The sequence below is a fragment of the Conger conger genome, chromosome 11 (assembly GCF_963514075.1).
Source record: "Conger conger chromosome 11, fConCon1.1, whole genome shotgun sequence".
Taxonomy (NCBI): domain Eukaryota; kingdom Metazoa; phylum Chordata; class Actinopteri; order Anguilliformes; family Congridae; genus Conger; species Conger conger.
In genome coordinates, this window is record NC_083770.1 from 27,629,368 (window position 1) to 27,701,456 (window position 72,089).

A 72,089-nucleotide genomic window follows, 5' to 3' on the forward strand; every position below is an offset into this window, starting at 1 on the left:
AAAATTCTCTGAAAGAAAAATTATATTGCTACAAAGATTTTTGATAAGATCTAATGAAAAGACTATAAAGCAGCCATGCTCTACTCTCCCTCTGTTACCACATACTATGCAGCAGGTCATTGCAGAAATGAGGAAACACTTGATATCCTTTCCTCCTTTTCCTCTCCCCTTCATATCCTGAGTTCTCCAGTTTGACCTCCCTCCCTGCCGCGTGAGGCACAGCTGAGGCATGTCAGTGCCTCTGAGGCTCGCTGGCAGGGCAGACCGCGGGGGCAGTATTGTGGCGGTATTACAGACGCGGGACGCTGCGTACTGTGACAGGCACAGCCCGCATTCCGCGTCCATCAGGGCCACGTCTGCAGCTCCTCGTGTGAGCCGAAGCTTCAGGCGCGGGAGACACGAGAGCCTAAGAGGTCATCCCCTCTGCTCTCAAGGGCAGGCTACAAGGTGAGCCCAAGAGCACGGAAAGCCGAGGATTCCTTCACGATTAATAACTTAAATATAGAGTCACTGCACTGTGTCAACATCAGGGTTAAACCAGAGACCTGGCACTTCCTTATACAACTGCCGTGCAAGCTTCGTGACACAGCAAAGACATTTCGGATGAAACGTGGTCTGCACTCTGAGGCAGTAGATGAGGCTTGCAGAGCTGTGTGAGGCAGAGGCAGCCAATGCCAGGATGTGAAAAATGTTTGTCAGAAATCCCATTAAGCTCTGTATTTCTGTATTATCCATACATTAGGCTAGGTTCTGAAATGCTTTCTCACGGTACAAGATAACCATTTCTGAAATAATATAATAACTCAAATAAATTAACCATGTTTCATTTCCCATGTTCCATTCTGGGGAAAAAAAGAGATTTCTTTCAGAGGAATGGTTGAAAATACAAATGAATAAAAGTCCTCTTAAATTGCCCTATGAAACTGATGCCCATAAAGAAAAAGTATCTTGTATCTAACTAACCATGGAAAAAGGTATCAGATAAACCAATGTATGCAAAATAGCATTGGAAGAAGTGCAAGTTAAAAAGGAAACCTTCACTGCATGTGTACTCATATGCCCTGGGTCAATCCCAAAGGTTCTGCACAGGGGCATTTTAACATAATTTGCCACCTCTTATGTTTGAAATAATCCATAGGAACAGGGGGTCTATGCTGTGCTGCAGAGAGTAGATGCTGTTTATGGTTTAGGTGGTGGGGGGGGTTCACAATGCAATTAGACTGAAGTTAATGTTTTGATGGACTTGCGATAGGGTAGGGGCAGGGAAAGGGAAAGCTAAGTAAATACGAGCCATAAAAGGACATTTTACAGAGTCTGAAAACAAATCAGGGAAGTAAGTAAAGGGTTGGCAAGGGGAAGCTCAGTGGCAACATTTTGATGAAGCTAAAAAAAATAAGAGTCTCCCCTTCTAAAGCACCTCCCGACTCCTGCAATTACGTACGTAAACTGTCCCCTCACTGTGCACTGCCTGCCCCTTCTCCCAAAAGGAGCAGATCTACTCTAGTTCATGCCAAAGAACATAAATAGACATTACCACCCATCTAAAAGAAAAGTCAACCTGGAAACTATCTGATGTAATGGCTCACATGTGCATTTGAGGGACTGCCTGATTACAATCACAACTCCAATGCTGCAAAAACAGCCTTAAAAAGTGAGATAACCTGAGGTCTCACAGCAGCAGACTCTGTTTTGGCAAAGAAGGTCCCAAACGTCTGGGGCCATTGATACACAGTGAAGACTAACACTGCAGCATACACCCAGCTAATCACGCTCGCACAGTATGGCAGCTCAGCTCGGTGTGAGATAAGGGCGCACCAGAGGCCCTCTGTACCGCTAAAGTTCCACCACAGGATACGCCTCCATTCCCTGGTATTTAGAACGCTCAGACCCCCCACACCTGCAGCATGGAATGGAACAAAATGCATTTTTCTATTATTATAGATTTTATTTTCATTATGTCACAGCAGTTACAGTTATGTAACTACCTTTTATCACAGCAAGCAGTCAGTACTGGTTCCAGACTATGAGGTGAAAGTGTCTTTAGATCTCTCAAGACCTGACCATCTGGGTTCTGTGGCTACATACAGTACAGTACATACACAAATACAGGACATACGTACTGTATATAGACTCAAAGTCATACACACACAAACACAGGCACACATACCCATCTGAGTGTGCTCACAGGCAGACAGACAGACAGACAGACAGACACAAACACACGCATGCACACGCACACCTCTGAGCTTGTTCTCTGAAGCAAAACAAATGAGGAACTGGCTGTGCCTTGTGACCCAGTGGCTACCTATCCCTGGAGAGGAATGAGGCCTGGCTGCAGACAGAGCGCTCAGCAAGGCGCTGAGGTGCAGATGGAACAGGAGATAGGCAGGTGGGCGGAGGAGGCTACCTGAGGACAACAGCAGTCTGAGAAACACGGCGGGAATGGCGGGAAGAAGGCTTGTTGACAAGAACTGAGTCAGAGAGGGTAGCCAATGGCTTAAGGGTTTTTCCAAGTCAACCTCTTGCATAAATCACACACGGCCACCAGCAAAGACATCTGCGTTCAAACAGCCAAGTCATCTGACGACCGAGACAATCTCTTCAGCACGTGCCCCCACTGCAGGGTTTGTAAGCACATCTTAACTGGGTCACGCAGATTGTTTTTATAATTTATTCACAATTATGTTTATAAATAATTACAAACATTTAAAATAATCTGGGCCCTTAATTGCTGGGTCACTTAAGGAGGTAGTAGTAGCGGTGGTTTGGGGGGGGTTAAGTGGGCCAAACAAAGTGAGCGCTGAGGTAATGCCACCTCAGGATCTCCTGTGAGCACACCGTGACACTGCACCCGTTCACCGCGCGCGTAACGAGCGCTGGCCCAGCCGCGCCTGTGGAAACAGTTAGAGACCGGGCACGTGGGACCCTGCCACTGTCAAAGGGCTTTCTGTGCCTCCGTGGGGCTGGATAAAGAGGCTATTTGTTGATTTTACCAAAGCACTTCTTTTCACAAACAAATTATTCTCCAGGGCTTAGTGCATATTAATGGACTTGCGGGACAGGGAGGTCAGCGAGCAGCTAGCGCAGCAGGGGAGTGATGGGGATGGTGTAATGACACCCTGTTGGCAGGGGTGGCAGAGGTGTCAGGCACGTCAGTTGTGATGAGTTCCCAGGGGGCCTGGAACGAGTGGCTCTCTGTGGGGCAAACGGGTTCCAGCGTCCTGGGAGTAGCTAGGTAACGTCTGCACTACGCGGGAAGGGCGCTGCTAGGACCTGGTGTTTTGGTCTTGTCAGAATTTAATTTGTGCCAAGGTTTGCTCTGTTCAAGGAATTAGGAGGAAGTGGGTTTGAACAGGAACCATGGAGGAGGGGGGCCTATGCAGCACTAGACCTGATGTCATGACCAACACATGCATGCTAAACAGAGGGCCGTCCCAGGTTGTGATTTGTGATGGGGAATGCAGTTGAGCTCAGAATGAGGCGTACATGACTATTCCAAGTACTGTCCAAATTCAAACCCACAAACATTGCACTTTCATCTGAGGCCAGTGCAGATTTTTAACATCTTAATTTGTGTGGTTTAGGACTAAGCCATCTCTAACTGCTGCAGTGTTCCAGCTTGCTAGCTCTCAGGTTTTAAAGTGCTTGATGTCCTTAAGCCAGGCTATACAGACACAGAAAAAAGGCATAGCTGGATTCCTTTCTGGCTGACCAAGAACAAAGATAATCTGGATCTTATCTTAATTATATTTGTCAAAATCTGTGGAATATTTAAAATAAATCCCTTGTGCACTCTTTATATTTCCTCAGACTGAAGCCAGCACACCCATCTCTGCTCTATCAACCCCCGCTGTGGATCCTGTGCTGCTTTTTAATCCCAACTGTTTTCATTGCAAATCCAAAACCAACCTCCAGGCCCCTAAAAGAGACAAAGTGTCTTATCCAAAAAAACATATTGTACAATTCAGTTCAATTCGGTTCAGCGTTCTAATAAGGACGGAATTAGATGTAGTAAATCTAAAAGATCTCAGAAAACCCAGAGACCCTTTCCTAAAAAGAAAACAGATATGATATTTTCATACTGTTGAACATCTACATGCAAAATAAAACTCCAGATGGCATTTGTCGCTACAATAAAGAATCTGCATATTCACTCTCTTCACACAGCTCCCACACCAATAGGTATTTTTTTCAAGATAAAAAAAACAAAAAAAACATTCAGGTATAGTCCAATCGCATAACTCCCAAGAACATAACCAAACAGGTTATTTGGATTTCCAACCCATGGCCTGATAACTTCTACTGTCTCGTGGTAACCTCATGGGCAAACTCTTTGACCCAGCCAGAAGGCTGTCAACTTAATCAGAGAGAGCAGAGATGGATGGAGCTGTCAGTATTGTAACCCCTTAAGACACTCTCCCCTACCCCCCTTCCTTCCCTCCCTCCCTCTCCCTGTATGTCTCTCTCTCTCTCATACACACACACACACACATACACATGAACACACAGAGACAAGCACGCACACCCCTATACACCTCTTTGCAGCAGCCCAGCAGAGCTCCAGCCTCCTGCCTCGTGCCTCTATGCTGTGTCATCTTCCCTTATCTACAGGAAGTATAGAACCTGACCCATTCTTAGTACACAGTGACCCCTGACCCAAGTCTATGCCTATGATTCAATACCAGCATATGCATATGACTTCACATCCATAGCCATGTGCTTCACAAAGCACATAGCTGATTGGCTACAATGCCAGTCTTGTGCTGGAAGTCGGTAAGGCAAAAGCACTTGCTGTCAGCAGTTGCATTACAAAAAGCTCTGTGGTACATCCGAGGTAAATATTTATCATGGATGAAAGCAATGCACAAACACCGGTCACACACTATGAGGGACGATCAAAGAAACCAGAGAGTATTACAGGTTAATTCGCCTCTTGTTTCCCAAATAAACCAAACCCCAGGTAACTCCATGAGGGTTGGAAACAACCTCGGGCAGCACTTGAAATACTTTGAAACCAGTAGTACATCCTTCTCAGGTTTCAGCCCGGAGCTCAGCAGAATATCTATGATCTATCAATGCTATAGGCACTGCTAATATCTCTCATATGACTTCTCTCAGTTACACCATGAGAGCAACTAGCCTTGTCTGTCACCCCTGTAGGCAGATGCAATGACTCCCAAAGCCTTACCAAAGCCCAATATTAATCACACCTGCTTATACACTCAGTGAGCACTTTATTAGGTACTTATTGCTTATTTTTTAGACTTCTACTGCTGTAGCCTATCCACTTAGAATTATGATGCATTGTGTGTTCAGAGATGCTCTTCTGCATACCACTGTTGTAATGTGTAGTTATTTGTATCACCTTCCTGTCAGCTTTGACCAGTCTGGCCATTCTCCTCTGACGTCTCTTATTAACAAGTCGTTTCTGCCTGAAGAACTGCTGCTTACTGGATAATTTCATTTTTTATTCTTTTGCACCATTCTTTGCAAACTCTCAAGACTAGTGTGCATGAAAATCCAGCGGTTTCTGAGATACTCAAACCACCCTGTCTGCCACCAAAAATCATTCCACAGCCAAAGCCACTTATATCACATTTTCTCCCCATTATGATGATTGATAATGTGAACATTATCTGAAGCTCCTGACCTGTATTGACATGATTGTGTGCATTGCACTGCTACCAAACAATTGGCTGATTAGATAATCGCATGAATAAGTAGGTGTAATTAAGTAAAATAAAGTGCTCGGTGAGTGTATATAGAATAAATATAAATCATGGGTATAATGCCAGGGGATAGGACTGCATAAGGTTCAGAAGACAGAATTGGTTAGAATTTGCTTTTTGGCTGGATAAATAGACATATGCACAGGTGAGTTTCTCTCTCACACATCTGTTCTGTCCAGGCAGCAGAAAAAAAAGAACATCCTTAAAATCCTTAATAACTATTTAATGGATTATGTCCCATTACCCACATTGGGTGGAGAAACCTTATACTGGGTGGGCAAAAGGAAAGTCTAAAATACACATCTGCCTGAAATGCTGAGAGAAACCATGACGTTTCCCACAGCTAAAATAATCTGAATGCATTTTGTAGTTATCAAAGCAAAAAAGCTATGTGCTGCCAAACAAACCTCTCTCACAGCTGTGCTTTCCCCCACTGAGAGGTAATTCTGGGACCTTGGTGGACCCAGCACCGTCTCCATGGAAGCTAGCATGTGGCTTCATTCACAAGGGTTATGAACACAATCTTCAAGTGTCTCGCTGCGAAACACTGCATAGTTCCCCTCTGTCAGGGACTGCATCATGGTCTCAATAAACATCTGCTATCACTGGAGGGGCTGTGTTTCTGCCTCAGCCCCTTCACAACTCAAGCCAATAAGTGTATCAACAAGCATCCTCCCCTCCCCCCATTCTTAACCTCCTAAGACCTGGCGTACACATGCGTGGACTCCACATTCTGGGCTGTACAACCATAATACTTAATTCTGCTTAACTGGGGCCCAATGTACACATACGTGGATACCTCAAAAACTACATCATGTCAAAAGATGATGCTTTAAGGGCAATAAGCCCTTAAGGGCAATAAGCCCAAATAGCAAAGAGAAATTAAAAATGCATACCAAAAAAGAGTGCGGGTCTTAGGAGGTTAATACATACAGTCAGAGATGAGGTCAGCGTGTCCCTCTTTTTTCCACTCAGTGTTTAAAAGCAAGCAGGGACAAGGGACAAGAAGCAGAATACATGGGAGAAAAGGTAGCTTTTGGTAATGAAGGAGTCCAAGCCTGGATTTAGTGGCCAGCTTTTGAGCAAGGTGTCCAATTTTCCTAATTCATGCCCATGTGGTCACACTGCACACAGACTTCCAGTTCAGAGAGACATCATTCGAAGAGTCCTTTCAGAAGAGGGCTGGGAAAGTAGGTATGTTTTGCACTTACAGTTTCCTCTTTCCCTCTGTCCTCTTGATTAGCCCTTCCAGCTAATGGAGAATTTCCTGTGTTAAGAAAAAAAGGCCTTAAAACAAACGGAGACAGGGCACTGGTAAACTGAAGATAAGCGGCACAAGCAGGGTAAGTGAAGAGATGTCACAGAAGGTAGGCAAGATGAAATGTGTGCCGTACAGAGCATGAGTCAGGCAAAGCCTATCTTGGGTGCAGACCCGAACAATAAAAAATGTACACATTCTTGGAGTCTTTTTCTGCCAAAGTGCTCTGTCTTAGCCTTGACAGGTGAACAAAGTGCATTCATAAAGGTCAAGTGGATACAATTAAAATAATTCTCAGTATATTTCGCTGGCACATTCCAGTCCTCCTGGGTGCCAAGCCGCAGTGCAAATCTTCATTTGACCCTGCTGTCTGTGCTAGATAATTCAATAATACATAATTCAAGTACAGTTAACTGAAGTACTCTCATTCAGGACAGGACCCATAGTTCAGGACAATTCCACCCCTGCAAAGACATCTGCAAACTGCATTATTATTTTAATTAGAGTGCTTGTACAACATAAAATATTACCTCCTCCCAGACTGCCCCTAAAACACAGAAGACAATTGTGATAGGGAGATGTCTCATTTGGGAAGGCAAATTCCATGCTTGAAGCAGCACCAGGGGAGGACAATCTGACACTAGTACTTGGAAGGATTGCACATTTTTCATACCGTTCCTCTCTGTTACTCCCCGTTTGACAAAAAGCTACAAATCCTGCATTCCCATGCCGGGGGATTAAACCACATTTCTGGTCACATTTTGTTTCCCTTGTGCCAAGGTGCAAACCATTCTGCTGTCCAGGAACTGGAATGGCACCTACAAGAGGGAGATTACCAGCTAATTAGACCTGAACATCCTGATGGTTTCCATGGCAATGGGAGAAACATTCCCATGACTAGCTGGCAGAATTCGTATGATAAACAGGCTCTTTAATGCTCCCTGGCCACACAGCTCACTGACTCCCTTGAATCATTGTACTGCAGATTGAATCAAACACCTCCTGAAGGGCTCTGGACTTCATAAACTGCTTCCTGCTTTGAAGAACGTATTTGCTTTAAGTAGGCCCCAGGGCTCTACTTTAAGACCTTGCTTTGCAGTCCACAGAAATTCCATGTTACTGTAACAATGTGGAAGGTTTCAGCATAGGGATGCATCTTTATAAGGTATCAACTGAATGTGGCGAGTATGAGTATTATTGATTCCCTGATATCTACCATACAGAGAAAGATTATGACTGTGATTCAAGCATCATTCTTTGCTCTGCTTAGACTTAGTAACTTGATAAGATACTCTTGTTCTCCTCTTTCATTCACAGTGCATGCAGCAAATCGAAGCAAAGTCCACTATAACAATACGATAACAAATAAACTCCAAAGAAATGCCATTTGCTGACATTTTTCTGCTCTTGGATCTTCCAAATTAAGCTTAATTGGTGTTCATTTTAAAAGACAAAAATGACCCTGACAGCACAAAAAGGCCCACCTGTATTGAAGTCTGAAAATTGCTTGCCCATCTAACATGAAACATCCTTATTTATAATGTCAATAAGTATGCAGACAAAAAGGAAAAAAAAGCTAGCATCTTTTAGCTTAGTACCCATCCTCATTGTTTTGGGTGTAAGCCAAGCACCTATTAACATTCCTTAACAGTTTAAGACCAGTGGTCAAAGGAGGCTCCGTAAGGGTCGTCTTACCAAGCTGTTGTACTGATTATACAAAAGAGGTAACCTCTTATTGACTACCACTGGAGGACTATTTCAGCTGTGTCCAGTGTGTAAACTGGGTGGGCTGCTCAGGCCATTCCAATGGGGGAAGCATCCAATTGGCCAGTTGCCTCCATCACTACTACCAATGGCAGCCAAGCTCCCTCTCCCTCCTTATATTGGGCCTTCTCTCCATCAGCACCCCTGGTCTGTGCCAGTCACCCTGCCTGCTGGACCGGGACCAGCTCTGCTTATGGCATCCTCTCACACCAAGATAAATGACCCGGCTACCAGCCGGCCAATTCCACAGCAGCCCTTTGCTGTTGCCCGCACACAGCCTCAGGGCAGTCATCTGTTCTGACAAGTCTTCATGCTGCACTCCCAGAAACCCAGCAGGCCAAACTTCATTCTGACCAGACCCCGGTGAGCTCTGGCTGAACAACAGTACACAGCAAAGGCAGTAAGGTGGGGGCTTAGTGGCTGTGAGTGCAGCGGGAGCAGTTTTATCAAAATGAACCATAATGACAGAGTAGATTGCACTTAAAGCACAATGAAATTAGAATCTAAAAGGTACTGATTAGCTGCTCGCTAATGGACGCTTCGACCAGCAGAGAACTTTTATCGCTCAAGGTAATGGATAGCTTTGACCATAAAGAGACGGTGAAGAGGAAGAGCCATCATTGACGGCATGACCTCAGCGTCAGCAGCACAGACAAACCACACCCATTTGGACGGGCACAGAGATGGAAGACTGCAGGTGCAAGAGAACAGGCTCTGACAGTGGGGTGAGTGGGCTGGAAAGTGATGATATAACAAGCACTGCAAGTCCATGCCAAAACGTATGGACGTGGAGTAACAACCGAACAACTAACACACAGCGGATGTTGGCTAAAACAAACTGCCAGACCTCTAAGCCTCCTTAGATAAATGTGAACTGGACAAGCCCAGTTACACCCCAAACAAAAGCACATACACACTTATGTGTCTACACACACAAATACACACACACACACACACACACATCATTATGGGAAGTAATTACAAAATAAATATGCATAACAGGAAAAATAAATAACCATGACAGATTAAAGGCTGAACTTAATATAATAATTATGTAGTCTAGTTTGTACTGAAAGCTCATGAATGCTAGTAGGACATGATCAGCCTCTTGTTACAGCTAAAAGGTATAAGTTCTCTTGAGGACATAGTGCTTTGCAGCATCCCCTGATAGCATTACAGTGCGAGCATGTCAAGCGCCAGTTCTCACACTGTGTTACAAAAATGAAAGAATATGTGAAACAAGAGCGATTGGGAAAAAGCCACACTCACTGAATCAACAACTAATACTGTCAGCTTGCTTGTTACAACGTCAAATAGTCCTGTGAACAGATGGGAATCAACAGCCATCCCAAACATGTGCGAGCTATATGACTGGCCTTGCAGTAGTCTGACAGCTCACCATTCCATGCTGATTTGCTCATTGACTTGGCAACTAAATGAAAAACATTAACATGAGTTACAATAACCATGTAGAAAGAGGCCCTGGGAATGAAGTACAGAATGTACTTATTGGGCTGAGATGTTTCCATAACACTATACGTAACGTAAGGCATTCTTAAGAACTGATGCCATTTGATCTTAAGAACTGATGCCATTCAACTGATCTGACATTTGATATTTTCCGTTTTCATCTGGTGTATCCAGAATAACAGAAGTTACTACAACATGATATATAATAACAATTTATTATCTTTTTTATTTCATTTAATGACTGAATTTATTGTGTTGATACTTGCACACATGGGTGAGACATAACCTAAAAAATCTCTATGGTAAAAAAGGTCAAAATAAATGTTTATTCAATAAAACATTTATTTATCAAATATATAACTTTTCGAAGTCAACTAAAACAAGTGTTACTCATGGTGTTGTTGATGAAGATGATGATGATGATGATCACTCTAGGACACGGAACTGTACTTCCCTCTAGGGTCCTCAACGCACTTGTCCCTGGGTTTGATTTGCACTTTATTGTATGTCACTCTGGGTAAGAGTGTCTGCTAAATACCTGTAATGTAATGTAATGTAATGTAATGATGGTGATGATGATGATGAAAACGATTGCATTATAATAGTGCCTCTGGATCTCAAAGGGCTTTACTATGGAAGTGGTAAAATCACCTTGTGTAGTATACCTTCCTAATTAAGTGATGTATGTCACCCTGTTCATACCAGAAAGCTTCTGCACAATAGCTGAGGTGGAAAGGCGGAGGTAATTAATTTGGCTCGGGAATAATATTATGGCCAGACTTAGGAAATCCAGCAAAAACACATGCACTTTGTGCAGTGATATGCCCCACAATGTGAAATTGAATCCTGAATGTGCCAGTGTCAGCCCTTGGAAGCCTGGGAATTTTCCATCTCACTGTGCGTTACAAAGCAGCTCCTAGGAAGGAATGATGGTGGAAATAGGGCTGGGGAAAATGTATTAGACTATAGAATAAAAACAGTTAAAATGATAGTTGTGTGAATATTTCTTCACTTTCTATATATTCCTATACTTCACATTTCCAGATGTTAACAACCAGTTGTCTAAAAGCAGATTGCATACATTTATACCTATACTGACCAGTTAACTGTATATCAGCTCTCTAGTTATTAGCAATTAAAAACAAAAGACGCACACGCACATGCCCTGAGCAGTTAAACTCACTTGCTTTATATTCCACAAGTAAAAGTACAAACAGAAATTACATTGCTTTATAGAATGTAGGCAACCAGGTTGAGGGTCATATCAGGCCAGATCAAATGTTCTTCAGACAAACAAAAAAGTCTCTCTCTGAGGTAATTGCACCTAAGAGAGGACTAAAATGATTTATGTATGCTGCTAATGACATGGCATGTGAACTTTGGAGCGGCCACAAAGATGAAACTGAAGGCTCAGTACCATAGGAGCGTGCTGGTTCAGCAAAGGATTGTGGGAAAACATGACTGAGGTGCTGATACTGAGTAACGTGACAGGGGGGGCACAGAGCTACTCTGTGACAAACTCAATCCCTCAGTCTGCCGGCACGCCAAGAATTCACTTGATTGTTCTTCCTCATTGTGCAAGGCTGGCGTGAGTTGTGGGCGAGATAAGCATCAATTATTTTTAGTGCTCATATGCCTGGGCAGGGGGAAGCCAGTGATTTCCACTTCGGGTAGGGGGGGTCTCATGTGCCTGTACTTGCTAGAAAGAGCAACAGAAAATGACTTCTGCGCTTCAACATACACATTCCATTCAGGCAGAGATTAGTCCTATTACAGCAAAAGAGGAACCATTTTATCAAGTAGCCAGAGGGAGAAATAATGACGTCTAAGGACATACACTTAAATACAAAAATATTGTTCCTGTCCTTACAGGAGCCAGGAAAGAGCAGACTGTCAAATGTAATTTAAGTATTTACATCGATATTGGGTGCTCCATGAAGGAAACACAACCTTTTTATACAGGCTGTTCCTTCACCAGCTGTGTGTCTTAGCATCAGATCAAGAACACTCTCAAGCATGCAGGCAAAGATGTGTCAAATACTACCATAAAGAGAAGACCAAAAGGGGGGCGACATGGCTCAGGCAATAAGAGCATTCGTCTGGCAGTCGGAGGGTTGCTGGTTCGATCCCCCGCCCGGGCTGTGTCGAAGTGTCCCTGAGTAAGACACCTAACCCCCAAATGCTCCTGACGAGCTGGTCGCCGTCGCCGTCGGTGTGTGCGTGTGTGCGTGTGTGCGTGTGTGCGTGTGTGAGTGTGTGTTGAATGGGTGAATGAGAAGCATCAGTTGTACAGCGCTTTGGATAAAGGCGCTATAGAAATGCCAAGCAAGACCAGCACCAGAATACCCTCAGTGGGTTCACTACAAGATGCAAAGCACTGATCAGCCTCAAGAACAGAACAGCTAGTTTAGAGTTTGCTAAAAAGTACATTTGAGATCTGGAACAAAGTCTTACGGGCAGATGGGTGCGTGGAGAAAGAAAGGAAATGCTCATGATCCAAAGCCCCCCCCCCACCCCCCCACCCCCCGCCATCTGTGAAACATGGTGGAGGTAGTGTTCTGGCTTGGGTATGTATGGCTGCCACTGGAACTAGCTCAATTATCTTCAATGATGAAGTGGCTGCAGGATGACTTCTGAAGTATCCAGAAACGTCAGCTCAGATCACACCAAATGCCTCAAAATGTACTGGCTGGGGCCCCGCCTTGAAGCAGGACAATGACCCCAAACACACTGGTAAAGCAACCAAGGAGTTTTTCAGGGCCAAAACCTGGAATCTTCTTGACTGGCCAAGTCTGTCACCCTTCCTTAATCCAACTGAGCACGCTTTTCATTTGCTGAAGACAAGACTGAAGGCAAAACGCCCAGAAACAAAAGGGAACTGATGATGGCTGCAGTTCAGGCCTGGCAGAGCGTCACCAGGGAAGATACCCAGCGTCTGGTGATGTCTATGGGTCGCAAACTTCAGGCAGTCATGGAATGCACAGGATTTTGAACCAAGAACTAAATATGATTTTATTTCAGAATGTGTTCATTTGTCTGATTACTTAGCCCCTCAATTTTAGGTGAGTCAATGACTAAAAAGGGCTGCAACATCATGCATAACAAAATTATACCGCAGTACATCAGTACATACGCTTTCCGGGAGTGCACAGATAGCTGCTATGTATTCTGAAGCATGAAGAATAAAGGGGAGACATGGCTCAGGCAGTAAGAGCAATTGTCTGGCAGTCGGAAGGTTGACGGTTCGATCCCCCACCCGGGCTGTGTCGAAGTGTCCCTGAGCAAGATGCCTAACCCCCAAATGCTCCTGACGAACTGGTCGGCGCCTTGCATGGCAGCCAATCGCCGTTGGTGTGTGATTGTGTGATTGTGTGCATGAATGGGTGAATGAGAAGCATCAATTGTACAGCGCTTTGGATAAAGGCGCTATATAAATGCCAACCATTTATAAAGTAAAACTGTTATTGTTTGTGAAACTGTGACACAAGTTCCTGGGTGTAGAACGGAGATGCCTATCTGCTCAGCCAGCATTGAAAGAGTCATTCAGGTTCCTTTGGAAAAGATCAAGTGACAGCAACACTCTCACGCCTTAACATTCTCCAAACCCTTTTTTAAGCAAAACTGAAAGCAGAAACAACAAGGAGTCCTCAAAGCCTGGCTGTGTAACAATTCAGGGCATTTTCCCACCCACACTCACTGACCCCACCAGTTTCTTTGCATTTTGACGATAAGTCATTTACACTCTTCTTTTTAACATTCAGATCATGCCGGTTTACGGGCCACAAGCCCGGAGACCTCCCGCAGAGCCCAGAAAGGCCCCGGTGTGATGAAGAGCCAGCGCCGGCCGTCTGAGCAAGCAGGTCCCTGTCCCTCGCTGCCTCTTTAATGGCACAGCGCGTCTCCACAGAGGCACACTTCACAGCCCCTCCCCTTGGGCTGGAAGTGATTAAAGTCAGTACTGCCTGAGTGCGACCAGCACTCCGTGCTCCAGCTCTTTGAGAACTGAGAGAGAGAGAGAGCACGTGTGAGAGAGAGCGAGTGAGAGAGCGAGGGAGAGAGAGGGGGAGGGAGGGAGGGAGGGAAGGCGGGACGAGACGTTGCAGAGTGCGAACCCACGCTCGGCTCTCTCCAATAGTGCCACTGCTGTCACACAGCGCAGGAAAAAGGGGCACAAGAACCCATCCAAACCAGAAACTCTCCGCAATAGGACTGCTTCACCAGGAAGACCGTTTCCACTCAAATGAAAGCTGGAGTGATTTTCAAATCCATTTGAATTAATTTGCTCAGTGGTTTTTTCCTTTCCTATACATGGACATATCAGTGACTAACAAGCAAACAGGATCTAAAGCTTTTTTTTGGACATGGGAACATACTATGCTTTGACAGTACAAACATGCCACTGTTACTGAAATCAGAGGACATTTCTGCTTTATCTTTTTCGAATATATAATGGTAAGCAAAAGAGGCCATTTTAATGGCAGTTCTATTACTAATTCAGCAATGTGTGAAAATTAAGTGGAATATGTCAGAATCTCATCTAACATTGTTTCTTTGAATCGAGGGGAAATGTGTTAAAGATAGGAAGGTTCGGCCAAATTCTATTAATTTGGGGAAATGAGCAATCAGTTAGGGATACAACTTAAGAATGTCACCTATTCTCACTTTGGTGTTTTTTAACTACAATATAACTTTACAAGGAACGCTGACATTTAGCTTTCATACAGTAAACAACATAAGCTGCAGCTGAAAGCCCGTCCTTGGCAAAGATGGGCAATCACTTGCTCAACAGCAGCACTATCAACGGCACACTAGACACGGAGGCGCAGTTTGAAAGCTTGAGCTTGTTAGTGCTCACAGTCTTGATCATCATCCTGATCGTGGTGGGCAACCTGCTGGTCATTATCGCCATTACACGAACTTCCCAGCTGCAGACCATAACCAACATCTTTATAATGTCCCTGGCATGCGCCGACCTCATCATGGGGGTTTTAGTTGTGCCCCTGGGGGCGACCATCGTGGTTACGGGTGACTGGCAGCTCAACCGGAGGTCCTGCGAGCTCTGGACCTCGGTGGACGTTCTGTGTGTAACGGCCAGCATCGAGACGCTGTGCGTGATCGCAGTGGACCGGTACATCGCCATTACCCGGCCCCTCAGGCACAAGGTGCTGATCAACAAGTGCCGCGCGCGGGTCATCGTGTGCATGGTGTGGGCCGTCTCTGCACTCACCTCCTTCGTTCCCATCATGAACCAGAACTGGCGAGCGGAAGACGACGAGGCCCTCAAGTGCTACGCGGTGGAGACCTGCTGCGACTTCATCACCAACCCCCCCTTCGCCATCATCTCCAGCGTGGTGTCCTTCTACATCCCTCTGCTCATCATGATCTTCATCTACGCCCGCGTCTTCCTCATCGCCACGCGGCAGATGCGGCTCATAGACAAGAACCGGCTACGCTTCCAGGGCGAGGGCGCGGTCCCCCCGCCTCAGCCCCCTCACCACGGCAACAACAACCTGCCGCGGTCGGGCAGCAGCACCGGGTCCTCCCGCAGGAAGAACTCCAAGCGCCGTCCGTCGCGGCTGACGGTGGTGAAGGAGCACAAAGCCCTGAAAACACTGGGCTTCATCATGGGGGCCTTCACCATCTGCTGGCTGCCTTTCTTCGTGGCTAACATCATCAACGTCTTTGACAGGAACATGCCCGGGAGGACGCTATTCCGCATCCTGAACTGGCTGGGCTACTTCAACTCGGGCCTCAACCCCCTCATATACTGCCGCAGTCCTGAGTTCCGCCTGGCTTTCAAGAACCTCTTGGGCTGCCCGTGGCTGCCCACTCCGCGCATGAACACCCTCTACAAGGAGCTGCGCACTCTTTGCCCCTGCTTTGGAGGCTCGCCTGAAACGGGGGCGGCGGGTTCCTTCCACAAACCGCCCCCGGTCCAGAAGGACGAGAGCCTGGCCAGCAGTCAGAGCAGCTCCAGGAGCGAGGAGCCATCTCCAGCCCCCCCACACTCCAACAGCAGCATGCGGCTCAGTGACTTCTCCGAGCCCGACACAGAACTGTAAGTCTCATCTCATCTTCAGTCCTCAGTCTGCCTCCTTTTGTCTCTAAATTGTAGTGATCACCGTTTTTTTGGGGCTGCCACAGTCTTAAAAAATAGTTTATGAATCATCTCTTCTAATGGACAGGGTCTTCATTCAAAGTGTGATAAAAAAAGAAGCTTTGACAATGAGAAGCGCATTTGAGTGCAACTGAGGTTTCCATTCTATCGAACAATAGTGAATGGTTCCACTTAGCTCCAAGTGATTCAGAAAGCATACTGTTATAATCAATGTTCATGCTTGGTTATGAATGAGACGGGATTAGCAAGAAGGCAGCGGTGAGAAAAGCCCACATGGCTTTTGTTTGTGGACGATCAATGTAATGCAGTCACTGTGGGGAAAGTGAAGTAGAGCTGTGTGTATCTGCTTGTCTGGCAGCTCATATTTGAGAACTGTACAAACATTCTACAATGAAAAACTTTAAGCAACAGAGATGAAAAAATAGCAATCATGTTTAAGAACATTTAAATTCTTGTCAAATTTGTACGTTTTCGTATCTGAAGCCACTTAAATTTAACAGCATGACATCAGTGTTTTGATATGTGAGGTCCAAACAGTGTAGTTACCGTTGAGTTCTTCCTTAATCTTAATGCCTTTCAGATACAAGATCTCAAAATGCTGGCAATGTCCCCTGTGAATGCAGCAGTGAAATTTTCTTTGTAATGTTGAGAACACGAGTTTGAGTTTGAGTTTCATACAATCTAAATTGCATTCATTATTACTAAAGAGTTTTTTTTGCAATAACTTTGCTAAATACAATAAATCAGCACCATGTAGACAATGCATATAAGAATTCACTGTTACTAAATTATACCAACTGTATACAAATACTGAATAGAATAAAAACTATTTTAATTGCAATAAAAAGTAAATATTTGTATAGGCTGTAAATGGGATCAAATACAAAAATGTATCAAATTAAGTAACATTTAAATAAATCTTACTATTTATGTGAAAAATGAATTGGCCAAAAAAATGATGAGGAAATGCCAGTCATTTTTATAACCATCTTGTTTAAATTTATGGAGTGCATTTTGTTTTCTGTTCTTTTGCTAGTATTCAGTCCATATTATATAATTGAACACAATGATCCAACAGATTAAATATTTATTCATCTAATGTAGCTTTGAAATTTAACAATACTGCTTTCCATGGAATTGTTGAGCTTCAACAACAACAGAGCTTACATTTAAAAATGTAAATGTATTACATAAGAAATTAATAAAGATATGTTCAAAGATATAACCAAAATCCGTAATATATATCTCAACTTTATTCAGGAAAAAGGGCTGTGGACTAAGTATGTTAAATTCCATTAGACTCTTGGAGATGACCACAGCATGAGCCAAGTTGTTAATTTAAGGTAGATAATAATCCAGTACGATTGCCCTGGCGTTTTAATTTGTACCCTGGTGTACAATCCAGCTGTGACCATCTTGAAATACCAGCTACAAGCTGTTTCAAAACATAGCTTCAGACGGTCAAACCATGTTGAGTATAATGCTGGTCTAACTGGTCAACCAGCTACCAGACGTTTCAAAACCAAAAAATAGCTGCAAAATGTTTCATTACAAAAAAATATTTCTTCTCTTAAATTTGGATACAATCTGGGGGGGAAAGTATGATGTGCTATTCCCAGTGGTGGGAATAGGAATAAAAACTGCAAATCAGGAATGGCAACTGCAAATTAGAGATTCAGGAACAGAAACCAGATTCAGATTATGTGAATTTCTCTTATTATTCAGAACAGCCAGACAATTGGGGGACATTGTGTGTGTTAGTCTGGTGGGAACTGCATGGCCTGAAAGATGATTTATTTAGTTTTTTCAACACATTTAAAAGATAAAATATTTATTATAAACATTTCCACAACTTTTCAGAAATATAATAACATTGATCTGTTTATATAGGACTTTTATACCTATACATTTTGTCACCCATTAACTGGAGACTATTCCATATGAAATCCTTAATGTTTCATTTTTGTAAATCCATTCATCAGAAGTGAACCATTTGCAGAGTAATCATGCAATCTCCTGGCATAATGTGTGCCCATCATTCTGTAAATATTTTTTTTAGATTATAGCAATAAATGTTTAATACAGTTGACAAACTAATTGTCAACAGAATATGAATAATATAAGTCATTGTTGTAAATTATTCCAAAGCCTCTGCTAATATTGCTATAATAAAACGTGGCTCAGAAATAATTGTTTTAAAGTAATTCACACAGAAGTGTCATAAAATATAAGAAAGCTGATACTTCTCTGAAATGTGATTGATAACATTAACTGGAAACAGCAGAATTCAATTATTCGATTAGACCACCAAAATCCCAATAGCAACACATTAGATATTCAACAACGATTTGCCAGGTGATTTTGAATCAATTTGTGCAACACTTCTACGAACGTGAGGAAAACTATTGAATAAATGTCGATATATAGTATTTTTTTTATATGGTGCATATTCCTGGAACAACGTGAGCGGATGTTGTGCATTTGGGGCTGCGAATGAGTTCACTGGAAGTGGGGGCTGTGAACTGTTTGCGTCTCGGTGAGGGCCCCTTCGTTCAACACTTCTCAGCAACTGATAAACTTTATCACCTAGGCACCACACGTCCGCCTAACGGGAAAGTCTGTTTACGAGCAAAAAATGTGTGACAGAATACATGAGACCACTACGAGTGCAGGGTAGGAGGCGGATGTCCTTGGACTCGCGGTGCGCCGTCACCACTGATGCAGAGTTGTGGAAACATATTTCCCGCACACTGTACATCTTGTAGACGTTCACACTGTAATCTGGAGACTAACGTTTCGATTAGTTTTCTTTTTTCATATACCTGCTTGCCCGGGGCTATCTTAGCTCGCCTCACGAAATCGAAACTAAGTCCAATTAATTATTCTATAATTATTGGCGCAAAACTAATAGCCTATTATTTTATTTTATTTCTACAGCATGCTAGGCTCACTTCCAAACAAACAGTACCAAACCAGCCCGAAGCAGCGAATCACTCAATTTTTACCCGTTATAGATACACTATTCCAACGTCCACGTGTTTTTATTTTCGTAATTTTCTTATTATTGAATTACATTCATCTTACATTTTACTTAGAATTAAAATGATGTTAGACATTTATTCATTTCTTCAGCTAATAATGGATCTGTAGCCTTTAAAATATTTTACGATGTATTTTTTATTACTGTTTATTACCACTGAGCCTTCTATAATTTTGTGAGGTGGGAGAACACATTAAAAGGAATCTGAAACCAATCCTCCTACTTTATTAGCTCCAGATCCATCAGGCTGTGGGCTTTGCTTGTGGACTAATTTGGGGTTAGGTTTAGGAACTGGGGTGGTCATTACAAAAGTTTGATTCTGTGGTTAGGATTAGTCACACTGTTTGGGATTTGGGGGGATGCTTTGGATAATTGTCCTGCTGGAAGATCCACCCAAGACCCAGTTTTAGCCTCATGGCAGAACAATCTTAGGTCTAAAATCTCCAGGTATTTGATGGAGTCCATGATTCCATGTATCCTAAGAAAGTTTCCAGGACCTTTGGAAATAAAACAGCTCCAAAAACGCACATATCCATCACCCTATTTAACAGTGTGGATTATGTACCGACAGACAGAACACAGTACCAGTTCCTATGACATTCAGCAAACTCTTGTTGCTTACATTTGTGGTTTGATGACCATAGAGACTTTCCATTGACAGTCCTTACAAATACTGTAGCTTGCCGCCATGGAGGCAAGCTACACTTGGCGACACCTAGGTTCACCCAACTTCCGCAGTGTTCCGTCACTGGGGAATTCTTTGGCTCTTTAATCATCTTCCTTTCTGCACTCGAGGGCAATATACACTTGTTTCCTTATCCAGGCAGGTTTATCACAACTCCAGTTGTTTTAAACTTCCTCATTATTGCCCTAATAGTGGAGTTTGGCATTGTGTTTAGCTATTTATTTACAGCCATTTCCTGATTTACAAATGAAGGTCAGCAACCTTTAGACTCATTTCAATTGTGCGCTGGCCTGCTGCGATTTTGGCATGTGTACAATCTCAATTTTTTTCCATAGTGAAAGAGACTTCCGAGACTAAAAGTAAAATAATAAGTGGAAATATTAATACTTCTATGTTTTATTAATAGTAATTTCAAGGGGTGCCAAAATTATGACACGTTTTTGAGAAAAATATTTGTTTCTTGATGAATAAATGCTTTTTGTTTAAATATTTTACATCAGTTAAGGGCTTCTCTTATATTTGAAGTGTAAGAACAAACTGAGAAAGGGCAATGTCATGACAAAAACTAAGAAATCAATAAATAATAATAAAATTAAATATGATAAATCTGCAAAACGTGCTTGGCCATTTTCCTTGGTGATTTCCCTTCTGCATCTACTGTAACTGTCCATGAATAGAGACAGAATACACAACATGTTTAACATTCAGCATTTTAAAGACATGGTTATGTCCAAATACTGTAATTGCTCTTGCTGAGGCTTTTGCAGTCATTCGTAGACAAAGGCAGAGAAACTATGGTGCACATTTCGGAGCCTAACTGCTGCTTTGTGCAGTGGATTCAGTTTATATGCAGTTTATTTTTACACTCAATTTGCCACATTTGGCAGCAGTGCTCCAACTGAAAATCTGATCAAGAACTTGTTATTAGACAGGTGTAATTCATGATCTAAAATAAATCTTTAGAGGAAAATAAATATGTGGGTATTTCCCATAATCTTGTGTGCGCCTGTCGTACTTTACCACCTGGGCTACACTTGCGACAACCAACTATGGCCGACTACATCACCATTCAATACCATAATGTATCACATGCTCAAACTAAATGAGAGTCAGGGGTACTGTGAGCCAGGGGAATGGAGAGTGCTGGGAAGATCCCTGCAGAAGAAGGAGAGAGAAAAGCAGAGTGAGCAAAAGTGATATACAGTAGTGAGCAAAAATTTGGGCACCCCTGGTCAATAAGCCTTTTACAATTAATATTCAAGAGAACATAAGTAAACTTGACCTTCTTCAAATTTTAAACCAAGATTACTTTTTATTTTATAAACCTTGTTAGTTTGTACTTCGTAACTCCTCCTTGGGCAACTAGTATAACCGCTTGCAAACGCTTCCTGTACCCAGTGAAGTCTTTCAATTCTCGCTTTTGGAATTCTTCCCCATCCTTCCTACCTCTAGCTCAGAAATATTCTCTGGCCTCCTTGCATGTATGGCATGTTTAAGATCTCTCCACAGATTTTCAATAGTATTCAAGACTGTGGAGGCCATAACAAAACCTTCATCTGTCTTTCCTGGAGGTACTTCATGGTTGATTTTGAGGTATGCTTTGAATCATGGTCTTGCTGGAAAACCGAACTTCTCTTCAACTTCAGTGTCTGAACTAATCCATTCTTTCTTCCAATTGCACAATATTTCCTGTGTCCCCAGTTGCCACACAACTAAATGGTAAATGGTTGGCATTTATATAGCGCCTTTATCCAAAGCGCTGTACAATTGATGCTTCTCATTCACCCATTCATACACACACTTACACACCAATGGCGATTGGCTGCCATGCAAGGCACCAACCAGCTCGTCAGGAGCATTTAGGGGTTAGGTGTCTTGCTCAGGGACACTTCGACACAGCCCGGGCGGGGGATCGAACCGGCAACCATCCGACTGCCAGACGACTGCTCTTACTGCCTGAGCCATGTCGCCCAAAGCATAATGGATCCACCCCAAAGCATAATGGATCCACCTCCATGCGTCATAGTTGGCAAGGTATTCTTCTCTACAAAGGCTTCACCCTTATTTCTCCAAACATACGTTCATTGGTGGTGGCCAAAAATGGTTGGTTTAGTCAATGCAAAGCACAATGTTCCAAAAGGCTTCAGACTTCTGACTGTTTTCTTTTGCATACTTCAGACACTTAATTTTGTGTTGAGGTGGTTCTTTCCGGAAACTCTGCCATGTAGGTCTTTGTTGTTTAAAGTCTGTTGTATTGTTGTCCTGTGAACAGGTAGACCTGTGTCTGCTACTCAGTTTTGCAGCTCTTTTGCAGTGATGTGAGCACTTCTCACCAGGTCTTGTGCCATTCTATCTGAAATCTTTCTTGGTCTTCCGGACCTTGCCTTGACTTCAACTGTTCCATTTATCTTCTATTTTATAATAATATTTCTGACAGTGGAAATAGGTTGTTTTAAATAATGAAGAGTTTTGTACCCTTCTCCCTCTTGGAGGAAATCAGCCATCTTCATTCTGAAGTCCTTGGACAACAAGTTCAGCCCTATTATACTCATCTGACTTATTGAAGCCCTAACGACTAAAGAAGAATATTCCAAAGGGTTCCCAAACTTTTGCACAGGGCTTTTTTAACTTTTTAAATATAATTTATAAACAGTAAAAAATGAAAATAAAAAGCAATCTTGCATTAACATTTGCAGAAAGGGGTCATGTTTAATCATTTAGTTCAGGTTTTCTTTCGATCGTATTCATATCCATTTAAACCAGGGGTTCCCAAATTTTTGCACCCCACTGTAGTCTACTATCCCTTCAGAACGGTATGACTGGTAATAAGGAGTTCCCTTATTCAGGAAGTATCCAGCCACAGGCCACTTCCATAATGGTTATATGTTTATAGTGACATTTCACTCTCTGCAGGGGCAGGTTTCTTCCTCGGTAATACTGTACCACCACAACCATAAACGCAACACATACAACGCTTAATTTGTGCATCAACATATTAGTATGACTAGTTGCCAATGCACAGAGGGTTCCCAGCAAGCTAGTGTTTGTTTTTTCTCACAATATCCAGTTTACTGCCGATATAACAAATTCATCATTAACATAAAAGAGGTTTTGTCCAATTTGTTCTTGTGAAATTTTTTTAGAAAAACAGTATGCTCTGCAGTTAATTTGCCGAGGGGGATTATATATCACGCTCACAGTGCAGCCTTTTACAAGATGGATTGAGGAAATGTCAATGAGATCATGCGTATGAGCTTTATTAACTGTTTTTAAATTGGGCTCCTTCTTTGACAGCTCGTCTCCTGAGTGTTCATTGAGTGTATGTGACAGAGTGTGTGGCCCCTGTTAACCTCTGATGTAGCGCCTTAATATGGCGTCTGCCCAGTGGCCGGTCTGCCGGGCAGGGACAGAGAGATGGAGGAGGATCCTGACATGGGGGCAGGTCACCCAGCCCCACCTTAGAGATTACCCTAACGAGCCCAGTCCATGAAACAGCTGGTCAGGAAGGTCACTGTCCATTTCTCCCGCTCTGTCTATCGGTCTGGGTGTCAGTCTGCCTGTGGTTGCACAGGTCAGGGGGGTAGAACGCAGACTGCGGACAGAGGAGAGGGGAGGAAGGAAGTGAGGGCGGGGGGCAGAGGAGAATCTAATACAGATATTTAATAATGATTAGTCGTGTTAAAACCGAGCTGAAACAAGAGAGAAAACAAACAGCTCGTTCTGTAACTGTGCGCAGGGCTGAAAGAGAAGCCAGCGGCCTAGGAAAGCATAAATCACAGGATCAAAGGCGAACACAGGGGAACGCTCCGGGTGATAAATGAGTGGTTCACACAGGCTAGACAGATTGAGTGCCGAGTCCTCTCAGTCACACCAGGCGTACGGGGTCTCCCAGCCAGTGGGTACAAGGCGTACGGGGTCTCCCAGCCAGTGGGTACCAGGTGTACGGGGTCTCCCAGTCAGTGGGTACCAGGCGTACGGAGTCTCCCAGCCAGTGGGTGGGTTGGTTTTGAGGGAGCACTCCATTTTCAGGTGGGAAGACAGCCTGTGCCTGTTTTCCAACACCCTTTTTTGTTTGTGAGGCATGTTACACCATGTCTTTTCCGAAAGGGACATGGTGTAAGTGAGTACACTGCGCATATTTGCCAGCCTCAAGCTCTTATAGGAAAAGCTGAAAAAAGGTGTGCAGATCATGAATAAGCTTTGGGCAAAAACAAAAATGCTCAGCTTTCCATTTCATTTCATTTTGATGGGACGGGAAAGTTTGTTGGCAAGTTCAGTGCAAGGATACAGAGACCAGGCTTCTGTATAAACAGTGTTTCTGCTGCTTTTTTAAAGGGCATTTAAAAAAAAAAGAAGAAATGTGGTCATGCAGAGGGTACCCACACCAACATGTGAAGGGTCTAGACGATTGTGTCACGTACACACTCCCCAGTCTTATGTGCGACTTCTTTCAGGCCTTTCACAATTCATGATGTATTATCCTTCCAGGACCGTCAAAGAAACTATCTGACAGTTAAAGTAGCAGAAAGAGACCGGGGGGGAAGATGTTGAAGAAACATCTAAATTGCTAATAGAGAATGTTTACATGGGCATCTTCGAGGATTTCCACTTGCAATTGTGCTGCAAGATTCCGGTTGTATTAGAAAATAAAAACAGCCCGATTAGATAAATAAACATTGTGAGGTACAATGACTTCTCACATTGTTGAGCAGGACACCCAATGAATGGCATGCAATTGAAACCACTTCATATGTTTAACATGATTGCAATGTTGTAACTGTCAGAGAGGCAGATGCAACCCATTACTTTGCGGCTTAGCTGACATAAATCACAAAATCCAGTTTATAGTTCATAGCCCCAAGGATATAGTTTCCCCAGTAAAAATACCATGCAGTGTTCATATCAACAATGCCATAGCCTTCTGACTATGAACCCACCTCCATAAATATAATCCCACTGTGCTGCCATAATGCCTCAGGTTTACAAGTCAAAGGGATTTAAATGATCTTGTAGCCCCACAAAACACATAATAAAAACAGCTGACAGCTGAGTTAGTGAGTGAATAATAATTTATAGCGATTTACAGTCAGCCAGATCATGCAGGCCGCATCCGTTTATAGAGATGAGCTTTCATAAGGTACCAGCGTGGAGGTAGTACAGACCAAGGCCTTGAAACGTATTTTGAAATTGCCATGGTTTTTTTAAATCAATTTATGGCTTCACCCTCACTGAATCCATTGGCAATCTGTTCATCTCTCTGTGGGTTTCAGTTGAAAACATTTCAGTAAACATTTGAAAAAATAGCACTCCATCAAAAAGGGCTTATGTCTCTCAGGAAAGCCACCAGTACATTCTTGACATATCACAGGTATCTCACACATAACATGTCAAAATTTCAGAAAGAGGCTCAAAATGCACCCTTGTTTATCATTCAAATGAATTGTTTAACTTTGTAAGTATAGCATCAATCTGAATGTGTTCTTTCATTAATTAAAGGAGTCAGTTTCTTTTTTTAATTCCTCAGTAAAGGGACATTTCTCTGACAAGTCAAAAGTTATAAAATTATTGTTATACAATTTTAAAATTAAAAGTTAATTAAAATTATTACCTCCCTCTGAGCTTGTAAAAGAGATGAATTTGAAGTAAATTAGTCTGGGAGAAAGAAGTCCTGCTGCAATACAAGCTATTACAAATTGATCTGCTCTTTCCCAGCCAACTCAAATAAGCAAATCAGTTTGAGACATTCACACAGAGCACTGCAGTTTTAAGCCTAAATGCTGTTTGGTTAAACTCACAAACAGCACGACAGCATTTTACAAAATACATTTCAGGTCTCTTGTCGTCTTTTCTGGCGGGTGACCTCATGCAAACTTGGTGTCTGGGCTGGAGTTCCAGTTAAGTGTGGATATTTTTTCAAATGCGGATGAGAACCATTGCGGGGTTACTGTGGGGTGTTTGCTTCAGTGCAGGCCAGAAGCATGTCAACAGCAAGCAGCACCTCTGAATGCAAAATGCATGTCAGGAAGAGAAGAAAATGTCTGAGCCTCTGGAACTGTGTTTGGCTCATGGGAGTCTCATGTGTACAGACCCACTCAGTGCCAGACCTACCAGTACTCTACTGTGGACCTGAGGTTATGGCATGACCTCCTGGTCGAGGGAAAGGGCAGACTCCCGCGGATGAGGGTTTCTGGGGAAAAGGGTGGGCTCCATGGGAGACGTGGAGGCGGTTACTGATATCTCAAAGCGCACAGACATTCAGACAGTCCATTTCCGCATCATCTCTGAAGGAAAAACTCTTTAATGTTTAATCAAACAACAGTGTGCAGTATATTACAGCATTATGGAGGCCAAGTTGGTAGTGCTGATTTTTTATGGAGCCATAAACATTAACACCATTTCAGTGGCTTTCAGGGTGACTACTGCCTTGCTGTCTGAATGTGGTGGAGTAGCCTACATATCTGAGATATCATAAGATTGGTGCAAAACGGGACCAAGAATTTCCTCTAACGACTACAGGGAGCAACTGAGGTACTGTAGTGTCCTTTACAGGGGTTGCACTGTCGGCTGCTATCTCTCTCCAGAAATCAGAACAGGCCCTGATCCGGTGAGCGGTCCGGAATAATACCCAGCTTCCAGAAACATCTACTCCCAGCTGAGAGGCTGTCAGCAGTTACCACTACTGGCAAAAATCCCATTATCCAATTTTCAGGAACTATAATGGCTGCTTTATTCATCCCACATTTGTTGTTCTGTTCACCTGAAGCCCTTGCATTCTGGGCCAGTGATGTGCTAGTTTGAGGACATGGAGAGTCCCTATCCTTTTGGCCAGTGTGGTCTAATGACCTGTAAATGAACTTTACATGTAGTAAAGCACGTTCATCCAGCATCAGCTAAAATAAACATTAATCACGGCTAAGCTATTCTGAATGTTTTCCAGAATGATGTCAGCCATCAGATCACTATAAGCCTGTTATTTTCTTCATACAAATCAGCTTCTCCCATTTCTTCATTTTAATTAAAAAAAAATATATCACAGAGATGCTAGGGTACCTGGCACATAAGAAAAAATCCACTTGGTCCATCTTGCTGCTGATGCAACGTGCGAAGGGATTTAGTGCAGTAAAGAAGGGCAGGCATCATAAATCATAACCAATGGTGAAGCCTCCAGTAATAAGAGTGTTTGGATGGAGGGTAGTACAATACACAGATGCACAAACTATTAAAAATACAAGTTATACAGTCTTCTCACCTTGTGATCTGGTGTTGTTGTTTCAGCTAATGCTTATTTGGTATGGAAAGTATTCCAGCAGAAAATAGCTGTTGGGAAGCACCCACTACATTGAGAGCTGTGGGGAAAATATATCCATCCACAGTACAGCAGGTGACAAAGAACAGTAGCCTTAGTTGGCCCATTACACGAATTGACCAAGCAACCATTTTTGCACACATTCAATAAAACAACCACTGCACTGTAATTATAGTGGAAATGCATGTGCATGGATGAAATGATCTACCTGAAACAATTAGAGGGTAAATGTATACAAGTCAGGTCAGTGTGTAAAATGATAATTCATGTTTGGCTGAGCAAATTATGGAGAGCCTGCAATAAGAGCTTTTCTTTACTGCATATTCTACAACTGCTTTTTTCCTTTTTTTGCTGAGTTTTAAATATCCTTCTTGTTCAGGTCACCAAGATTTCCAGAAGTCAGAAATGGATAGTCTTTTTGGGAAATCATTGCTGTCCATCATAGGGAACAAAATGGCCGCATTATTTGTCTGAGGATTTCACTAAGCTTTTCCTTATGGGGTTAATTACATCATTCAGGAATGTAGTCATGCTAATTGTACATGTATGCAAGGCAATTTAGAACTTAGAAGGGTGTACAACCTAATTATTTTCACCATTTGGAGCATCAAATATTCTTAAGACAAATACTATAAAATGGTCCAACGCACATATCTGTTGCATACACTAACACAGGATTTCCAGAGAGATGTACTCTGCAGCCAACTCCTGTTTGTAAAACAAACGAAAGAGGAAATTGACATGCTGACAGATGAATGTACAAACCCTTTCTATTTGCTCTTGTATAAATCACAGTAGCCTACCGCCACTTTTCACTCTACAGCACAATGGTAATGTTTTTCCTGTGGCACATTAAGTGACAAGTATTGTACTTTAAAAAATATGGTCTTAATCCTACCAAATCAGAAAAATGCTATACAATGAAACATAACCATCATAAAAATAAGTCAAATAAATACCTAATAAAATGCTCACTGAGTGTATACCTCCATGTATGCCTGATGTTGATGGCTTGCAGATCTGAAAAGTTTATATAATTAGGTGATATAATATATCCATGGGGTCTTGCTCATAATCTCACAGTCTTTCTGTTCTATGCTGTTACAAAACAATACAAAAACACTCTGCTCTTTTTAGACAAAAAGTTCTTAATACGGACAAATATCTGTTCCAGGTGGTTTTGAAGCCCAAATGCAAATGAAGATTTTGATTAAAAACACTTGGATCTTCTTGTTCCTCTCTGTAACACGGGCTCCTAGATAAACCGTTAGCATGAAACTAGCTTTGGACAGTCCCCATTGCTAACCACAGCACTACTTTCCCCTTTTAACAAGCTGGCCTAAAGAAAGACACGATTCAGATAAATAAATCCACCTATAGTCTGTAGTCAGCCCTGAATTCCAGCATCTCTGATTGGTTGACAGCTTTCCTGCTTTCTCAGCTGTGTGACTCACTGTGGAGTCCGGGCAGTGGCTCCACTGACCACAAGGGAGCGGGGTGGGCTGGGAGGTTGGCAGGCTGTCGCAGGGGTAATGTTACACTAAGCTTTCTTTAAAACCCTGCAATAGATCCATTTTATGACAAACTGTGTTATTTACCACTGCACATTTCTCAAAAAGACATCAAAATAAAACCTACAGAGAAGCAAGCCCAGCACTTTATTTAAACATCCCCTTTACCGCAGAATCTTATTGTTTTCAAGGAATCTGTATGTAAAATAACACCTACACACAGATAGTTCTTTAAAGCACTCTAAAAAAGGAGGAGGTGGCAGATAAATCTAGCTTTTAAAATCGGGACACATATGGAAATTTGTTTGATTGCATCTGCAGATTTGATCTGGAAGGGCCATCCCCAGCCAGTTTATCCACACCATTACGTTTGGCCTGTGAGGCTGACAGCAGCTAGTTGTCATGATGCCCAGATGGTGCAGCTGTTGACCTGCTGCCCCACGAGCACAGTGTGTTTGAGTTTAAATGCTCTCAGTAACCCCGCAACACATTCCACGGTCTGGATTCAGAGCATCTTTATGGCACAAAGTTCTGATTATTTTCACGTGCACACTATCATTATGACGTCTTCAGCAGAGCTTTCTGGCAAATGAAGAAATAGAAACGTGTGGGACATTTAAGGCAACAGAAGAGGTGCAACATACGGACAGCATTCTGCCTAATTATCCAGCCTGAAGGCCTGCAAAGGGTTCGGGTTCCGTGCGTTTTTTGGGGATCAGAGAACTGGCCCGTTTCCTCAAAGAAATGCACATTAGCTCTTCAGATGAACAGGTCAGCAGGCACTTAGAACATTTTTCATTTTGTTTTTTCCTTTTTTCCCCCCAGATAGCAAATAAATGGTCTGTATTGTTTATATTTTCCTGTGGAGACATGTATGGTCGTCGATAGCATCTCAGGCATTTTGAGAAAAGAGAAGAGGTAGGGCAGGGCACAAGAGAAAGGAAGAAAGCTCCCAATTTATAGCAATCAACATCTTTTGCCTTGTGCACAAGTGTTGCACTACTGTTGTGTTTTTGATGTATAAAAATAAGATGGCAATTAAAGCAATTAAAGGCTGAAAAAGGCATAACCTGCTTCCTTAATTCCATATTGAATCACTAGCAAGTTTTAAGCCTGCATCATACAGTCATTTTGTATAAATTGTCTATCTCTACTATGTAGATAATGTATCAATGTTTTTAGTTATGTACTTTGTTTTTTTATTTCTTCTTGTTGTGTATTTCTGTTCACCACTCGACCATCACGAAAAGAGCAGTGTCAGATATTTCTATTTTTCTAATGTTATTATCTGTACATTAGATAGTATTCTGTGGGAAATTAGGCCTACCAGGTTTTTAGATTCAATACTTTGCACTTGTGAAACATAAAGATACAATACATTTAAATGGATATGCTGTAAGTTAAAAAAGAAGCAAGTGTCGAAGGGATATGCATGATTCCGTCTCGTCACATAGATCATATGAGATGAACTTCAGTGATTCAAATTAAGTTAAACAGACAAGGCAGACTAATCAAATCTGAACCCAAGATGACCTGAAACCAATTAGACGAAAGCAGGAAAAAGCCTAATGAAACATGCACTTCCATGACAGCAGTCTGTAGGGGAGCCCAGTCTGTGCTTGATCGAATGGAAACACCCATGTAAACATTCTAACGTCCTTCCACCATGACTGTCATCTTTCACTAAAAGCCACCAGCAAGCAGAGCACACTTATCTGACCAATGACCATATTTATGATAGCAACCAGCTAACAGCCCATACCTGTTGAGGCTCCACCTGAAACTCCATAGCATAGGGCCTGAACAACAGAAGAGGAGGGGAGGAGACAGGAGGGAGAGAGCAATATGTTGAGTGACCACTGGCTGAAACAGGATCAGGGCTGGCCCTCAGTGTTGTGAATTCCATTCTATTATTTTTTCTCTAAAACCTCTTTTTCAACAGCTGCACATCAGCCTTTCCACTGCCTGAGGATGGCCTATCTTCACTGTCATCTCAGCTGCATCAAAGCTCCATCTGAATAGACACTCCTCACTTTAACAAACGGAGCATGAAAAAACACACCAAAAAAAGAAAACTGCCATCAAATTTTGCCGTTTTCTTTCCTTGTCAGGACAAACTCGCCCAACCCCTGTAGGAACTGTTGAGCAACTTAAAAAATGAAAGCATAGATAAGCATAACAAGGGATATACGCCTACTCAGATGCACACTTACATAAAGATATCAAACACAAAATAAATGAATGTACTATTGTCATAGTCAATAGTTCATAAATACATTATAAACATTTCCACACTTTTTATCTATTCCAGCCACAATTCCATATCGTGTAAACACATAACTGAAATAACTGATATTGTATGATATATTATAATGATATTTTTCCATCTCAAAAATTTCCAAGAAGTTGCGCCACATTCATTTCCCATAACTGAATCTAACCCTGCCACAAGTTTAATCTTCACTTCATGGTTAATATGTAATCATAGCCAAAAGCACTGACATCATCTTTGCATTTCAGTTTCACTCTACAGGAAAGTGACAGATGAGCAGTCTTTGAGCTGGAATGTCAACACTCTGAGAGAGACTTCACCAGACTGTCTGGCTGCTCCAGTGAGTCAGTGCGCCATCAAAGGAAATGGTACAGCATAGATTTACAGGAAAGAGAAAGAGGAAGGCCTGTGATTGGCCAAAGGGGAAAGGATGCCCAAAAGGAGGCTGCTGACAGGCTTTCCCTGGTGAGAACGTTGAGCGCCAACATACCTGGTGTTTGCAGAATCGGGATGAAAGGAGACCCGGGAGAGGAGGGAGACTTTCCATCCCTGCAGCGGACCTGTTCCTCGGCCACTGAGAAGCAGGTCCCAGCCCATTGCACAGAGCACAGATTCCCATCCCCAGCAGGAAGGCTTGGGCATGCCGTGGCCTTTGGAAAAGGAGCTGGCACACAGTGGTCAAACCTTCAGCCTGACTACGCTCTGTACGTCTCAGTGTTCATTCACAATGAACTGTAACATGTACCAGAGTTCAGCACAATCATACCGGACAGGAGCACTTACAATGTGTAACAGTGATACAATGTGGACTTTTAAGCACAAAGTATGTTACTTCTTGTATAAAAAAAGGTAGCATTTGAAATACGATTGTACTTTTAGATTTTCCTTCCTTTTATCTGTGAATGTGCACATGTTTAGCAGCATTGCTAATGCAGGATTCTTGCCATTGTACTTATCAAGCTTTCTGTCCTACCAAACTTCTCTCTCAAGTATTGTGTCCTTTACAGAGAAGAATAATGCAATGTACTTTATCTTTCCCATGGAGAAATAACCAAACCTTGGAAGGGCATAGTGTTGATAGCAGTGATTCCATCTGAACGCTTGAACAATAAACCCTAACTCCAACTCACAAAATTAACCACCATCTTCACAGATGCAGTAATTATTCACAGTTGTGAGCCTGAAGCATTTATGCCTGATTGATAACAAGATATCATAAAATAGACAAGATAACAAACCACTTCATTTTTTAAAGAAGGGGCCTTTTAGTTAGATTATTAAAATGCACAAGGTGACATGTAGGCACAGGAAATGTTATTTCTTCCCCTGAATGTAGTCTTTCAAGCACATTGTATTAACATTTATGAAATACCAAAGACACAGAGGATGATTTCATTAGGTGCGTAGGGCATACATTTTCACCTTCCTATAATTTTATAAATAACTAAAAAGACTTTTAACTTTTAAAATAAATGAAATGCATATAATTTCAGGGCATGAGGTGATGCGGTCTCAATAATTGTTTAGGATTGTCATTTTTCACTCTTCTTTTGTATACAATACAGATGTTTATGACAAGATAATGCCATCCTACCTGTACCCCCTGACTCACCCCAGAATACATTCCTGAGGAAAATGTTCAGGCACTTTCACACAGAGATAAAAGTTAAAAACAAAACTGTACACAATCTTTTTAACCATTCATATAAATGGTAAATGGTTGGAATTTATATACAATTTATGTACAATTTATGCTACTCATTCACCCATTCATACACACACTCACACACCAACGGCGATTGGCTGTCATGCAAGGCACCAACCAGCTCATCAGGAGCATTCGGGGATTAGGTGTCTTGATCAGGGGCACTTCGACATACCCAGGGTGGATCGAACCGGCAACCTTCCGACTGACAGACGACTGCTTTTACCGCCTGAGCTAATGTCGCCCCGATATATGTTTAAAGGGAAAGAAAAACAGTTAAAATATAAAGAAATATATGGTTCCACTATATTGATCCATTGAAGGATTCCGAACTATGATAGTGCAGTGAATCAGTAACACAGCCATTATAATAGATTCGGATCCATCGTAAGTAATTCTGCCGCGGTCTGGAAGTGCTGAAATGGAATGCACGGCACAGACAGTGATGCCCTTCCTATCTGGAAATATTTCTCCTACTCCTAACTTATTTCAAAAAAAGTTCCAGTGATTGTCATTGTTGTTGTTGATGTTGTTTAACGTGCATCAAGAATAGATGTCATTATTTTTTTAATTATTTTGGTTGGTCAGTTAAGGGGGTTATACAGTACTTGCACATCTATGCTGGTTCCCAAAACAGCCATACCCGCACAAATATATGAACATGAATGAGAGGTGTTGGCATATAGTAAAATGTATAGTAATATATATGAATACATATAATGAAACATATAGTAATATAGTGTATATGAACAGTCCACCTGTTCTCATGAACACCAGATTGACACCATTTTGTTGACTGCTGCAGAGCCTATTACATTTACATTGTTTCCAACATCCTGTTTTTATACTTTGAACCCCAGATTATTTGGATGCCTACTTCATAATTTTTCAATTTTTCTGCCAAAAAGATGTGATTGCAGACTGCTGTTTATGTGTCATGTCACAACCCTGGGTGCAAATAAATAATATTGTCAAATATTGGCTCGGAGGAGTCAGGATTATGACAAAGCAAATGTAGAAGTAACCAATTATAATACTTAGAACTGCACATAAAATCAGTAAGGAACACAAGCATGGTACATCAGCCCCGACACTAATATGGGCACCAAAAATCTCCTTGGTCACAACCAAACCTAGCAATTTGGTGATGAAAAATAGGAATTGGAAATAAATTAGACTGTGAACCTGACAGTCGTGTATGCGTGTTGTGTGGGACGAGAGTGGGGATTGTTAAAAATGTGTTCCTTCAGACCGGTGAATCCAATTGCGAGTGTTCCCATGGCAGCATGTTAAGAGGTTGAGAATCAAACCCCAGGAGGGAGAGGGACATCTGTGTTATAAATCCAGATCTCTGCCTTCTCTGAGGATCTTTTGTTGCCAGTGCAGAGTTGCAGTACACAAGTCAGCTGTGGAAAAGCATACCACTGAGAGGCGACGTTTAACTCACATGCACAAACCCCATTTCCCATTCCACTCTGTGGAGGCCACACCACAGCACTCCCCACTGCTTATAACAGTTTATATTTATATTATAATGCAGAGGAAATCCAATGAACTCTGTTAGTGTCTTGTTCTGGTCTGGTGCTTGTGTGTGTGCATTTGCAGTGTGTGTGTGTGAGTGTGTGTGTGTGTCTGTGCGTGAGAGAGAGAGAGAGAGAGAGAGAGAGAGAGAGAGAGAGAGAGACAGTGTGTGTGTGTGTGTGTGTGTGTGTGTGTGTGTGTGTGAGATGGACCTACTTAGCCAGAGACAGTGCTGGACAGTGCCACACTCTGTCAGAGCGTGTCAGAGGATTTAGAAACGTCTGTGCAGCACAAACAGTCTTATCTGCATTGCTCCCGTGGATGGAAACAATTAGCCTGGCTCCTACTCTGGGGGAGTTCAGCTCGATGCCTATCAGGTCATTCCTGTTTCTTTTTTACTTTAGAGTGGGGGGTGGGGAGGTGGGGGCGGCTCGGAAAAGCCAGGGTAATCGTACTCTCGCATCTACTGGCGAGATTAACCACCCACAGCTCTGAATGTTTGTGAGACAGGCCGTCAAACATGATCAAAGTCAGGGAAGGCACTGCGGATGACACAAAGCTCCTCTACTGTTTGTGTTCAAAGGCGATGACCTCGGCGTGTTGTGTGTGGCCACACAAATAAAGGGGAGAGGGGTCAACACCACTACACTGGACAACAGCCTGCAAGGTCCCTTTCAGTCCTGTGAGTGACACCAGCCCACCTAGATGTTCTGGACACAAAATGAGAGTCAAAGCTGACAGGCTGCCAATGGAAACAGCCACATGACTGACAGGCACTCCCTGGTTGAGCGAACACTCCCCAGCAGGCTGCGCCAGCCCTCTTTCTGATGAAGCAGGGAGAACAAAAGTCTCACCGACTGACAACACACACGGAGTGGTGAGAAGCAGCGTGTTATCCAAACGCGGATCAGCACACCACTCAGGTCAGCGTCAACAGCAGCGGAACACCTCCCTGATGGAACATCTAGAGTACACTATACAAAAGGTGAAACTGCTAAGAGCTAGGTGTGTGAATTTCTGTCACCATGTACGATAAGTGCATTAGAAGTGTAACGAGAAGGCTCAATTTGTTTTATTATAATATGTATCTCTGTTCAGTGGATTCAGGTTCAGGTCCTGGTCCAGGGCTACTTAAATAGAACACATTTTTCCTTATTTCCTTTCTTGACCATTATGTCACTCTCGCTACTGATTTCCACCATTTTGGAAAGGGAAGAATCAGGATCCATAGATATCAGAATGGCTAAAATAAGGTCCGACCTGCAGCACAGAAACTGAGACACAGTGTTTGTGGTGAAGTGTCTTCCACAAATCACTGGTGGTTAAACACCAATGTCAAATATGAGAAAAAGAACAAGGCATCTTATTATCTTCCCTTTGTTGCCACATGAAAGGGCCCTCTGGGATGAGGGGCAGTTCAGTGAGACAGAGCTGGGGAAGCGTGGCATCTTTGAAGCTGGACACAGTGGACTGCACAAACACTCTAAGAACGCAGATCATAAAGAAACCACTTGACGCAGTGTGACAAACTGAGGTCGAATAAATAAGGAAATACAGTCGGGAAGCATTCCAGCATACATTTGTTAAAAAGCCCACAATCCGGTCAATTCACCAACCAAAAATGTAATAGTACAGTAACATACTTTTGTTTGCTCAGCAGGAATTATCTATTCAATTGTTTAGTTTGTATTATACATTTTTACACTACTGATACTAAATATTACATTATGATATGAACATACAATACTAGTTATTATATATTAGTATGTAGCATGTTTGCTTTCAGGTTATTTGCATTACTAAACATTAAAATAGTAGAGCTGCACCAGGGATTTCAGCCCCTGGGTTTCAAACCCAGGTCCTTGATCACTACATCAAACAGTCCAGTAAGGAGAAGGGGAGGATAGACGGCAAAATAGACCCCAGAAATAGTGTAGGTCTCAGAATGAGACTCTAAACTTAGCCTGTTTAGGGATGAAGAATGTTCCTTATCAAAGGTGTAAAACACTGAGCATCTCTTTGAGATAAGGAGCAATAATCCTCCAGCCCCCAGAGCGACTTCAATGAGCCCTTTTATGATGGTGTCTGGGAGGCTGCACCGCAAGCAGGGCCAGCACAAACACCAGGTGACCTGGCAACCATCACAAGACCCTCTCCTCTCACAAGAACACTGCATTGCTATGTGCTCACAAAGAGAGGTGCACACTGCATACAAACCAGTGCACTGTGACACACAAGTATGACCTCCTACTAATTATGTTCCAATTCTATATTTATAAACACCAATTCTGTTTTGGTCACAAAAGTCCCCTATTTAACTTCTGAAAAAAGGTGTACCTAAAATACAGGAAGACATATAATGACATGTTATTCTCATGTAGCCTGAACGTTACACATATACTGTAGTGATATGCATCCAGACTACACCACTTTTGAAATGTGTGACAAATATACAATATGCAATAATCTTCCCTGTCACTGTCTATGAATCCAGGCCTGATATACATTTCTTACTTAATATATGACCTTGTCTGGTCAGTTGTGAAACAGACAAGCAACCAGTAAGCATTAGCCTACAGTCTGTCCAATTGATCTCTTTTCAGGGGACCTTTCTGACCTGTCTGCTCTCTGGAATTGCCTTTTTTTGGCCATTTCATAAATCCAGCAGTACTCTCTGCAAGGGAAGGGTAAATATCGATCCTCAGGGCTTCCACCTACCTCATCTATGGCATAAAAACCAAGCACTTTAGTGATAGAACATTTAGAGACCTTGATTTAAAGCTGTATATGTTTGGTGAAGGAAGATTGCATTCAATGCATGAGAGACATGCAGTCGAAAACTAGTGGTTTACGAAAAATTAAGAATACACTTTAAAAGAAAAACATCAGTTTCATTCTATAAACGATCACCTTCAATATGTTACATTTCGCAAAGAATGGACTGTCAAAATCCAGAAACACTCAGTACCATTGTCGTGACAATGGGTTTAAAGCGGTACACTGCCATCTTGTGGAGCAATAAGCACTGTACTTCTAGTTTAGAGTTGACTGATTCAGCCCAGAATCTCCTCACCTGAAAGAAATGGACTCACCAACAAGCAAACTGGTATTGCTAATTGACGCTCCTATAATTATTGCATGGTCTTAAAGAGTTTTATTTGGGAATGTTTCCATTTGTAAGTGTAGCCTACAATTCTGACTACTCATAAACGTGGGTGATTTAGTTATTTTCATAACAACGCAAGTAGTAATGGTCGTACCAGTTTAATATTGCTATCTTTCAAATTCAATAGGCCTACTGATTATGACTAACGGGACCGCATCCTGCTAATTTAGGCTACCAATTCCAACATATGAGAAATGTGATGTATAAAATTTTCACTCAGGTTTCTTGATCAACATTTTCTCGCCGCACACGGTAAGTTTTGCATTGCCACGTACGGCCTTGGCGAAATGATAGGGGAACCGAATCCGCATTGCTCTTGCTTTGAATTGGTAGCCTTTTCCATGGCACCTTACTAGAACTCCAAACAGACATATCATATTAACCACTTTCGTTCCATAAACGTGCCCCGGAAGGTGGTTGTGTAATTCGGGAATTATGGAAATCTGCCGGCTTTTCTGTCGCAAACGAAATGGCCCCAAACATTTTCAGTTTTCCCGAAAGCTCCAGACAATGTGTTGCTTTGTAGTAAGTTATCTGCCCCAACTAAGGAGAAAATACTATCCAAATACTATCCAGATAAACTACGGTTTCCTGTTATGTGTTTATGGCTCAATTTCTCTGGATTGTTCTATTGCTGAAATCGTGAAATTAAAAATATTGTAGTCACTCCTCGTTTGTGTAATGTTGGGCTTTGCTTCATGCTGTGGTCTATTTTGCCCTTCATCTCAGAAAAGTCCTGTGATGCTGGCATCTGACTGCTTTGGGGTTGAAGACGTAGCCTATCTGCCGGAGACTATGATGTATTCCTTAAATGCATCTTTGGCATCTTCTGGGATTGAGACTGTTTGTGCCCTCTGGGGTGAGAGATCATTCACACAGAAGCTTGACTGTTAACCCATTACTTTCCTCAGCAGTTTTACACAGCTGAACATGGTTCCTGTGCAAGCCACACAAGCTGTTGCCCTATTAATGAAACAATTGCTGTTTTCGTAACCCTGGAATGCATATATCCAGCTATAAGGAAATCCTTAACAGTAAAAATAGACCATTCAGATGGGTAATTGGCCTGTTTAATTATCCCTCATCAAGGTCTCTAACAAGAGAAACTAAACTTTATAAATATGTTGATGCCTTCAAGAAAACAGATGAGTCCTAATTAGTGCACAGAATTGCTGTCTGACCACAACAGGAAGTTGAGTACCATGTTGATGTAATTTAATCAGGAGTATGAAGAAGTTACATAAATCCCAGAACTCAGAAATGTGTGTACTGCAAGGTTTCGGTTTGTGTGTGCTTGTAATAACTATTAAACATGCTGATTTTTGTTTGTGTTAGATTTTCATCAGAAATCAGAGTGAATAATCGAACGGGTGTTTGGCATGCCAGTTTGTTTGAATGGTACATTCCAGTGGTGCCTGGGCTATAAAACGGCTTTCCATTCCATTGCATTTACTCGTTATTCAAGTGAAGTAATCTTGATCACATGCCGTATGTCATGTACTTGGCCCCCACACTACTCCCTGGGCAGGCTGTGAGCTGGGTGCCATGAAGCGGACTGCTGTGTTCGAGGTGGAAGATGACCTTCTTGAGCACCAGTTCTTTATCCGCACAGTGAGTCTGCTCTAGTCTAGTTCCACGACAGGCTTTTAGTGACGCATGCTGCATTATCCCCCATCCTATGCTTTCATCAATTGATAATATTCAATTTTTAGAATGTTTTTTTTTTCATACATTCAAGTGGCAGTTCAGTTCAGTGCAGTACAAAGTGGGTCATTTTCCATGACATTTGCAGTGCACTGGATATATTTGACCTCAGGTAAAACAGGCTAAATTCAGTATGCATAAAATTAATAAATCCTTCAAGAAATAAATTGCAACCATTTTATAATGGTTCATTTCCATCTTCCTTTTAAACCAATTCTACCTTTATTGCACTCAGTGCACTTTTGTGAGTGTTGCCAGTCTTCTTCTAATTGTCCAGATCTGCCTGAGTGCTGAGGCGAATGAGGAAATGCATGTGGTGGAGGTACAGGATAAGATGGTGGGCCGAAGTCACCCAGTGCCCATCGCCACCCTCCGCCCCCACTGCCTGCCAATGGTCAGTCTTCATAAATGCATAATTATGAAGCACAGGTCCAGGATGTCCACCAGATCTCAGACTGTTTACAACAAACTGTTTACAATATTCTGATTTCTGACCGCCATTGTGCTTGGTTCCAGGTAAGTTTCAGTGGTTTCGAGTTGATGCCACCAGTGACCTTTAACCTTCGTTCTGGCCTGGGCCCTGTCTTCATCTGTGGACAGCATGTGACATGTGCGTATGAGATGCAGCATCATGGGTACTGTAAACAGACATACACTGTGCCTAGAATAATACATCTAATAAGCTGCTATTAAATAACTTTGTTGGCTGAAAATGTTTTTGTGTATGGAATCCTCTTGAGTACATTCTGTATGTGTTTCAAGTGGATATGGATGAAGACGAGGAAGAGGCTGTGTTTTCGAAGACCTCCTCTCCCTATACAGGTGAACAGAGAATGTGAATCTGTCCAGCATTAACTAAAAGCCTGCACAAAATGCGCCAAAGGAAACCGCTTATTTTGGTCACCAAAAAATCTCAAAAATCTTGTCTTTTCAATTTCAGGGCGACGACGATGACTATTTTTGTAATAAATATTTGTGCAACATGTTGGCGTATTCCTTTATAGAGTGGCTGGGGGTCACTTTTTAAGTCTGTAGCCTGCAATAACATTTTCAATGTTAGGTTTGATGTACTGTAAATGCCACGTAATTCCAATTATCCTTCCAGATTGCAGTAGCCTAGTTTGACCAAACTGCAGCGACAGCACACTGTCATATCCATGTGAACCTATTCATTTTTTATCTTAACTGCTAAATTCATGAAACCAATGGATTTTGGAAGCCTTTGGTGAAATATTCCAGAATTCGTAAACTCGGGTTTTACCCAAGACAAGTAGAGCAGTAGCATACATTAGCTGAAAACAATCTTTACATACGTAGCTCTGCGCAACTACCACAGGCGCTGTAACTTGGCAACAGGCAGTAAACAGAACCACTCTTTGCTAAAGTCTACGAGCTCAAAACCCATCGAGGATAAGGGAGACACTGGGTTAATCCGTTGTTGATGTCGAAACCTATATTGACATAAAATAGATAATGTCGGAAGCAATGTCTACGCTTTCCGTTTTTGTTGACACACCAGCTACTCCACCGCATCCCGAAGCAAAATTGCTAGCAGCCTTCAAAAAAGACACTTGTCTCAAAAAGGTCTATCTGGCTGGAAGGGGTGAGTGTTTAAAATATTTAGTTGCCTACCACCGCTTGAATGTAGTCGTTCATGATCACGGCCACTTTTTACACCGACAGATTCACTGACCGTAAACTATGCGAAACTATTGCTAGCTTCATACCTAATAACAGTAGACTAGTATCTTCGTAGCCGTTATCAGCCTATCACAGGAAATTAAGGATGAGATTATATATTTGTCATATTTCACGCAATTGAGTTTACTAGCTGCGTTCTATCAACAGGCTATCCAAATTACCCAGACTCTCCGCTCTTGTCAGTCTCCTGAATATCTCAAGTTGCCTGATTATTTTCCCAATTGAGCCACGCAGCATGTGGTTTCCACAAAGTTAGTCTCCCTTTTACAATTCAATACTTTTACCCTCCGTCCTAATTATTTAACTAGTTTGGCCTTTTAATGAAAACGAACCATATCTACAATTTAAACTCAATTTCAATTTTATTTTATTTTCATTATCATACAGTGTCTTCCCACCTGTGACTCCTCTGAGACTCCAATCAAAGCCCACGTGTCTGCACAAAGACTTTTGCTACCAATTCCCTTCTCACATTATCCTTCTCTGAAGATTTATTTGACCCACCCCACCCTCTTAAAAAAAAAAAAAAAAATGTTTTAATCTGTTAAAAACATAATATTTCTATTCTCAATCCGCAAATGATTTGTCCAGACTGTTTTTTCCCCCTCCAACTTAATGTTAGGCAACAATGCATTTCTTTCTATGCCTTTCATCTTGCTAAAAAGGCTATGCTATTCATGCTGGAATAGAGCACCTGCAAAGCAAATCTTGTTTTCTTTTGTTCTGGTATATTCCTGAAAAAAAAAAAAAAAAAAAATTCTAAAAAGCAGTGCTTTTCCCCCACTTATTGATCCCTGTGTTTTTGCCACCCCAGAGAAATCTTTTAAATCTCATTGTCCTGTATCCTGCTCCGCCCTTCTGCTAAATGTATTGCACAGTAGTTGCAACTTAATTGCAGTAAGCTATTCTTTAAGGTGGAAAGCTTTCCCATATATGTAAGCATATGGTTTTTTTTCAATGTACATTTGTACATTTACATTTTCATGACATTTCATTTTGGTTGTTTTGCTTGATATTATTGCATTTTCCCTCCTCTCTTGCACTGAAAAGAACACAACATAATGCCATTTATAAGAGAAGCAGAAACCAGGCTAATTTATATTCAGAGAAATACAACTTTACTAAAATAATAAAAAATAATAGCATCTGCAACAGAACAATGGCATTCATAAAAGCAGAAATCAGTCTCTACAGTATAGTAAATTTATTCATTTTTTAAGAATAAATACGACTCTCTCGCTAAAGCTAGAAAATAACATCTGAAACGCACAATGGTACTTACAAGGAAAGCAGAAACCAGGCTATGTAGCTCATTTATATTCCTGTTATGAAATAAATACTACTCTCTCCCTAAATCTAGAGTATCTAAGTGAAGATGGCAATACCTTTGTGCTCCCTCTTATATGGAAGATAAAGCAACAGATCGCCAGTGACCCTACTCTCAGCTCAGAATACCCACCCTGCCTAGGCCACCCAGAATTCAACAGAAGGGCAACAGAGCTCGCTCTTGGCAATGACTGCAGTGCAATTGTGGAAAACAGGGTAATTATATTTGTTGTTTAATTAATCCAGATCTCAGATAAACAGACCACACATCTGGGCCTCAGAGATTACTTAGATACTGTGTAGAGGTAATTATTTCCCTGCTCCATGAAACCTCATCAGCGTCACATCAAACCGTAAGAGCCAGCTGAGCACACTGATAATGCACCCTGGCTGATGTACTGTACACAGTTCGGATATCTTCTGTCTTGTGTATGCAAAAGAATACCTTAGTTTACACAGACAGTGGGCGCTATCAATATGTTTTGAGGCTGGCGGGAAATTGGAGCCAGTATCTATTGCTGATGGTGATTGTTGTTGTGGCTGCCTCCCGTAGGTATTGGGGGTGCAGACAGTAGGCAGCACTGGGGCAGTGCGTCTGGGGGCTGAGCTGTTGAAGCGCTGGTACAACCTGAGTGCAGAATGGCAGGGGCCTGTCTACCTCTCTTCGCCCTGTAATGGTAGGTAGGAGGGGGCCACTAACACAGGAAATGGATGACAGGTGGGCTTTATGCAAATTAAGGATGCTTATTCTCTTCAAGGAACCACATAAAAATGTGGTTAAAAAATCTTGAGATGCAACTTCAAAACAATGGAAGATGTACTTAAAGAAACAGAACTGCTGTGGCTCAAATCTGGGCTGTGTCAGTGCCGATATTACTGTGTGGCTGTGAGTGTGAAGCTGTGAGTTTTATTTCTGTTGGTAATCTCATAGGACGATGGCAATTGTGTCACCCAGGGTATGGGAGGGTTCATGTTTCATTGCTATCTATCAACTGATCCATCGGGTGCCTGTGCGCAGCATGCTAAAGCCGCATTATGAAAGATCTTCCTCCATTCTGTGCAAGCTTTGCTGTAGTCTGCAGTGTGAGAAGAAGCAGACTGGTGACACCATGTTTTTCTGGAGAGGGAACTGTGGTTGTTGTACTGTACAGTCTCTCAAATTGGCAGTGGTGTTCACACATGAATGCTGTTGTTGTATATAAAGAATAAAGAATATATAATTAACAAACATATATTGGAATATTTTTGTTGATTATCTCAACCTGGAACAAAACTGGTTGCTTTTTCCACAACATCCCAACATGCTCTGTGTGTAGAAAACCTGGCTGGCATCTTTGAGGCCATGGGGATCCTGGACGTGAGGCATTATAGGTACTGGGATGCAGAGCAGCGGGGTGTGTGTGTGGAGCATGTGCTGGAGGACCTGGAGCAGGCCCCGGAGCTGTCTGTGGTCATGGTCTCAGCCCCAGGCCACTGCCCCACCGGGGCGGACCTCTCCCACGAGGACTGGAAACTCCTGGCTGAAGTAATGGTGGTACGGCCACTTTCCGGGGCAGTCCCTCTGGGTTTATATTACTCACCTACAGGCACATCGGTAGAGAACTTTTGAAACCTGTTTTGAACCTGGTTCTGTAGGATACTACAGCAAGGTACTTCATCTTAATTGTAAAATTGTAAAAAGTGAAAATAGCCGACTGTATAAATTGACAGTGTAAAAATCAGTGGGTCTAGATAAGAACTTTGGTAAAAGCGTCTACTTGAATGCTTGTAATGTTTTGTAATAATGCTGGCCTAATGACTTTGGCACCATTCTTCCAGAGGCGCAGGCTCCTCCCTTTCTTCCTGATGCCCACGCAGGGCCTGTGTCTGGGGGACCCTGAGCAGGACAGCTGGCCACTGCATCACTGCGCCTCGATGGGCATGGAGCTACTCTGTGCCCAGGCTTTCTCACACAACTTTGGCCTCTATGGTGAGACAACCCCTCATACTGCTTAGCTCCTCCCCACCCCAGGCACTTTCGTTTAAATTGCTTTGGTTTACTAGACTGTAAGTTTGTTTCACAAAGTTGGTAAGTGTTGAATTTCTTTTAAACTGTCATGTCCTTCGTGACTTGCTGTGTTTGTCTGCAATATATCCAGGAGAGCGAGTTGGACACCTCTTGCTTGTCCTGAGGCAAAACTCCACACTATTAGCTGTCCAGTCGCAAGCAAAGAGACTGGTGAGAATGCTGTGGTCCCGTCCACCTGTGGAAGGGGCCCGATTGGTTGCCACAGTGCTCAGTAACCCCGCCCACCTTGCTGAGTGGTTAGTAATAACATGCTGCTCCAATAATATGAATAAATAGAAGGTTACCTGTGACCGTAATGTTTCTCTGGTGAACCGAAGTAATGGCTGAAATGTGCCATGCAGGCGCGAGGGTTTGAGGAGTGCTGTGGAGCGGTGCATGCTGGTTAGGGAGCAACTGAGAGAGAAGCTGAGGATTCTGGGAACACCAGGCTGCTGGGACCACATGACACAGCAAGGTGGAGTGTACTGCTGCACTGGCCTTAATGGTGAGCTTATTGAGCCTTTCACCTCCCCACTGCTTGAACTCCTCCACCCTATCAGCATGTGTCTCTGTTTGCTGGAACTCTCAACAGCAATAAGCTACTTTTGTTAACTTTAGTTAACTTTTTGCTCCATATCAGACCTGGGTAAAATATGTAATCGTTTGGGATTAAAATACTTTTCTATGCTTTACTGAGCTTGCCTGGTGTAGTGGAACCTATTAAATACTTAGGCAAATCCGGGCTTCTGGTACCCTTGGTTGGGTTAGTTGCACAAGGCAAAATCAATTGAGCGCCGAATCCAAAACAGTGACCTATTTGACCCAGGTATGCTTCATATTATTCCATATTAAGATGTGCAAGTTTTATTTTAAAGATATTCCAGTGTGATGGGAAATGTCATTATGTAGTCTTCTTGCCCTGTTTGGAGCCATGTGGTTTATTGTTTGCTCTGTGCATCAATTTCAGGTCGCCATCACTAATGGGGATGTATTGTGAGTAATGTAGCAACTAATGTAATACAGTATGTATGTTTTTATTTTAGGTAATTACATTAATGTGCACTTTACATTTTCATCTAATGTATGATGGATAATATTTCTTGAATAGGTCTGCAGTGTGAGGTGGTAAAGAATGTAAACAAATCCAAGCACGTTCTCTTTGGTAAAGGCTTGTTGGAAAAAATGCACATTACCATGACTTGACAAGTAAATGAGCACTTTGCTTTGATTATAAGCACCGACATTTTGGAAAGAAAACGAAAATTCCTTTTATTTGTCCTTTTGTAAGCATTAATATGTACCTTAATTTTCTGTCACTTTCCTCTTACCGTAGCTCTCATTAATGTTCACATTTCCATTCTGAGCCTATCCACGCCTGTTTTTATTTTGTTTTCCTGAGCACTAAGTGGCATCCTGTCTGACTTGTTGGCCAGTAGTTGTATCCAGTTGCTTGTTCTCCAAAGTAGCTGCCGATTATTTTAAAGCCCAGAAAGAGCATTGAATGAAAAAAACCCCTCAATTTCACTACAGTACTGTTCACATGGGACATGGGCTATTACCAGAGGCCACATAGTCATGTAAATACCTGATCAGATCAGAATGGTTTGCATTGCTAACTATTAACCAGAATCCTTTGTAATTCATTGTTAGTTTTTCTGAACCACACGTATTAAAAAAAAATGAAGTTAATGAAGATGCATTCTTTATAACACTACTCACTTGTATATAATATCAACATAAAAAACATTATGTAGGCAAGCAAGATGTGAAATAATCTTATAGCAAACATTTAAATATTGAGGTTGGAAGACTGCTTCCAAAAATAGCCAAAAGACAGAAAGAAAAACAAGACAGCTACCAAACAGAAATAACCAGGATGAGAAATAAGGCACTTTTTAAATAACCTTTATAACTTCTAAATCATGTTTGGTAAAACATATACATGTTTTATTTAGAGCTTAGTTGCTGGCTGTCTGGAATCATCTCCCCTCCCCTACAGAGAAAAGCTTCACCCAATCCCCTGAGCTGTACTGGTTAAGCAAAGTCATGATCTTACAACACTTCTATTATGGGTTGTCTTCATTATGTTCATGTTTTCCCTCTGTTTAGAGAAGCAACATGAACATTGTCGTGCATGGGAGTGTTAAGTGGTATACCTGTATTCAGTGGCAAAATAGTGTAAATGAATAATACAGTGATGCATGAATCTTTCCTAGGATTGTGAGTTATGAAACTACATTAAATTGTTAATGTGATCATTATAAAAGAGCCTATTGAAGTAGAGGATAGAGAAGTAGATACCAAAATGAACTCTCACTTACTGAAAGAGATCCAGGCTGTGTAAGGTTAGATGTACCCACAAAAAAACTAGAGAAAATCCTCTGGAAGGTGTCTGGTCTTTTCTTTTGTTCGTTATTTTTAATCTGGAGGCATGAACAGGCTAACCATCTACATTTTCTAAAAACAGACATTTTTATTTACTTTGAATACATATTACCAAGGGATACATTTTGATTTTAAGAGTAAAAACAAAGGCGTAGTAGTTCACTGAAAAACAGTAGGTTTTCTGTCTCAGAAATTGTTTCCCCTGTGAAAATGACCAACTGGCCAATTTGCATGAGAATAAAATGATGCATTAGTATACATGTGCAGATAGCGGCTGTTATAATTATTACAGTACTTGAAATCCTTTAGTGATATAGTCTGAATAGTACTTACTAGCCTGATTTGGATAGATCCCCCTGTCTATGCCACAAAAAGCAATGCAGCTAATACAGAACATAGCTGCATGAGTTGTATACAAGCTGCTCAGGTCACATCAGTCCTCACTTCACTAGCTACCTGTTACACCGGCATCACATTTAAAACATTTGTACTAGGCTACTGTTGAGTCAGTTGAACTCCTCCACCACACCTCCACTCAATCTTAAAACCCTGCACCCTAGATCTCTCTGTTCCACATCCTTGATAGGACTAGCTTTGTAATTTCACCCCAGTGGTGGAATGAACTCCAGTGGTCAAGCCAACATAATAGTCGGTCATCTTCCAATGTACATTTGTGTTTTGTTCAAGTTAGACAGGTGAGCATTGTATTGTTGCAATACATTGCACTGATGTTGCATACAGTACATAGTCATTGGTCTGAAAATGTTGGCTGCCAGGTCTGGCACTATTGTTCATGTAAATGAGGTGAAAGCACTTCTGCTTTGTAGGTTGCCCTGGATAAGAGCATCTGCTAAATGAATGTTGTGTAACACATGGCGTTATTTTATCTTCCTAAGCCAAACAGGTGGAGTACCTTTCCAAGAAGAGGCATGTCTATCTGCTCACCAACGGATGTCTGAATGTGAGCTGCATCAACAACCACAACCTGGACTATGTGGCAGAGTCCATCCATCTGGTTGTGACATCTCTCCCTTGATATGAGGAACCATATCAAACCAGCTGCTTTAGCCTAATGCAATTTGAATGTGATGTGAACACCCTTTGCACCCTGTCATCTCCTAAATTAGAGTGAATTCAAAAGGTGGATGTATCCTGTGGGAGATCAACGTTTAAAAGGAAATAATTAATCTCAGCCAGGAAATCGCTGGAACAATACACTCTCACTAGAACATATGCGTCACAAACATGAAGAAATGACAAGCTTCTCCTTATTTTGGTGAATGTGTTTATGAACAGAAAAGCTGTGGAGAGAGGTCTGAGCAAACAACCATGCTGGGCACATTTGAAGGAAAGAGATAAACAAAACGTAAATGCTCTGAATGGCCCTAGTTCCTGACACTACCAAAATCAGACTTTCCAGCAGAGCAGAACCTGCATTGTCATTCTGAGCAGGCTCTAAAGAACCTCTGGCTACAAATACACAAACCAAATGCCTGGATTTCACATGACAATGTGAAAATGTTTTATTGCATAACATGTATAAAAAAAGTTTTTACTTCATGAATTCATCTACCCAGACTATGGGGTAGATGACCCCAAGACTATGCTTTCTCCTTCTAACCAATAGTTAGTACTCTGCCTCAAGATGAAGCCTGGACAACAGTATGATGAATCAATGCTCAAATATGTTATCCAGCTATCAAGAGAGGCAATATACTGTACAGTAAGCTATCTGAGCAGAATTCCATTGAATTCTGAAAAGCCATTAATATTGAATTGTAATAAAATACAATGAAACATTTCACATTTTAATATAAGTGATCATTTGAAAGTAGGGGCTGTTTTAATGGGCAACCTGGCACTGAAACTTGATCATGTCTGTGCTGACTAGCAGCCCTGCTGGGTGAGATAGTTGGCTATCACCTAGGGAACGCACAAGTTCAGGTGTCTGGAAGCACAGCATCTTGTCACTCACGAACAACCTCTGCTGGAAGTCTTCAGGCTTCAGACCCCTTAAGTGTCTGCACACTTTATCATGTTGTAGATTTTAAATGGGTAATATTGCCATTTTTGCGAATCAATCTACGCTCAATAACCCACATTGACAAAGCAAAAACATGTTTATAGAATTTTTAGCAAATTCCTTAAAAATCTACCAAAATCTCTCATTTACATAAGTATTCAGACCCTAAATTCAGTACTTTCTAGAAGCGCCTTTGGTAGCAATTACACCTTTGAGTCTTCTTGGGTAAGTCTCTACAAGCTTTGCACACCTGGTTTTGGGCAGTTTATCCCATTCTTCCTGGCAGATCTCTCAAGCTCCATCAGATTGGATGTGAAGCATCTGTGAATTGCCATGTTCAGGTCTCTTCACTCAGATGTCCTATTGGGGTTTTAAGTCTTGGCGTTGGGGTCTGAATACTTCTTTCTAAGGCCACATGCACGTTGATGCTCTCTTTTGTTTGCAGCAATTTTGATTGTGAATTCAAAAAATTCACTCATTGGGGAGAGAGCGGTTAAAACTTTTTTTAAGTAATATGAAATGGTATTTTCTTAAGACCACAATCTGAAATAAGACACAGAGCACTGCTTACATTTCCAGACAGCTAATTTCTACAGCATTTATTGAAATACAGTAGTAGTGGCCAAAAAGATGAAAACATCCATAAGAAGTCACTTAATAGGGAATTTGGCCACCATATGCTGCCAGAACAGCTTTTATCTGGGAAAGAATCCACCAAAATCATGAATTCTGCTGGAGAGATGCATCACCATCCATCGTCAATCATGCCTCGTCAATGAGGTGGACGTCTCAAGACTTCATAGTCAGGCTTGTTGAACCATTGAGTGACCACACTTGCACTGAGGATAGGGGCGTAAGTAGTGATAATGTCCTGCCTATTTGTTTATGGATGGTTCTTAAAGAAACTACCAACTCAGACCTAAATTGTAATTTGCTGTTAATAGATTTAGTCACCTGTCTAACTTGGAACAAATGAATCGCTGAAGCTCCTTCCCATCAGTGTCCTTCCTCTCAGAGTGAGGTCTCCTCTTCTAGCCCTGCTGGCCGTACTTATAGACCAGCATATCCATGCCCATATTTTTGTATATGTCCATCAGCATGCTGCTTAATTAACTCAAAATTACAGCTGTGTGGATGTGCCTGATTTCCAGCTTTTCCGCTACAACCTTCAATGACAAAATAATGCACATATTATCAAGAATAGATGCTTACATAGATGCCCTTGTAATTGTACCTTTACCCCAGTGAGGGGAGAGATCTGAGTCAGTAACAGTAAGATAATCACGAGTGTGAACGATTTAAGCCTAAAGCGTTTCCTCAATTCTCTGTAAAAGCCAATGTGCAATCTGTCCATGTGGCGGTGCTGTTTCTTCGAATAAATCCACACTAATGTAATGTTATTGTATTGTTTCTTCTGCCTGTGTGGCGTGTGCATGTAAATGGGTTTCTCAAGGTGAATGTGAATGTGTTTTTTGTTTACCATACAGTAATGGGAAGTTGTCAGTGCATTCATATATTACATTTAAAATCTCAAGACATTAAATAGCTAGTCTCCATATAATAATGGACACAGGTCACAAAGAAGTTCATAAATCCATAGCAGATTATCAGAATTAATCTCAGCCATAACATTTTTCTTTTAGAAATGTATTAGTTTGCCTTTTTATAATTCAATATTTTACATTTATGTACATTTAATATGCATAGAGTACCAACTGCAGTCTTTCCATAGATGGTTTCTGGTGGTGCATCTAAGGCAAGCAATTTGTTTCCAATGCCTGAGTGGATATAGTGAAAGCACACTGCTGCCTATGGGGAGAGATTATCTTAGAGTGTCAGGATAAGTCTTTTTCTTTTTGCTTCAGCGAGTGGCACAGCCTTTGGGCTCATTATAATATCATATAGTCATACTCCATCTATCCAACTGAAGCCTGCTATGGTAAAGATGTCACTTGGAATGAAATTATCGTAGATAATTCCCTTCTAAAATAAACCGACCGGAAATCATTATCAAGTTCTGCAAATTCATTTAGGAAGCCGTCGTGGCATTTGGAATGACCCGTACTTTAACTAAGCTTGTAAAAAAAATTGAATCCTCGTCTTTTACAGTCTGACTGCTACATGAGCTCAATATAACCTTATGAGCCAATTTTAATGATTACAGCAGGATCACTAAACCTTGAGTTAAAATAAAAAGGCCATAGAAGCTCCAGTCTAATAAATGTAATGGAGTGTAATCTAAATATCTACACATCAGTGCAACAGAGCCTAAAATTGTGGTATTTATCGATAAAGAATGAATATCATAAACAGAGAGCAGATCCAGATAGGTGACACATTAAAGGAAAAACCTGAATAAATTAGTGGAGAAATATTAGAAATGCAGAAGCTGAACAGGCCCAGTTGACCTGGATTTTGGATCAAGATGGCACATGGAAAAGATCTAAGTGACTTTGAAAGACAGTTTACTAATGGGTGTGGATGGCAGCTTTGGTTACAAAGACTAGACTGGCTAGTGTTTCAATACAAATGGTGACTAAAGTGGTATTTACATCTATGGTAAATAAGGTCTGAAATTATGGTCGGAAACGCACATTTGATGACCGTGATGCTTGTACATTAGCATTAGTGTACAAGCACACGTGTAAGGAAAAATAGAAGGACAGTTCTTCCTCAGGTGACTGAGAATGTAAATGATTCAGACCATTTCAGCAAGAACAGTCCATCGACAATTACAAACAGTAGAGAAGCATATTATAGTAGGGTTGCAGTGCATAAATCCCTTATTACAAAGATGAATGCACATTTGAGAGTTCAGTGGAGCAAAAACCATAGGCACTGGTCTATGCAGATGCGGGGAAAAGGCGATGAGTCATCCGTCACTATATACTCGACAAGTGGATGAATGCATGCATGGCATAAACCAAGAGAATGGTACAGGCTTGAATGCCTGACCCCTACAGTGAGGGGGTGCGGTGGCTCTGAAAATCAAATACTGATGTGTTAGCTCCACTACCATTAAAACACAAAGTGAGGGAATAACTTTTGGAAGAATGGTGTTCCATTCCTCCAGTAGAGATCCAGAGACTTGTAGAATCTAGGCCCTGGTACATTGAAGCTGTTCTTTCTGATCATGGCTCAACACGTTGCGAAGACACTTTATGTTGAGTTTTCCTTTAATTTGTATGCAATGCAACAAGGTCATTCGTTAACAGTAGAACACAAAAGTACCAAAAAGGACTTTTTGTCACATTCTGTGTTTTTCCCTCATTAATGTTTTATGTTTCAGATCACTTATTTTCACGTCATTGTCTGTTCTGTGTTCCACACCACATCTATTTGTCTCATCTGTTTTCATTACCATTGTCACACCCCGTGTTGCGTTCTATTTTGCGTTGTTCATGTTACGTTTTGTCCGAACTCCCACTCCAGTCATTAATTTCACCTGTTTGTTATTTCCTCATTTCCACTCCCTCACCTGATTCCAGTTTATTCACCTGTGTATATATACGTGTAGGTCTCCACAGTTACTTTGCTAGATTGTTATGTGTCATCCGCATTCTCTCAAGCGTTTTCCTGATTGTCTACTTTGTGTATCCACCCACTTCTGGTTTAGTAGGCTTCTGATTTTCAAACGCCGATTCTGTACTGTGAACTTCTTGGATTGCTGTTCTGTTAACAATCCTCTCGCCTGTGACAACAACAAAGCCTCTGCCTACCTCTCCTGTGATTGTCTGCCGGCAATTGAACTCACAAAAATAAAACCTCAACTCTACTTACTTCCTGGTTGCATCTGGTTTCTCCGTTCGCCAGCCTGAAAGTCTTACACTAAAACGAATTAAAGGTGGCAGAAGCTTTATGGGTTGATGGGAAGAATGATAATGCATACAAGAGGATCTCATGGTTGAGCCTTGAACACCATCTGTGATGAGTGATTAAATAAATAAATGTGTCTGACAGCTTAGGGCTTTATTTGAAGCCATTTTGACTTAATTGCTCAGAACATAAAGTCCTGTAAGTACCAGGAAGCCACTTTGCTTTTCTTTAAGCATCAAATAAAGAGCAAATTGGCTTCTCTCACACACACAAACACATATACACACACACACACACACAGAGTTATTGGTTGCGCTCTTGCCTATATACAGAGCAGTCCATAAGTATTTGGTGATATATAATATATATATATATATATATTAAATATATATATATATATATATATATATATATGTATATATATATATCAAATATATATATTTTAGTTGTTGTGATTTTGCCTCTGGACTCCAGCACACTGGATTTAAAATGAGGGTAATAAGACTGACATAATGTTATATCAATTCTAGAACATTTAATTCCAGCCAAAGCGCATGAGACGATGCAAATACACTGTGACCATATTGTAATACAATATGGTGTTTGTGCTAAACTATAAACATAGTTTCAGAGTCAAAACGGAAAATGATGAAAAGAAAAGAAAAAAGGGGAGGGTGCTAGCAGAAAGCTACATCCTCATACTGTAGTTCATATATCCATCCATCCATCCATCCATTATCTGAACCCGCTTATCCTGATCAGGGTCGCAGGGGGGCTGGAGCCTATCCCAGCATACATTGGGCGAAAGGCAGGAATAGACCCTGGACAGGTCGCCAGTCCATCGCAGGGCACACACACCATTCACTCACACACCCATACCTACAGGCAATTTAGACTCTCCAATCAGCCTAACGTGCATGTCTTTGGACTGTGGGAGGAAACCGGAGTACCCGGAGGAAACCCACGCAGACACGGGGAGAACATGCAAACTCCGCACAGAGAGGCCCCGGCCGACGGGGATTCGAACCCAGGACCTCCTTGCTGTGAGGCGGCAGTGCTACCCACTGCACCATCCGTGCCGCCTAGTTCATATATGAAAATAAATAATGTAGACTCAGATACATATCTGTAAACCTACTGTGCAATGCAAACCATTAATCAAATCAAGACTGCAGTTGGGGGGGGGGGGGGCATTCCTTGAAAGCACACTATTGACTAACAATAGTGAAATCCCCAAAACATTTGGTGAAACATTCATTTGTTTTCTCAGGCCATATATTAAGATGTGCTGTCCTGATCAGCACTGCTTGTATCTTTAATATGAAAGGGGATGACTCAGTAACCATGTGAGCCAGATACAGATATTTCACAGGCCTTGAGCAAGACACATTATGAAAATGGAGGATGAAAACAAGTTTTACTTTATTGTGAGGTGAGGTAGTTCTCCTTAAAATTGGCACGTACAAGTTAGTTTTTTAGTATGGTGTTGACCCTGTCGGCAGGCTTTCTCCAGAAATGAAGGCCCTTATAATTGCAATTGAGTGAAATATTTCCCTGACAGAATTGCTTCTATTATAAGACAAGGCTGGATTTTCCCTTTCAACCCAACACAGCCCTGTGTACAGAATAAAATATCAAGCCATGATGAAAGATTTAAGATGTACAGTCATGACCATTGGCCTCTGACAGTAACCTGAAGTGTCTTGTCAAACGTATCCTTGCAAACTAGTCCTGTAAACCAACATGCTTTGGAAAGAGCATGGATCACTTTCCATCTACAGTATAGTAGGTCAGGTCAGTTGTGGCAGTTAACATTTCTTTAACAGAACCTAGTTGTCATACTTTATTGACTTTTCCCCTCATACCTCCCCCTAGTGATCCCCACTCACTCTTACTGTGTGTCGGAGGATCTGAAAAATGAGTCCATATGTTTCAGCAGAAGAAAAGATGGTTTCAGGTGGTGTCCTTTTTGAGAGAACCATCAGGACTCGATTGCCCCTGGAAATGATGTTGTGTGGTGATAGAAATGTGTTTTGAGCACCTGTGTCAGCTGTGTATCAAGCGCGTATGGGGCTGAACGTGACGAGCACCTCATTGCACATTCATTTCTTTACTTTGAACACTCTGCGTATTGTGAATGTCCCCACACTGCGGCAGGAGAACATTTCTGATGAGCCTGGTGCCTATTCATACAAGCTCATTGAGAGCTACTGTCTAAAAAAATAAAAAGCCAAGACAAGTACAAAATAATGTGGAAAAAACCCATTTCAGTTGAGTTTTTGTCTTCCGAATAAGAGGGGGGAAATGCAACTGAAACATTATGAATAGACTCAATAAATGAGAAAGTGAATAAGATGTTTTCTGGTTTTGGTTGAGATTACTTTCTTATTTTTTCCGGCTGGCTGGTCTGCCGCTAAAATGCACAGAGGGCAGCTGGAGTCGTGTGTCTGCTTGTAATCTGGTCTTTTTGGAGCCCCTGCATCCGATCCAGTCACCTCCCACAGACACACTGGCATCGCCCTTCCCCCTAATGTGCCTCACTACTGTATCTGACATTTACTCCTAATTTACCCAATCAAAATTCAGCAGTCAAGACGGGCGGAAACATAGGTAGACAAAACGGCACAGGGCACAGAAGAGCCCTGTCACACGCTTCAGCGCACACATACAGTATGCCTGCATTCAGATTATGCCACATTCATCTTCGGCTCTGCCTTTCATTATGAATTTTAAAACTTTAGAGAGTGCTGAAGTGCACAGAAAGCCATGCTAATGTTCAAGGCTTTATTAGCAAGGATCGGCAAGGTGATAATCTAATCTGAAGGCAATTAAAGGGAACAGAAGAAAATCTGGCCCTTTGTGGTACTGGTCTTAACTCACTTTTTCTTTAAATACATCACTCAGTATATACATGCATCACACTGGACAGCTTTGTACCTAACATGGAGTCACTGTAGCTGCTCAATAAAAGAAATACATCACCCCTCAAAATGAAAGGGCTTCAAAAAAACAAGCAGCTAAAAGAATCGCCTGGAGGAATCAATGAGAGAAGATAAAGAACAAGGACGCATATCTCATTCTCTTAGAAAGCCTCAGAGTTTCTTCACAGCACTGCAATAACCCATCTGGAGCCGTTAATATCTCCTATGCATATAAAATCTGGATATCTGCCAGGAACACAGAAGCTGAAGGCGGTTTTCACACACATATCACAGCAGGGTTGGGTTTACAGACTGACTCTAAAGTTATCATCAGCACACATTCACCTTTAGATCTGAAAACTAATAAAACTAATTCCCCACTTTGAGCTACTCTGTCAGAGCTCACATCTGAGCACAGGACCTCGATGTTCAAACAGTGGTGACCGAATCTCTAATAACCCCTCCCCCGTGTACGTGCCCAAGACTGGAGGAGGGTTATCATTCTCTTCCCAGGTTAGTCTAGACGACACAGTCTGTACACAACCACATACAGCTACACAAACACAGACACATGCACACATTAATTACTCACAAATATTCAATACTACTTTGAACAGGCATATACAAACGCCCACGCATCTGCACACATACACAAGGATAGACACAAACCCTTGGTTAGGCAGACAGAAGCAAACATGGGAACTCATAAAAAAGAGAATAGATAAATCACTGGACACACAGATGTATGTCTAGCCCACTGGTTCACTGTATTGTGACACTGAGCCTCAACATGATTTCAGCTTTAGCACAACAGCCAGAGATTTCATGCAGTTTTCTGTTTCATAATACAATTTCACAATTCACTTTGAATACTTTAAACTTGAAATGAAGGCACATTACAGCAGAACCTGAGATATATGAATCCTTTGGGAATGGGGGCTCATCGAAGCTACAAAATTAGTATAATTTTCAAAGATATGTCACAGATATTACACTTATTTTAATAATGAATATATTGGAATGGCTACTTGCATTACTCTAGTTTTACATTTCTAAAAAGGACTTCAATTTGCAGCTTAAAGTTAATAGCCAATGATTGAACATGTTGTAAACAGGTCTCATAATAACATTATTTTATTTTATGATAGCTTCCCAAGACAATAAACTGCCTTTGCAGTTGACAGGTTGTATTGGTTGATAACTACTTGCAAGAAATGTTATCCTTCTTGTATTCTCCAAAATGAAAGCTTGAATGAATGTATTGTAGGCGACATTGTGTCCATTATTGAGAAACTGAAAGCGATTGATGAAGCTTATGAAGTGTAATGCTGGATACACGGGCCAAACTGTGCCGTAAAACAAGCCAGGGATGGTTATGCTGTGTCATAAAATACATTAGTATTCGTTTTGGGGCTCCACAGTCTGTGTGCTTCTGACAATCTGCAATCACAAACTGCTTTTGGCACTGTTGTTCAGTAATAAATGCATTAAGAAAAATGCATTAAATGTCATTTTCTGTTTTCATTATGCCACTCTTTTGGAAACTTGCTCCCTTCTTGCTGGTTCTACATGGACCGAACAAGCAGTTATAGAGCATTAAGTGGTCTCATGGAAACTGTGACTTGCTTACATTTAATACCTACTTATTTTTTTACATCGGTGATCTCTGAATTATTCGATAAGAAACTGGAAAGAGCACATTGAGAGAGAACTGCTTCTGAACCTTCAAGGTCCACACTTCCATTGGCCGATCAATACATAACTCTGAGGTTTTTATCTCCAAAGAGACACACAGACGACAAAACTGCCAAGGTATGAGCTGTCATTCCTTCAGTTCAGCAGCAAAAAGTCATTATCCTCCCTTTTGTGTACTTTATAACTTCTGAAACCAGAACAAAAAAACACTAACAACTTCAAGACAGTTATGCCATGTTAAAGTCAGTCATTGTGCTGTACCCCTGACACAAATCCTTTAACAAAACTCTGCACTACTGTGATTAATTATACTGAAAGAAATAAAAGAAATGGGTGAAAACTGCGTGGATGATGAAGCCACTGTCTCGGGAATCATTGCATAACATGCCAGCTGGATTCAGACATGAATGTAATGGAGAAGTTAATTCGCTGTGCTGTGATTTTCCCCCACTTTCTGTACATACAAACACATATTTTCTGCCTCCATTTGCTGTGCTCTACTCATAATTATAAAGACATACCAAATTTTTTCTTTTGTTTTGATTCCATCTATTTATTACATAGAAAACCCAATGTTTGCCTCGTTCGTGAGAAAGCCGTAGCTGACAGGTTAGGAGAGGGCACATAATGCAGGAAATGAACCCATTTCCCCCACAGCGCAGACAGGGTGAACAATGATAGTAATTAGCCAGCTACCATGACATAAAGCCATTAGTAATACAAAAAGAGGTTTTTCATCCTATTTCTCCAAGCCAGAAAAACAAACACAGAGTGCATTTCTGAACTGTGTATTGGCCATGAGAGCTCTTCCAGCACACTAAGCCCACACAAGTGCACTTGATGAAGAGTGAAAGGTGACCAGGCTACTGCCAAGTAGATTTTTCTAAAATAATCCGCTGAGGTGACCATTTAGTGAGACAGGCTGCTATCTATTCCCAGTCTTTACCCTCAATGCCGGCACTAATTGATCTCAGGCTTCAACTCAAGAGGGTTCATATCTGCATTTCTGGATGAAACATATTAGAGTAAACTGATTGACACAGAGCCCATGCTGAATGGACACAATGGCCATGTCCAAAAACAGCTTACTTGCCAATATTGAGTATACAACTTGTAAACTAAAGTAAGCTGTTTCAAACATGGGCAATGCGTCTTTTAATCCTCACTTCCTGCCACCCGATTGCATAGGAGCATCAAAGGAGGGGTGAAGCAGCCAGCCAAGATGGCTGTACGGAGAGATGGTGGATCTGTGTGATGAGCACAGCACTAAATTGCGGTATCGATCTGCTGGCGAGCTGTTGCAGTCTCACAGGGGGGAAGGTCCAGAGGGAGAGACAGCATGTGTTCATTGTAATGAAAAAAAGGAGCCTTGTACAAATCTTGTGAAAGAAGTAACCAACAGAATAACAAGCCCCTGGGCCCAGTCCAGGAAATGAAACACATGAAGTGAATCAAACAGATCAAACTATCTGAACTAGACTACCTACTCGTCTTTGCTTCCATTATTATAGTGTATTACAGTGACAGTTGCATCTGTCAGATATAAAAATACCTTTCATCATGTTTCAGTGGCTAGGGCGTAAGTCTTTCCAGATCTGTACTCTATGTCGTGCAGGCCCATCTCAGTGTTTATTGTCTGATTGCATGTTGCAATTTACCTACTTCTATCTCCTTCAGCAGAAGTGGGCTAGCCTATCATCAAAGAGGGTTGAACATCAAAGGGGCTGATGAAAAACAGAAATGATTAAACAAAACACTAGTCATTTACAAAATGAAAATGAAATGTTCCCTGGACATAATATTTGAATGCTAAGATAGTGTAGTTCATAACTGCATTAAAATGGATTACGGTTAAAAAATAAACTAATTAAAATACTTTGATTATAAAAAGAGAACGATCTAGTCGGAAATGCTGTATGAATTGCACAGGGCATATTATTAAAATACCATTAAAATATGCAGAAGCCAATGAAAAGCAGACAAAGAGTGCAAAATCCCTGACAAACTAACAGTGGCCAATAGGGTATACTAAGAGGGGCCTTGGTAATGTCTTCAACAATTGAGCCTGGCATAAACCAGATATAAGCACCTCCACTATCCAATAGGTCTGAATGGACTTCCTGTAACAACTGAGGTTGTTGAGAGTTTTTCCGTTTTCCTACCTGATCTTCAGTCAACACAGCACTACAGACTCCAAGACGCTCCTCAGACTTGACCTTGGTTATTGCCTTCATATTCAGCAACTGTAACCATTGGGATTGGAGTCCAACATCACTATTATGACTTCGTTATTGTATTGCAGGGACACTTAAATCTGGACCTTGATGTTAGTAATACTACTGTTTATCTCTTGTGCCTGACAGCGCAGGTTACACTCACCAGGTGCTTAAGGTTTAAATCAGGCCCTGATTAGAGGTGAGGAATGAGAAGTAGCAGTACAGCAGGTCCCGAGGACTGGATTTCAGTATACCTGTTCAATGGTCTTACCAAATCGCATCATGGCTGTCTGAAGAAGACCGTACTAGCCAAAACGGCTCACTGAAAACTGCAATCAGTACAAGCAGCTATAGCCAGTATTGACTGTTCACTGTGTTATGCATACTTCTTGCAGTTGTTTGCCATGCAGATTGCTGGCCTGCTGTAAACTATATGCATCCTTTCACCTTACACAGGTCGCAGGAAACGAAAATAAAGGCGGAGGATTTCCTGAGATGTTCAGAATACGAAGTAGCCAGTAAAATGGACTGAAGATAAAGTCAAAAGCTTTCACAAATAATACATTAGCAACAGATTATGTTTACTAGGATGGGTATATACTCAATAAACTACCAAGTAGCTCAGTCAATAAAAGCACTCACCACTATTGCAGGCTGAGCCCTACAGGGAAGACAGAGCCAATACGAACCAGCATCAGGCCATGTAGCTCACTATGACTGGCTGTCTGCAGAGAAAAATATATCATATCAGGGGTATGGTTAGTCAGGATTCCCTATCCAACAATGCGCCAGATGGGCACGCTACTGTTTGTCATCAGTGAAAAATCTGCCGTTCTCACTGATCTCTGTCTTCATCCTACTGGTGTGTACATCAGATGAGTGCACTCACTTTAGCCTATAACTTTAGTAACTATAGCATAGCACTGAATTGAGCATGAGCACCAGTGAGAACGGTTCCCTTCACTTCCTGGCATGAATACAATCGAGGAAAATGTAATAAGTCTATATCATTTCACTTCTGATGGATTTGATTCTGACCAAGGCATTAAAATGACTGCCACAGAGACTCTAAAGAATAGTGACCAGCCTGCAATTCTAATAAGACTCCTCCTTTAAAATTCACATAGACTAAGCCAATTTCAGGCCTAATGAAATGATACAGATAGTTCTTCAAGCATGTTGATTTAAACTGACAGCGCTACAAAGCACCTGGTCTTTGGCGGTGTCACAGCTGCAGGCTCTACCTTCCAGTCCCATTATCAGAAGAATGGGTAATATGACCCGCAGGTAACGATCGCCGCACCACGCCACACAACCCAATTATCAGGACATTTACTCCCAGGCTGCCTTGCTTTGCATTTCATCAGCTCTGTCATTTACATAAGCACAATTTTTAAAATGCTTTGATACCCTGAAGTTTCCCTGTCCTTCCAATCTCCTGGCACTGAGTAAACATCTGCAGACAAAACCCTGAAATGCAAATGTCAGCTGAGCAAATTGTCTGCTCCTAATTATAGGACCACTTCTTTTCAGCATTGGAGAAGCAGTGCGTCTGAATAAGCGGATAAGTATGGATGAGTCAAGGGTGAGCAAAGAGGGGATGTATCATTTTCTGGATTTCATGCCAACATTTGCTCTTAATTATTTAATTAGCCCAGCCATTTCCCTGATCTGCCATTTCTGACTGTCCCTAAATCACTCATTTTACTGTGGTTAAATCTATAAGGGTGCTGACAATGGTATATTTAGCCAATTAGTTATTATATAATTATAAGCCATTGGAAACCATGGATATTCTACAGAAATGGACGTGCCAACCCCAGAACAGTTAAGCAATTGACCTCACCAGAAAACAGAAGCAAGAATGAACACAACACTAAAAAAACTGAGCTTTGTCAAATGGGGAGAAAGAGAATAATCAAAAGGAAAACAGCATCAAAGGAAATGGAAGGTCCCTTCATTACAGGACATTGTGCGTCTGTCAAGGGGAATAAATCTATCTCTGTCACACTGTTTATGCAGGACATTTTATTATGTATGTACAGACAAACAAAAACGAACCTGCAGCAACGATTTGACATCCAGTAAAAGCTCTTGATCACAGAGCAACATCAGTAAACATGATTCTGCAAGCTATAGCTGGTTTCACCTCTATTTTCTTTCAACCTAGAGCTTTTAAATTAACTCTCATGCTGTGCCTGTTACTTAATCTTAATAGTGACTGATATTTTCCCTAATGAAGGCAAAGGCTTACTGCTATTTATTCTTGCGGGTATATTTGCATTATTTAAACAAAATGTGCTCCTTTGTAGTGCTGAATTTTAATCATGCTTGCCACCTCGTAGCGCTGTGGCATCCTCTGCCACCTGGGGAAGGTGCGGACTGCATGCTCTGAAGCACAGGAAACCTTCACTGCTTTTCCGTGCCCCGTTTCCGCTTCTCCAACTGAAGCCCTCCCTGTGTGCCTCACAATACCGACAATTACACACATGCCTGTGGGGCCATCAGGATTCCACTGCAGACCATATCACAGTTTTGAGAACTACTCGATGCACACACTATTACATAGACCGCCCACTAAACCCCAGGTAGAAAGGGCAGTAGGCACCTCACGCAAAGTTCTTGAACCAGTAGGGCTGAGTTTAGGGCTACAATCCAATGTCTGGTCCTGGTAATTGTGTACTGGTAGTTATGTAGCCTTTGCAATGAACCTGCGGTGCACGTTGTCCTGTTTTCAAAATGTGCTAACCCTAGATGGGCTCCTTGCCCAGGCAAGGGCAAAGGCACCCATTCTTTCTGATATAGTTGTTGAGTCACAGTAGGACCCAGTCAGTAGTAGATCAATGGAACTCTGAGCACTCATCCTCACCTTTGACAGAACTACACCGCTCTGTCCCGCAGAGACAGACAGCGGACATGTCTCGAACTGCAGAGTTCTGCTGGCTCACCATGTATACCCATTTTCATCAAATAGTCCAGAACACCTGTATCCCGACATTTTTAATAAAGGTTGCCGCTGAGTTTCAGCCTTAAGTACATGTGCACATAAAAACAATAGACTAAACATTTTCATTAGTCAATAATTCTGAACATTACATGGTCTTGGCTGATCAAACTAAGCACTTTTGTATGATTACCTCTTTATGCTATGATTAATGTGACCATGACCAATGCCAGGTAATAATCGAAGGAACTTAAGGACCAGCACAGTTCAATTGAAGTCCTACATGTTTGTTCTTTGCTCTATGATAATCAGGTAATGTACACTCACTGTATTAGGAACCCTATTATTCATGTGATTATCTAATCAGCCAGTCATGTGGCAGCAGTGCAATGCAAGCTTCAGTTAGTGTTGAATCGGGAACATTTTGATCTAAGTGAATTTGACCGTGGAATGATTGTTGGTGCCAGACATGGTTATTTGAGTATCTCAGGACAGATTTTCACACACAACAGTCTCTAGAGTTGGCAGATAATGGTGCGAAACCCCCCCTCCCACCCCAAACAATCCAGTGAGCAGCGGTTCGGTGGGCAGAGAGAGGTCAGAGGAGAATGGCCAGACTGGTCAAAGCTGACAGAAAAGTGAAAGTAACAGAAATAACAACACACTACAACAGTGGTACGTAGAAGAACATATCTGAACACACAACACGTGAAACCTCTAACCTCTAAGGCTACAGCAGCAGAAGACTTAATGAGTCTAAAAAATATGTCTAATAAATACCTAATAAAGTGCTCACTGAGTGTATATATGCAACATTTTTTCTAATGCATTATGCACCAGCATTGTTTTCAAAAACACAATCCTGGCATTTAACATTGAACAGAATGAATTAAATATAGGCTATGTAATAATATATATTTAGATATGTGAGTCATGTTACATGTGTACTCTGTAAATCTGAAAACAAACACAACCAAAAATTGCTTTGCTGACGAACCATTTATACTAAAATTCTAAGTTGCAACAAAATGTTTCACAGAACCTAAATCTGTACTATTCAAAAGCGTATGCACTGCAAAATGACTGTAATGTAATGTACATTTTGTAGTAGAAAGAGTATTATATTGTATATATTTATGGGTGACAAATCGTCCCCTGGTTCTGGAATAAAATGGATGGAAACAGGCGCAGACAGCGTGCAGATTGCCAAGATCATAATTGGATTGAAGGCATAAAGATAAACCATAAAGTATATTGGATATGCGTGCCTCATTTTTCTCACATGAGAAGACAGCTTCATGTTCTTTGGCCTTTGCCTCAGACCCAATTAGCAGTGATTTGACAGCACTATACTGAGGTACGTGCATTTATTTGATGCCTCTGTTCCATAGACTCCCTGACTGGACCACTACAACAGAAAAACAATGAAAAAACAGTGAAAACTTTTTGACCTTTATATCTGCAGCTCTGTAAAAAGCTACCATACTGTAATGCCATGCCTTTTTTGACAAGACATTTGTTCCCAGCTCAGATGGTGCAATTTTTATATTTGATAATAGAAATGTAGAAGTAATACCTCTCAGTCATGCACATGTTTTTAATTCTACCCTTTTATTTTCCTATAAGCTCCACTCATGCAACTTGCAGTCTATTTGAGGGTTAAGACCTTGACTCACAAATGGAAACTAAACATGTCTGACTTAACATTCATTTTTGTTTTACAGCAATTAAGCCTGGTGGAATTCTCAAGAGGTTTCATGTAAAGGCCAAATCTCAAAAAGATTTTGAGGTAATTGGCTCTGTAATTCTCCAGAAAGCTTTCTGAGGTGTTTTCATTCTTCTCTAGTATGAAGGACTATCCTTTTTTGCGCACATTCCTACAAGTGTCTCATTAAATTTCTTGGTGTATGTGCTACAGCCCCACTGTGCAGCTTTGCATAGATAGTGCATCACAGGCAAAGTGACCTGTCCCATGTTCTGAAAGAGAAAAGAATATACAGCACAAGGCAAAGCAAGCATTATCGTCACTGAGAATTCCTCCTTCTGTTCCATTGGGGTTTCATGTGACAGCCTTAAGATAGCCATTAACTCCACTGTCTGAAGCCATCCAATAGGGAGTGAGTGGATGTTATATTTATTCAGGGGGGTGGGGGGTGGTCAAGGTCATTGTAGCAGCCTTAAAAAGTGTCCTTTAAAGAGGCATCAAAGTTGCCAAACATTCAACGTTGCAATAATATCCATCAAAAAAAGTCAACATACAGCTAATTGAAAGTGTGACTGAAGTCGTATGACTAACTGCTGGGATAAGGTCCCGTAGGACATCCATCTACCATCTGTCAAACATTTCAAACATAATAATCATTTAGAAAACAACACTTGCCTGCCCACACAAGACCCAATTAGGGGTAAATCACTGTCACATCAGAATGCAGGTGCCGTTGACTGACCAAAACATTTGCCACTGACAGTTTCCTTAGCCAATAGAACAGTTCTATGTTGACGACATGCAGACAACATAAATTATCTGTGATGATCACACACTCGCATCACAACTTTGTATTTTTCCAAGCGACTGACACCCATTGCTAATCCCTGATTAACTGCATTGGTGGCAGGCACAAGCAAGCAAATTTACTAGCTAACAAATTTGTTCATCTGAAATCGCAGTAGTCTGCCCTTTGAAACAGTGTGGGCATTCATTTTTCAGTATTTAATTCAGGCAGCACACATTTCCAAACAATCATAAATATGCATTTGCATCTGTCTCAGAGGACATGGCAGCTGCCTTATAGGACTGAGAGATAGCCAAACACAACAATGAAGATGCTAGCATCAGATTAACTTCAGAACACTCCGGCACCTCTGAGCAAACACTTCTGGCAAGGCTCCCGTTGCCCTCGGCCGGTGTCCTTTCACTGAGGCAGGTAACTCTCTCACATCGAAGTAGGATAAATTAGTCTGTATCGATCGCAAGCTCCCGCGGCATGGTCTTAAAGGAGCAGCCTCACGTTTCATCTACTCCATGAATGTAGTTGTCACCAGTCCCTCCTGGGCACCCAAAGCCCTGTAGGTTTCTCGATTCTCTTTAAATCACCGCAGTCTAATGACCGACAATCAATAGTCATCCCTGACAACACAGGCATCATTGATCCCCTTTCAGTAACTGAAGGCTCAGGTTTGGAGGGGTAATCAGCACACTGTCACCCCCTCCTCTTCCCATTGGAAGAGCTCTGCAATAATGGGCTTTCCATGCATCTCAATTGAAATGACAGCAAACATAAACTAAATTGCCCCCACACAGAAACAACAGACTGTTTGTGAAGGCTTGTTTCCTATTCCATATGCTAAGTAATTAACAAAAATAAATAAATCAGTAAATTTGTTTTCATCAGCAAAGAGCCATGACATTGGGACAGTCTGTGATGCAGAGCCAGGACATTGAGCAGGTCAGGAAAGCAGTAAAAGTCATTTCTGTCTTCTCACCCCCTTCAATGAATTTTTCTCCCTCCAGTGACTTTAATGGATGAGATTTTTATGCGAGTCTCTCTGTGGCGTCTCTCATAACTTTGAGAACCTCACCATCAGCAGTTATCCCCATACAACAGCAGAAATATTCCACACCAGTCTGCCATACATATGCCATTTATAACTGTCATAGATCATGTGTAGCACTGGTATTTGGTTGCACACACAATACAAACAAGACACACCCATACACACACTGTCACTATGGCTACATTTCCAGCATTTTGATAGAAATGATTTGGTGCTCCAAAAATCTATCAGATTTAAGTACTGTCAATGTGCACGTTTGTTTAAGTATTACTTGGTCAACAGGCGATTAAGAATGATAACGCTCCCAGTCCCAGACAAGACAGCCGTCTAGTGATGTCAATCGTTTCGACTCCTCCTACCACACACATCTATCTGCAAGTCTGGCAGTCCAGCGGGAAACACAAGTTTTACGGAAGGGAGACCAACGGACCTCATTCTTTACACTGCCACGGCCAACATTCAGTGATTTTGCGTCACCTAGAGGTGGATTTCTTTGTTAAGTAACCTGAAGGAAATTACAACCCAGGCGCAGGAAAGGTAAGCGCAAAAGATTAGATCACTTTATATAGGGTTAGCATAATATTATATTTTATTAAGTGCAATGCCAGTAAATGGGGTTTAACAGCGGAGCCTGCTCCAACTATTTAATTAACGTTTGCAGGGCTTTAGATCCATTATATAGACTGCGAACTGTGTTTCCTCCTTAACATTGTTAATAGTAAAATGTTTGCACAATCCGTGTTGGGCTACCATTGTTATGCTATGATCTATTGTTAAATCTATAGTAACTACCCCACTAAAATATTTCCAAAATTGTATTATTCATTTATTCATTGCATACACTACATTAACGTGGAAAACGATATTACTTGTAAGAGTACTACCCTACCATAATGTGGGAGTTGGCTAATATTAATTTTACATCATGAAATCAATTAAGTAGCCTATAATCTTAATTTCAAAGGGAGCATGAAGCTTAACAAACTGTGGAGTCTTCGGAACTATAAGGTCCGAAGACTCCAAACAGTTTGTTAAGCTTCGTGCTCTTAAGTATTGCCACCCACCTAACAGAAAACAGCAAATGGATGGCGCGTGATTTTTTGCGACCAAATAACCAATTTTACTTTGACTTAAGCGTTCAGAGGCTATTCGCATTCGCAAGCGCGTTTAGGATTGCTTCTACCATAATACAGACACTTTTTCTTGACCACCGACACAGCTTATGGATGTTTTTATGCGGTGCTCCATTTTACTATTACATTTACATGTAGTCTGTGTGCAGGCTACTTATTATAGCCATGGAGCGTTGCAAATTGTGCAGGAAAGCCAGTACTTTATAAATTAAGGTATTAACTTAGTTCAGTAAAGCTTAATAGTGTAATAGTCCAGGCGTGGTTCAGAAAAGAACAGACAGACAGTACATAAGTGATTTGAAATAGCGTACCACTTCTACAGTTGGCAATTGTGGGATGTTTTGAAATGCTCAATTCCTTATCTAAGCAGTTTTCAAGCGCTCAAACCCTCAAACGACAACAACGCACGTCCGTATGGTTTAGAGAAATAGCCTAATCCACCAACCTGTTGAATCCAAAAACTAATTGATAATTTATGAACACACTAACATAGAATGGGGGAGAAATTGGCTACTTAAGTAATTAATGTATCTTATCAATTCGCATCACGCCCGTACAGCCAAAATGCTTGATAAATCACATCCAAGCCATATTGTCGTTTAAATATTATAGCGCAGGCCATGCTAGTCGGTGGATGATACCACCTGTCTGGATTAAAGAAAATTGCGAGAGAATCGTAAAAGCGAAGTGAATAACTCCTGGTAAATCACGCGAATGTCACTGTTAAGCTTTTCAAGCAACATTTCGTATAATGAAAATACACACTCCTTCCCTTACATTCATTTGTTAGAGCATAACATTTACCAGTAGCCATTTTCTACTTCCCATTGGCATTTTCTTTCTTTTCTTTTTTATTATTATTATTTATTTATTTTTGCCGAAAAAAAAAACAAAACCCCCAGTTCCACATTTATGTTCTGTAGGCACTGACTAGCCCGGTCTAGATGAGTGGTTCCAAAACTCGGTCATGGGAGCCGCTGTGTATGCTGGTTATCATTTCAACCATAATTGCAATCTCAGAATTCTTTTGTAAAACGCATTATGTCAGAAATAGATGCATGCTACAATAAGAATACAATTCCCACGTCATATTGTGCTATATCGCAAAGGACTGCATAAAATGAAGTAAATTACTAACTGATAAAATTAAAGCCCAAGGTGAATCAATATGCTCCTAATTGGTGAAAGTGTGGACCTAAAGCTAACTGATGAACTAATGAAAAAATATTCAGAGAACCAAAACAATAATGAGCCAAACTGTATGGTGCTAATTATTAATGGAATAAAATACATGTTCAAAAACCTAGCTTGATGATTAACCCAGTCTTCCATTTAATCAAAAAATGTCCCCTCATTTTATGTGATTGTTAGCAATATAGCACTATATTAAATTGGGGATTTGATTCTTCGTGGCATGCATAGCCATTTCTGACATAACATGGCTTACATAATCCCTCTAAACATAAAGCACCCAATTAAGCAAAATTATGGTTGGAACAAAAACCAGCATACACAGGAGGCCCAGTGTGGAAACACTGGTCTAGATGAAAGGAAATAGCCTAATTCACCAAAAGATTTATAGTAGCCTAGAGTTGTAACAAGATGTAATCTTGCCAGTGTTTCATATTAATGTTAACAATGCTTTATTAAGGTACCATATCCAAAGAAAGGCTCTGGATGGTTGAGTACAGCTTTAGGTGACTGAGGAGTTGGTGCGACAGCACTGGGAGGCTGCCTGAGGCTCCTCAACACATCTACCATTTTCTCATGTAGTCATTTTCATCACCAGGAAGAAGTGCGTTTGCATTACAGAGCAAGTAAATGCATGCCTTTAGTAACTTCACAACAATAATTCACATTCCTCCTGGACGTGCTTATGTTGTGTCCTTCATGAAGTTGATTCCTTTCACCATTATAAATCAGTTTATTCCCCAGGATTCCAATAGAGTAGTGATATGTTTTACAGTATTTGGAACACATAAACTTCTGATTTTAACAAACTCCCTCTGAAGTGCCATGCTGCTAGTCTCGTTTGTCTCGCTCGGGATTGAACGTTTGGGACTGTTTGCTGCACAGGAGAATTTTTTATTTAATTAGAAGTCTCTCTAAGAGTGTAAAATGCAAGTAAATGAATGTTGGAGCTGTTTGCAATTTACTGTCTCTCATAGCATTGCCGCACATTATCTCTGAAAGCTTCAATTTAATTTGCTCAAGTTCTGATACACTGGCTGGTACCTTTAGTTCTACAGAGCAGTAAGTGCTTCACAATAAGAAACAAGCGGTCAGATTATATAGTGGTCACAAGTTCAATTATAATATATATTTTTATTTATACTTTTATAATTACTCCTGGATGCAAAAAAAAAAAAAAAAAAATACAATTGATATTCTGCTCAGGCTTAAAATCGACATAATCAGGACTTGTGTGACAGAATGTAGCTGGTCTGAAAAGCTCACAGTGCATGGGTTGGAACCATAGACTGTAGAAAGAATATGGACCACGTGCCTGTCACATCACCCATTGACTATCCATGGGCAAGTGAAAACTACATTCAAGTTCATCAGCGCTGCCATGTTGTACAATTTGGAGCCAGAGACTACGCAGTAGGGAAGCCGACTGCTCCATTCAGCACGTAAGATAGAGTGACGCAATTGGTCTCCGATCTGTCCACAAAGTATTGTTGCATTGTCCTAATAACACAATAACTTGGCACATGGGGAGACATTAAACGATGAAAAAAAAAACTGATTGCGACTAAAGATTTGACTTGTATTTTGACCATAATTCTACCATTGACTTTCCATTGAAAATGGGTCTGAAGGACCTATTCTAGAGCCAACAGTAGTGGTACTAATGAGCAGCGGAAATGGACTTCAAATAAAAGCCCAGCTTTAGCCACTTTGTTGGAACTGTACATCAAGCCTCATAAGGGTGGCAAAAATGTGTCACAAAGATAGCCAGTGCTTATTTCTTCTTACCAGCATGACTCGATCATATCAAATAGATGATTCATCATTTTCGTAAATTACCATCTAAAGCGTGGGACATTTTGACCATGACTGGCAGAACTCTGTCTGGGGCTGGCACTCACATCTGATAAGGGTGCGTCATGAGTAGCAGGAGCATATAGAGCGAGTGTGGGAGAAACGGTGCTGGTCATACACTGCTGGATTACACACGCTGTCGCCCAGACACAGAGATCTTCAGGCTCCCTGCCCTGCAGATAGTCTAAAGCTCTGCACTAATGTTCCATTAGTGTCACCCCAGAGGGAAAGCCTTTCGACGGTTCCATTAACAAGTTGGACAGACGGTACAATCGACTTCAAAAAGAAATGCAAATGCGTAATCCAACTCCAGTAATAAGAAGTGATGACGAAAGAATACACATTTTGTGTGTGTGTGTGGGGAGGGGGGGGGGTGTACATCCCAAAAATACGCTAGAGGAACCATGGGCATACACATACATAATGGCCTGGAAAAATGGCTCCAAAAAGAAGGATAGGTAAAGGGTTCTTTGTCGGGCAAAATGAGTCTCCGGGGCTTTCACTCTTAACACCCGTAATAGAGGCTTCCATCTACTAAAGATGGTTCTTCTATGGAGACGCGCCAAAGAAACATTTTTTTTTCTGAGAGTGTAGGGTTATATGCCAGAGAATGAGGGTCTTAGTGGACGAGGCATCCCCTGTCTCTCCGCACAATAGCCCTTTCTTTGCTCAATGGAGAGCTGCCTGCGTGAATCAGTGGCATTAATGGCACCATGTAACTAACACTGCAGATACAGTGCTGTGTCACAGCAATGCTCTAAATTCAAAGCTGTGAAACTTATTTGCAATGCGAGTGGGAAAAGGTGAACAAAAAACATCAACCGAAACATGAAAATACATGTCAGTTTGTCATCATATTTTATTGTTAAAACTGTTAGAAATCCAGAAAATCAATTTTAAATAAATTACTCTACTGGTAGCCTCTTTTGACTTGCCATGTCACATAAATTTTCCAAATCTCCTTTCAATTAACAAATTGAACTTATGCTGATGAAGGTCATTCCAAATACTTCTTGCTAAATTACATAAGAGTTCATAAGAAGAAATCCATTTAATGATTGCATTCTGCTCCAATTCCTTGATTACTTTTACGGTTATTTGGCAACCTCTGTAACGACAACACATTTTTCATGTAAGGATTTAATTCCATCTGTGTATGCACATTCAAAAAAGAACGTCCATTACAGTCTGCTGAATAAGCCCATTTCTTCTTCCAAGTAGAAATCAAGTAAGGAAGAGTTCATTTGAGAAGGAAAGTTATTTATGTTTTTGAGCCTAGTCGATTTTGATCTTGCCTCCAGAAAGAAAGAAAAAGCTCTGGATGGACTCCAGCTAGGGGTGACAGAGGAGGCTTGGTGCAACAGCAATGGGAGGCTGCCTGAGGATTCTCGACACATCTACCATTTTCATCACCCTCAAAAAGTGCTTTTGCATTACAGTGCAAGTCAATGTGTGCCTTTAGTCATTTCATTTAGTTTTCCTTTAAAGTTTATTTGGCTGCTCTTGCTTTAGTATAGTATTTTTTTTTTTTATGATGTATATTTACTCCTGTGTATTCTATGATTATTTTCTTTTAGATTTATTTATTCTTACATTTATCTCTTTCCATTTTGTCTATTTCTGATTTGCCATGTTTCTCCTTTATATATCTTTCTATGTAAAGCACTTCTTAGTCCTTGTTTGAAAATGTGCTATACAAATACAATTATTATTGATTGATTATTAATGATTTATTTATTATTATCATCATCATGATCATTATTTTGTATTATTAATTCATATTCCAGACCTGGACATGATGATGTCTTCCACTTTAGGAAGTTTATTCCCTTCACCCTTTTCAAATAAGACAGTTATTCCCCAGGGTTCTAATGGAGCAGTGATAGCGTTTATTTGAGAATAATACAGAAACTTCTGATTTTACCAGCTCGCTCATGCTGAAGTGCCATGCAGCTAGTCTCTTTCGTCTGGCTCGGTATTCAATGTCTGGGCCTCCTCTCTCGGTGAGAGTCAGCAGGATGCACACAAAGGCA

The 72,089-nt window shown here is 41.4% G+C and overlaps 2 protein-coding genes across 5 annotated transcripts; both read left to right on the top strand.

Moving 5' to 3' along the window:
• Positions 1–14,311: 14,311 nt before the first annotated feature.
• adrb3a (adrenoceptor beta 3a) lies at positions 14,312–35,260 on the top strand. Of its 3 annotated transcripts, none has more exons than XM_061260724.1 (2): positions 14,312–16,279; positions 34,963–35,260. In XM_061260724.1, the coding sequence occupies exons 1-2, from the start codon at positions 14,988–14,990 to the stop codon at positions 34,967–34,969; spliced, it is 1,299 nt and encodes a 432-aa protein (XP_061116708.1). In that variant the 5' UTR covers positions 14,312–14,987; the 3' UTR covers positions 34,970–35,260. The 3 variants fall into 3 exon arrangements, with proteins under 3 accessions (XP_061116708.1, XP_061116707.1, XP_061116706.1); XM_061260723.1 differs by lacking the exon at positions 34,963–35,260 and adding an exon at positions 31,402–34,047; XM_061260722.1 differs by lacking the exon at positions 34,963–35,260 and adding an exon at positions 30,824–31,394.
• Positions 35,261–37,390: 2,130 nt separating this feature from the next.
• LOC133140002 (aspartate aminotransferase, cytoplasmic-like) lies at positions 37,391–50,081 on the top strand. 2 transcript variants are annotated; one of them, XM_061259499.1, is made up of 13 exons: positions 37,391–37,485; positions 38,275–38,404; positions 39,074–39,156; positions 39,527–39,643; positions 39,766–39,859; positions 40,012–40,071; positions 42,311–42,492; positions 42,830–42,953; positions 43,593–43,810; positions 44,095–44,245; positions 44,415–44,580; positions 44,686–44,828; positions 47,605–50,081. In XM_061259499.1, the coding sequence occupies exons 1-13, from the start codon at positions 37,462–37,464 to the stop codon at positions 47,742–47,744; spliced, it is 1,632 nt and encodes a 543-aa protein (XP_061115483.1). In that variant the 5' UTR covers positions 37,391–37,461; the 3' UTR covers positions 47,745–50,081. The 2 variants fall into 2 exon arrangements, with proteins under 2 accessions (XP_061115483.1, XP_061115484.1); XM_061259500.1 differs by lacking the exon at positions 47,605–50,081 and adding an exon at positions 45,291–45,316 and having other exon boundaries at positions 37,392–37,485.
• Positions 50,082–72,089: the final 22,008 nt, after the last annotated feature.

Bases quoted from the DNA above. Each gene is read 5' to 3' on its own strand.
- adrb3a (XM_061260722.1), top strand. From the start codon at position 14,988: ATGGGCAATCACTTGCTCAACAGCAGCACTATCAACGGCACACTAGAC. The intron at 16,280-30,823 runs GTAAGTCTCATC...CTTTTTCAACAG, and splicing joins TCCGAGCCCGACACAGAACT to CTGCACATCAGCCTTTCCAC.
- LOC133140002 (XM_061259499.1), top strand. From the start codon at position 37,462: ATGGACTCACCAACAAGCAAACTG. The intron at 39,157-39,526 runs GTGAGTCTGCTC...CTAATTGTCCAG, and splicing joins ACCAGTTCTTTATCCGCACA to ATCTGCCTGAGTGCTGAGGC. The intron at 40,072-42,310 runs GTGAACAGAGAA...CCCTAAATCTAG, and splicing joins GACCTCCTCTCCCTATACAG to AGTATCTAAGTGAAGATGGC.